This window comes from Adiantum capillus-veneris, chromosome 3, assembly GCF_014529385.1.
Source record: "Adiantum capillus-veneris isolate H3 chromosome 3, ASM1452938v2, whole genome shotgun sequence".
Taxonomy (NCBI): domain Eukaryota; kingdom Viridiplantae; phylum Streptophyta; class Polypodiopsida; order Polypodiales; family Pteridaceae; genus Adiantum; species Adiantum capillus-veneris.
The window spans coordinates 87,168,437-87,240,525 of record NC_140933.1 but is presented as its reverse complement, the minus strand read 5'-3'; the positions used below and the strand labels follow the sequence as shown (position 1 = coordinate 87,240,525).

The 72,089-nt window shown below is 42.0% G+C and overlaps 2 protein-coding genes across 2 annotated transcripts; one reads left to right on the top strand and one right to left on the bottom strand.

Annotated features, from left to right (window-relative positions):
* Positions 1-17,839: 17,839 nt before the first annotated feature.
* LOC147461253 (37S ribosomal protein S27) lies at positions 17,840-58,500 on the bottom strand. The gene is made up of 2 exons (XM_086500383.1): positions 58,254-58,500; positions 17,840-18,318 (listed from the first exon to the last, which is right to left on the bottom strand). Exons 1-2 carry the CDS (start codon positions 58,469-58,471, stop codon positions 18,231-18,233), a joined length of 306 nt encoding a protein of 101 aa, XP_086356509.1. The 5' UTR covers positions 58,472-58,500; the 3' UTR covers positions 17,840-18,230.
* Positions 58,501-67,767: 9,267 nt separating this feature from the next.
* On the top strand, positions 67,768-69,594 carry LOC147461252 (uncharacterized). Its single transcript, XM_086505219.1, has one exon. The coding sequence runs from the start codon at positions 67,768-67,770 to the stop codon at positions 69,592-69,594; it is 1,827 nt and encodes a 608-aa protein (XP_086361345.1).
* The last annotated feature ends 2,495 nt before the right edge of the window (positions 69,595-72,089 follow it).

Sequence of the window (72,089 nt, the reverse complement as noted above, 5' to 3'; positions counted from 1 at the left end):
TTGTATGACCATATGATACAACACAACGACCTATTAAATAGTTTTTAGAAGTTTTTTTAAAAAACATCCCAACCCTTACGGTATGCATTGCAACACATTTTATTTACCAATACAAAATCATACCATATTTCCTCGTAGGACTGTACCATGCACTACCACCTACTCCACAAATACATGGTTTGCAAGGATACATACCTACACTTACAAACTCGCCATAAAATATCCCTCCTATCATGACACATAAGAGTGTGGATACCCAAAGTAAGTCAGTATAATCATGCCACAAAATCTCTACAAGGTAGCTTGATATATACACCTATGTAGTTAGAGGTCAAGGGGCACTGCATTTGAGCGCTCCATCAACAACACTTTATACAACGTAATAAACGCATGTAGCCCACGGATGTCGAACACGTTAGCAAATGGTAATAAGACTAAACCTTTGAATCAAGTGAGCACCTACAATTTTTTCATGCAGCCGTTCGATGATGGCCACATCAACAGCTGGAATTTCACGCGCCCATGTCAGCAGCAAAAATCCATGTTGTCTTAGAGAGCGGTATAATGCTGCAAGAGATTGTGTTTCCTAGCCAGTATCATTTTGGGTGATTGCTTATGTCTTTTTGATATAAGAACCTAGTATTCTAGCTAAGGTGTGCTATTATGGGCTACATAAATTTAGTTCTTTTGGCTAATTCTTAAGCATTGAAGTTGTTTGAAGTTTTCACTGTTTGCATTGCAATATAGGTACCTAAGGTGACCCATGTATGGTCTAAATTTAGCACTCTAGACAAGCTTGCACGTCTTATGGAGCAAGCTGGTGTAAAGGTGACCTATGTGTCTTTATTTTCTCCTCCTGTATGTATGACTTGTTGAGCCATGATGATGGTTGTTAGCTACGATAAACTGGGTATAGTAGTTTAGGATTATTGCTAGATAGAATACACATGAGGATAGTTCGAGACGGTGTCTGGGAAAAGTGTCTCAGCTTACAATAGTGCGGCTTGAAAATAAGGGGATTTCTAATCAATGAGAAAAGAAAACCGAGCAAAGCCAATTTTCAAGCAAATATGAACAATACCCTTTGACAAATTGATGCACGAGCAAGTCATATTAAAGAAAATAATCATGTCATGCTAGATTCAACGAGCATCTCAACACAACAGGGTCGTACATCTAAAATTTCCACAAAGCAGCGGAGGCTTCAAAATCTCAAACCTTCTTACATGTTGAGGACCTAACAAGATCCCAAGTCACAATAGTACATATAAAGCAGTTAATTATCGATGTGTCAAAAACACCAAAAAGGGTTAGAACTAATAAACTTCTAGCAGGTCTGTGAGGCCACTCGAGTACCTACAAAGGCTTCAACTTTGTGAGTGCAGCCTGATGCACAAACTCCATGAATATCCATCAAATCATTGTTCCATATCATATATGCTTAGCACATTGTGGTGGCATTTCAAAAGCAAGATATCCATCATACCATAATGGAATTTCACAAACTTGCATTACTTATCGAGCTTGACTAAGCACGACGATAATATTGGTATGCAAGGTAGGTATCTAATGATATCAGCAACACTTTGCCTAGTGATGGATGTTGTCTCGAAGGTCCTCCTTTGATAAATATTGGTGAAATCTTGGAAGTGATGTCACTTGTAAAAGAGAAGTAGACATAAAAACCTTGTAGAAATGAGAACCCTCATGATCAATAGCCTCCCATATTATTTTCTATGCGCTCAAGCTTTACATTCTCTTTTGACAAAGTGAGAGGGCCTTACATGTTTATGTATGTCCAAAAATGCTGCTCTAGTCTTTGGCTCAATGGAATAGTGCCACCATAGATAGCTAAGGTCTTCTGCCCACTCATCTGAAATCCCTTTCGACCTCATCAACCAATGCTTGCCTGCTCTTAAAATTCTTGCCTTGCTTTAAATGGGCAAAAAAGGAGCATACAACAACTATAAAAAAGCATTGCATGTTAGAACCTTATAGAAGTGAAAAGACTTTACAAGTTGACATAATGGACCTTTTGTTGATGCTAATTGGCATGTTCTTTTTTATTGGGATACATAGGCCAACTTCTTGCAGGCTAGTGATAGTAGTCGACGCCAAGGGAGCATGGACGAGTAGCCAACTTCCTTTACCTCTTTCTAGGCTTGCAAATTGCACTTTTAATGTACTTGTCGTACATGTAAGTGCACCCACACACACACACACACACACACACACACACACAGAGAGAGAGAGAGAGAGAGAGAGAGAGAGAGAATTATATTCCCTTGCTATCATAGCGAGACTCATTGTTGGTTCTCCTTGCTACCCTGCAACAAGCATGCCAATTAGCCTCCAGTGGATCCTCTTTTGTGGCTATTTAAAACTTAAGTTCTTGATGATTGTGGTCCTAACCGTGAGCTATCTTATCCTCCAACTCGGGATACTGCTAGTTCCTTCTCTACATGGTGCAAATAAGCCCATACCAAGAGTCCTGCTTAGAAGGTACATGGCCTCCACATTTAAGTATCCTTCCATGTTGTGCCTATATTCCGGTTCTTCCACAATGTTCAACTAAGTTTCAACAGTACGTCAGTTGAGTTTTTCCCATTCAAAGGTATTTCAACACACCGGTTGTGTTTTCGGGTATTTCCTTCTAGATCGGGCATAAGGATGTTGAGGAACAACTAACGATGAAGAAGGCTATGCAACTGCATCAGCAATTCTAACAGTTTGCAGACTAAATGTCAGGGAAAGTTCGAGAAGCTCCATGGAGCTTACTGTCAAGCGGATTCAAGCTCTAGAGATAAAGAGGAAGGAGCGCTCCTGATTGACTAAATTACTAAATGATCTCAATCAAAGACGAGCATGATCCAACTGATACTGCCAAACAAAAAAAAAATTACATTTGTATCGCCTCAGCGAGCAAGTGTTCTTGCGAAGACCCTCTTTTGTAGCTAGAGATGGGAGGGTCTACGTGCCTTATGCTTGAGACAGAGAGAGAGAGAGAGAGAGAGAGAGAGAGAGAGAGGGTGAGAGAGAGTTGAAACGGTGCGGGATCCCATATAACATTTAATCGTATTTAGCCAGGCTAAGGATTGACGTTTAGCTGGTGGTCGGCAATGGTCTGCGTATCCTCTGGCAAGAAGAGAAGAGGAAGATAACGGCGAGAGCAAGCTTCCACTTTGCATGCGTTATGGGCGAAATAATCACGCAAATCCAAAATTGCACAGCCTTATGAAACCTGTCGAAACCAGTCCGCGCCAGTGCGGACTGGTTCCAGCAAGTTTAGCACGATAGATAATTTTCTTTATTAGCTCGTTTTCTTTTTGTTTTTTCAAATAAAATCGGTTTTGCTATACAAAGCTGGATCATCGCCACATATGGCCTTGGACACAGTTAGAAAAAATCATTTTTCCTATCCTAAAAAGTTAAGAGTAAACTTGAAATTCTCCCAGTTTTTAGGTCAGAATTTGAAGCTTTTGCCGATGACTAGACTAAAACTTCTAAAAAACTCCGGTTTTCTTCAAGACAAGCTTAAAATCTAATCGCCATTTTAGGATTTCAGTTGGCTTAAATACATTGGACTTTAATTTTTTTCTAACACTAGCCACAGTGAAACTAGTCCAATCCAATCCACATCGTGTGGACCGGTCTCAAGAAATGGTGCGCACCATTGCTGGCGGCGGCAGTGGCGGATCCGAGCGGTGTTGCACGTCAGGACCGACAAACAGTGCTGCAACAGATTGTTTGTGGTTTTTATAAAATAACCTTTTTGGTTAAATTGGATAACATTTATATGAAAACAAAGCCCCCAAACTTGTTGGAGAAGTCGAACAGCTATCTGGAACTATGGGTTGCAATAGATTCAAAAAGCCCTCTTGTGGCCTTGATTCAAAAAAAGCCGAAAGCTTCCTTAGCTGCTCCTTGCTGGAACTTTGGTCCTAAAAGTTAAATCGATGATAATGCATTCCGAGGGAGAGAGTTGCACTACATTTGCAAAAAAATACCCATAGCTCCCTAGACCTACCTTTGTTGTCCTCCCTTGCATTCATGAATTCCAACAGCATTCATGAATTCCAACAGAATACATCCTACGCATGACACTCTTTGTAAATGCATTGGTCTTTCATATGTGCAAGTCAATAGATATTTTGTCAAGCACAACTATTTATTTCACCAACCCTTTGCTAATAGTGCCATCTTGACCCTTCTTAGCACTTACAAATCTTGAATAGTGTCATCTTGACCCTTCTTATGCACCTACAAATCTTGAATAGTGCCGAGCATGTGTGTGTGTGTTTCTTTGCTTGGGATAGTCCCTCGCTCGGAAATAGTCGCTCGCCTTACAGTAAGACTTGAAAAAAAAATGCTGGTTGTTGAGAGGAAGAGGAAAAGAAAAAATCTGGCCTAGATTTCAAGAAAGTGTAAAAATAGTGAAATTTACCTTAAATTTTTAAAATTTCCTCTTGGAAAAATCAGAAAAAGGAATTGTGTTTTCTTTGTCACATTGGATTCCAGTTAAAGTAATATGGTGCCAGTACTACAAATGAGATGATTTTTGAAGTTTTGTTAGTAATTGTTTTGTGTATGCAGCTTCAGAAGATGGTTAGAATGGTATTTAATCATGTAAAGCGGCAAATGATCATTATCCATAGATACCAATGTCAACTATATAGCCTATGCAACAAAGCGTGCGGTGACTATGGCATAAGATGAGCAATTACGGACCTGGAATGGTCATCATCTATGGACAATTACATAGTTTATGTATCAAACCCTGTAGCGGTTATGGCATAAGGCACGCAGCACTCATAGTAGTAAGATGATGTCATTATCTATGGACAGTTAGTTTATGTATCAAACCATGTAGCGGCTATGTCATAAAGCACATACCCGCACCACAACACTCATAGTAGAAATATGATATCATTAGCAGGTGAAGCATGCCAAAACCTTGAGTTAGATTTATATATCCCAGTCCATATGGGCACGAGATGCCAAAAGCCATGTTTTTTATCTCGATAGAGGCTTTTGAAAGTTATTATAGTCCAACAAGAGAAAAAATGGATTTTTTTGTTATCCACATTTGAGGAATGATGACATACCGAGCTAAACACTCCATAAATTTCTAAAATGAACCTTGTGCTTGTTTCACCAAAGAAATTTCTAGTTTGCTTATTTCAAAAGACTGTTACTATTTACAAGGCCAATTTTGTAATGTAGACCTCAATGTAGTATATGAAACAAGAAAAATTTTTGTTACATTTTGTAAATATGAGCCTCTCTATAGTTTGTCAACAGCTACCACCTTTCTTTGATGATAGTTTAATGTCTCAAGGGTTGAAAGAAATTTTCATTTGAACATGGACAATGACCGTGTCAAGCTTGCGCTTACTTATTAATTTAAGGTGAATTTCACTCTTTTTACACTTTCTTGAAATCTAGGCCAGATTTTTCCTTTTCCTCTTCCTCTCAACCAGCATTTTTATTTTCAAAGGGACACTATTGTAAGTTGAGACACTTTTCCCAAACACCGTCTCGAACTATCGCCACATGTATTCTATCTAGCAGTAATCCTAAACTATACCGAGTTTATCATAGCCAAAAATCCATCAACATGGCCCAGCAAGTCATGCATACATGAGGACCAAAGAAAGACAAAGAGGTCACCTTTACGCGAGCTTGCTCCATAAGAAGTGCAAGCTCGTCTAGAATGATAAATTTAGACCATTCATGGGTCCCCTCAGGTACCTATATTGCAATGCAAATAGTGGAAAAATCAAACAACTTCAATGCTTAAGAATCAGCCAAAAGAACTAAATTTATGTAGCCGATAATAGCACTCCTTAACTAGAATACTAGGTTCTTATATTAAATAGACATAAGAAATCACCCAAAATGATACTGGCTAGGAAACACAATCTCTTGCAACATTATATCGTTGTCTGAGAAGGTATGGATTTTGGCTGCTGACATGGGCGCATGAAATTCTAGCTGCTGATGTGGACATCATCGAAAGGTTGCATGAAAAAATTGTAGGTGCTAACTTGTTTTAGTCATCAGGGGAGGTTCAATGTTATTACCGTTGTTGAACATCTGTGGGCTACATGCGTTTATTACGATGTAGAAAGTGTTGTTTATGGAGCACTCAAATGCAGTTCCCACTGACCTCTAACTACATAGATGTATATATCAAGCTTTTGTGGCATGATTATAATGACTTACTCTGGGTATCCACACTCTTATGTGCTACATTTGTCTAACAGAAATTCATGATAGGAGGGATATTTGATAGCTAGTTTGTAAGTGTAGGTATGTATCCTTGAAGACCATGTATTTGTACAGTGGGCGGCGGTGCATGGTACACTCGTACGGTGAATTATGGTATGATTTTGTATTGGTAGATTAAAATGTGTTGCAATGCATATCGTAAGGGTTGAGATGTTTTTAAAATTTTCATTTGCAAATCTTGATTCCAACCACAGCTCTTGTTTTTAGTACCTAGGACCATTCTTTTACATCCAAATTGATATGGTCAATTGCTCTTGGGCCCTTTTTCGATGACCTCTCAGACTCTTTTCCACTTGACAGACAAGGACCTCAAAGTGAAAGATTGTCTTACATTTTGCATGCCCCACAAAATGAATCCTACTGAGAAAATTAATAAGTAAGAACAAGCTTGACACGATCATTGTCCATGTGCAAGTACCAATTTCTTTCAACTCTTGAGACATTAAACTATCATCAAAGAAAGGTGGTAGTTGTTGACAAACTATAGAGAGGCTGGTATTTACAAAATGTAACAAAAAGTTTTCTTGTTTCATATACTACATTGAGGTCTACATTACAAAATTGGCCTTGTAAAAAGTAACAAGATGATGGACAAGTCATGTCGATGGTCTTTTGAAATAAGTTACAAACTAGAAATTCCTTTGGTGAAACAAGCACAAGGTTCATTTTAGAGATTTCTGGATTTTTTAGCTTGGTATGTCGTTTCTCAAATGCGGATAACATAAAAAACCATTTTTTCTCTTGTTGGACTATATTAACTTTCAAAACCCTCTATTGAGATCTAAAACATCGCTTTTGGCATCTCGTGCCCATATGGACTTGGATATATAAGTATAACCCAAGGTTTTGGCATGCTTCACATGCTAATGATATCATATTTCTACTATGAGTGTTGCGGTGCGGGTATGTGCTTTATGACATGGCCGCTATAGGGTTTTATACATAAGCTAATTGTCCATAGATAATGACATCATCTTACTACTATGAATGCTGCGTGCTTCATGCCATATCCGCTACAGGGTTTGATACATAAACTATGTAATTATCCATAACTAATTACCATTCCAGGTCCATAACTGCTCATCTTATGCCATAGTCACGGCAGACTTTGTTCCATAGGCTATATAGTTGACATTGGTATATGTGGATAATGACCATTTGCCGCTTAGAGGATTCAAGACCATTCCAGCCATCTCATGAAGCTGCATACACAAAACAACTACTAACAAAACTTCAAAAATCATCTCATTTGTACCATATCAATTTAACTGGAATCCAATGTGACAAAGAATACACAATTCCTTTTCATGATTTTTCCAAGAGGAAATTTTGAAAATTTAAGGTAAATTTCACTATTTTTACACTTTCTTGAAATCTAGGCCAGATTTTTCCTTTTCCTCTTCCTCTCAACCAGCATTTTTTTTTTCAAAGCCGCACCATTGTAAGCTGAGACACTTTTCCCAGACATCGTCTCAAACTATCCTTACGTGTATTCTATCTAGCAGTAATCCTAAACTGTACTGAGTTTATCGTAGCCAATAGCCATCAACATGGCTCAGCAGGTCATGCATACATGAAGAGAAAATAAAGACAAAGAGGTCAGCTTTATGCCAGCTTGCTCCATAAGACGTGCAATCTTGTCTAGAGTGATAGATTTAGACCATTCATGGGTCACCTTAGGTACCTATATTGCAATGCAAATAGTGAAAACTTCAAAGAACTTCAATGCTTAAGAATCAGCCAAAAGAACTAAATTTATGTAGCCCATAATATCATTCCTTAGCTAGAGCACTAGGTTCTTATATCGAATAGACATAAGCAATCACCCAAGATGATACTGGCTAGGAAACACAATCTCTTGCAGAATTATACTGCTCTCTGAGACGGCATGGATTTTCGTTATTGACATGGGCACATGAAATTCCTTGGGTTAGATTCCAAATTCATATATATTCGAGTCCGTATGGGCGAGAGATGCAAAAAGCCATGTTTTAGATCTCAATAAAAGCTTTTGAAAGTTAATATAGTCCAACAAGAAAAAAAAATGACTATTTATGTCATCCACATCCGAGAAATGATATACCGAGCACAAACACTCCATAAATTTCTAATGAACCTTGTGCTTGTTTCACCAAAGAAATTTCTGGTTTGTAACTTATTTCAAAAGACCATCGACATGACTTGACCATCATCTTGTTACTTTTTACAAGGCCAATTTTGTAATGTAGACCTCAATGTCGTATATGAAACAAGAAAACTTTTTGTTACATTTTGTAAATACCAGCCTCTCTATAGTTTACCACCTTTCTTTGATGATAGTTTAATGTCTCAAGGGTTGAAATAGATTGGTATTTGCACATTGACAATGACCATGTCAAGCTTGCACTTACTTATTAATTTTTAATTGGGATTCATTTTGTGGGGCATGCCAAATGTAAGACAATCTTTCACTTTGAGGTCCTTGTCTGTCAAGTGGAAAAGAACCTAAGAGGTCATCAAAAAAGGGCCCAAGAGCAATTGACCATATCAATTTGGATGTAAAAGAATGGTTCTACGTGCTAAAGCAACACTTGTGGTTGGAATCAAGATTTGCAAATGAAAATTTTTACATATTGAAAGCATTTTCTCACAAAAAGCTTTCAATATTTTAGTTTGAAGTTATAGAAGGTTAGCTTGATAGGAATGCAAGGTCAACGTGCTCGATGAAACGACCAAATTTATAATGCCATAATATCTACACAACTTTCCTACATTCATTGTAATGGGGAGACTGTAGGGCCAAAATTAAGGCTTCATCTAATGCCAAATATGCTTGTTGACTTCACCAAAATGGCTTCTCGGCACCAAGCTAACACCCCTCTCGAGGAAGTTTCCATTCCGAGAGCGAATGCCCATGTTGTCCAAATAAGTCGGTCCTCCATGATCGCATTGTATGACCATATGATACGACACAATGATCTACTAAATAGTTTTTTAAAGTTTTTTTTTTAAAAAAAAACTTCACAACCCTTTACGATATGCATTGCAACACATTTTATTTACCAATACAAAACCATGCCATATTTCCCGTACGATTGTACCATGCACCGCCGCCCATTCCACAAATACATGGGCTGCAAGGATACACACCTACACTTACAGACTAGCCATCAAATATCCCTCTTATCATGAATATTTGTTACACAAATGTAGCACACAAAGAGTGTGGATACCCAGAGTAAGTCATTATAATCATGCCACAAAACCTCTACAAAGTAGCTTGATATATATATCTATGCAGTTAGAGGTCAGTGGGCACTGCATTTGAGCCCTCCATCAATAGCACTTTCTACAACGTAATAAACACATGTAGCCAACACATGTTGAACACGTCAGCAACGATAATAAGACTGAACCTCCTCCGATGACTGAACCAAGTCAGCACCTGCAAATTTTTCATGCAGCAATTCAATGATGGCCACATCACAGAAGCTGGAATTCCATGCGCCCATGTCAGCACCCAGAATCAATACCATCTTCTCAAAGAGCTGTATATGCTGCAAAAGATTGTGTTTCCTAGCCAATATTATTTTGGGTGATTGCATATGTCTATTTGATATAAGAACCGAGTATTCTAGTTAAGGAGTGCTATTATGGGCTACATAAATTTAGTTCTTTTGGCTAATTCTTAAGCATTGAAGTTATTTGAAGTTTTCATTGTTTGCATTGCAATATAGGTACCTAAGGGGACCCATGAATGGTCTATATTTATCACTCCATACGAGCTTTCACTTCTTATGGAGCAAGCTGGCGTAATGGTGACCTCTTTGTCTTTCTTTGCTCCTCGTGTATGTATGACTTGCTAAGCCATGTTGATGGATTGTCGGCTACGATAAACTCGATACAATTTAGGTTTACTGCTGATAGAATACATGTGAGGATAGTTCGAGACAGTGTCTGATAAAAGTGTCTCAGCTTACAATAGTGCGGCTTTGAAAATAAAATTGTTGGTTGAGAGGAAGAGGAAAAGGAAAAATCTGGCCTAGATTTCAAGAAAGTGTAAAAAGAGTGAAATTCACCTTAAATTTTTAAAATTTCCTCTTGGAAAAATCATAAAAAGGAATTGTGTATTCTTTGTCACATTGGATTCCAGTTAAATTGATATGGCGCGGTTTTACAAAAAAGATGATTTTTGAGGTTTTGTTGGTAGTTGTTTTGTGTATGCAGCTTCAGGAGATGGCTTGAATGGTCTTTAATCCTCTAAGCGGTAAATGGTCATTATCCACGGATACCAATGTCAACTATATATCCTATGGAACAAAGCCTGCACTGACTATGGCATTAGATGAACAGTTACGGACCTGGAATGGTCATTATCTACAATTCCATAGTTTATGTATCAAACCTTGAAGCGACTATGGCATCAAGCACACAGCACTCAGAGTAGTAAGATGGTGACATTATCTATTGACAGTTAGCTTATATATCAAACCCTCTAGCGGCTATGTCATAAAGCACATACCCGCACCGCATCACTCATAGAAGAAATATGATATCATTAGCATGTGAAGTATGCCAAAACCTTGGGTTAGATTCCAAGTTCTTATATATCCGAGTCCATATGGGTGAGAGATGCCAAAAGACATGTTTTAGATCTCAATAGAGGCTTTTGAAAGTTAATATAGCCCAACAAGAGAAAAATGATTGTTTATGTTATCTACATTTGAGAAATGAAATACCAAGCTAAACACTCCAGAAATTTCTCATGAACCTTGTGCTTGTTTCACCAAACAGATTTCTAGTTTGTAACTTAATTCAAAAGACCATGGACATGACTTTTGCATCATCTTGTTACTTTTTACAAGGCCAATTTTGTAATGTAGACCTCAATGTAGTATATGACACAAGAAAGCTTTTTGTTATATTTTGTAAATACTAGCCTCTCTATAGTTTGTCAATAGCTACCACCTTTCTTTGATGATAGTTTAATGTCTCAAGGGTTGAAAGAAATTGGTACTTGCACATGGAAAATGACCGTGTCGCTTGCGCTAACTTATTACTTTTCTCATTGGGATTCTTTTTGTGGGACCTGCAAAATGTAAGACAATCTTTCACTTTGAGGTCCTTGTCTAGCAAGTGGAAAAGAGCCTGAGAGGTTATCGGAAAAGGGCCCAAGAGCAATTGACCATACCAATTTGGATGTAAAAGAATGGTTGTAGGTGCTAAAACAACAGTTGTGGTTGGAATCAAGATTTGCAAATGAAAATTCTTACATATTGAAAACACGTTCTCACAAAGGGCTTTCAATCTTTTAGTTTGAAGTTATAGAACGTTAGCTTGATAGGAATGCCAGGTCAACGTGCTCGATGAAACCACCAAATTTATAATGCTATAATATCTACACAACTTTCCTACATTCATTGTAATGGGGAGAATGTAGAGCAAAATGAAGGCTTCATCTAATGCCAAATATGCTTGTTGACTTCACCAAAAAGGCTTCTCGGCACCAAGCTAACACCCCTCTCAAGGAAGTTTCCATTCAAAGAACGAATGTCCATGTTGTTCAAATAAGTCGGTCCTCCATGATCGTATTGTATGACCATATGATACAACACAACGACCTATTAAATAGTTTTTAAAAGTTCTTTTAAAAAACAATCACAACCCTTACACTATGCATTGCCACAAAAGCTCTACAAAGTAGCTTGATATATACATCTATGCAGTAAGAGGTGAGTGGGCACTGCATTTGAGCACTCCATCAACAGCAGTTTCTACAACGTAATAAACGCATGTAGTCAAAGATGTCGAACACGTCAACAACGGTAATAAGACTGAACCTCCTTCGATGACTGAAACAAGTCAGCACCTGAATTTTTTCATGCAGCCATTCGATGATGGCCACATTAGTAGCTAGAATTCCAAGCGCCCATCTCAGCAGTCAGAATCCATACCATCTCCTCATAGCGCGGTATAATGCTGCAAGAGATTGTGTTTCCTAGCCAGTATCATTTTGGGTAATTGCTTATGTCTATTTGATACAAGAACCCAGTGTTCTAGTTAAGGAGTGCTATTATGGGCTACATAAATTTAGTTTTTTTGGTCGATTCTTATGCATTGAAGTTGTTTGAAGTTTTCACTGTTTGCATTGCAATATAGGTACCTAAGGGCACCCATGAATGGTCTGAATTTATCACTCCAAACGAGCTTGCACTTCTTATGGAGCAAGCTGGCATAAAGGTGACCTCTTTGTATTTCTTTGCTCCTCATGTATGTATGACTTGTTGATAGAATACTGCTAGATAGAATACAGGTGAGGATAGTTCGAGACAGTGTCTGGGAAATGTGTCTCAGCTTACAATAGTGCAGCTTTGAAAATAAAAATGCTAGTTGAGAGGAAAAGGAAAAGGAAAAATCGGGCCTAGATTTCAAGAAAGTGTAAAAATAGTGAAATTCACCTTAAATTTTTAAAATTTTCTCTTGGAAAAATCATAAAAAGGAATAGTGTATTCTTTGTCACATTAGATTCCAGGTATATTGATATGGTGCCAGTACTACAAATGAGGTGATTTTTGAGGTTTTGTTGGTAGTTGTTTTGTGTATGCAACTTCAGGAGATGGCTGGAATGGTCTTTAATCCTCTAAGCAGCAAATGGTCATTATCCACAGATATCAATGTCAACTATATAGCCTATGGAACAAAGCCTGCAATGACTATGGCATAAGATGAACAGTTACGGACCTGGAATGGTCATTATCTATGGACAATTCCATAGTTTATGTATCAAACCCTGAAGCGACTATGGCATAAAGCACACAGCACTCAGAGTAGTAAGATGATGACATTATCTATGGACAGTTAGCTTATATAGCAAACCCACTAGCGGCTATGTCATAAAGCACATACCCACACTGCATCACTCATAGTAGAAATATGATATCATTAGCATGTGAAGCATGCCAAAACCTTGGGTTAGATTCCAAGTTCTTATATATCCGAGTCTGTATGGGCGAGAGATGCCAAAAGCCATGTTTTAGATCTCAATAAAGGCTTTTAAAAGTTAATATACTCCAACAAGAGAAAAAATGATTGTTTATGTTATCCGCATTTGAGAAATGACATACCGAGCACAAACACTCCAAAAATTTCTAATGAACCTTGTGCTTGTTTCACCAAAGAGATTTCTAGTTTGTAACTTAATTCAAAAGACCATGGACATGACTTGTCCATCATCTTGTTACTTTTTACAAGGCCAATTTTGTAATGTAGACCTCAATGTAGTATATGAAACAAGAAAACCTTTTGTTACATTTTGTAAATACCAGCCTCTCTATAGTTTGTCAACAGCTACCACCTTTCTTTGATGATAGTTTAATGTCTCAAGGGTTGAAAGAAATTGGTATTTGCACATGAAAAATGACCGTGTCGCTTGCGCTTACTTATTGATTTTCTCATTGGGATTCATTTTGTGGGACATGCAAAATATAAGACAATCTTTCACTTTGAGGTCCTTGTCCGTCAAGTGGAAAAGAGCCTAAGAAGTCATCGAAAAAGGGCCCAAGAGCAATTGACCATACCAATTTGGATGTAAAAGGTGATTCTAGGTGCTAAAACAACAGTTGTGGTTGGAATCAATGAAAATGTTCACATATTGAAAACATGTTCTCACAAAGGGCTTTCAATCTTTTAGTTTGAAGTTATAGAAGGTTAGCTTGATAGGAATGCAAGGTCAACGTGCTCGATGAAACCACCAAATTTATAATGCTATAATATCTACACAACTTTCATACATTCATTGTAATGGGGAGAATGTAGGGAAAAAATAAAGGCTTCATCTAATGCCAAATATGCTTGTTGACTTCACCAAAAAGGCTTCTCGGCACCAAGCTAACACCCCTCTCAAAGGAAGTTTCCATTCAGAGGACGAATGCCCATGTTGTCCGAATAAGGCGGTCCTCCATGATCATATTGTATGACCATATGATACAACACAACGACCTATTAAATAGTTTTAAATTTTTTTAAAAAAAACAATCACAACCCTTACACTATGCATTGCAATACATTTTATTTATCACTACAAAATCATACCATATTTCACCGTATGACTGTACCATGCACCGCCTCCCACTCCATAAATGCATGGTCTGCAAGGATACACACCTACATTTACAAACTAGCCATCAAATATCCCTCTTATCATGAATTTATGTTCCACAAATATAGCACATAAAGAGTTTGAATACCCAAAGTAATTCATTATAATCGTGCCATAAAAGCTCCACAAGGTAGCTTGATATATACAGCTATGCAGTTAGAGGTCAGTGGGCACTACATTTGAGCGCTCATCAATAGCACTTTCTATAGCGTAATAAAAGCATGTAGCCCACGGATGTCGAACACGTCAGCAACGGTAATAAGACTAAACCTCCTCCGATGACTGAAACAAGTCAGCACCTGCATTTTTTTCATGTATACATTCAATGATGTCCAGATCAGCAGCTCGAATTTCATGCGCCCATGTCAGCAGCCAGAATCCATACCATCTCAGAGAGCCGTATAATGCTGCAAGAGATTGTTTTTCCTAGCCAATATCATTTTGGGTGATTGCTTATGTCTATTTGATATAAGAACCTAGTATTCTAGTTGAGGAGTGCTATTATGGGCTACATAAATTTAGTTACTTTGGCTTATTCTTAAGCATTGAAGTTGTTTGAAGTTTTCACTGTTTGCATTGCAATATAGGTACCTAAGTGGAGCCATGAATGGTCTAAATTTATCACTCCATACGAGCTTGTACTTCTTATGGAGCAAGCTGGCGTAAAGGTGACCTCTTTGTCTTTCTTTGCTCCTCATGTATATTGAGCCATGTTGATGGATTGTTGGCTACGATAAACTCAGTACACAGTAGGATTACTGCAAGATAGAATACTAATGAGGATAGTTCGAGACGGTGTCTGGGAAAAGTGTCTCAGCTTACAATAGTGCGGCTTTGAAAATAAAAATGCTAGTTGAGAAAAAGAGGAAGAGGAAAAGGAAAAATTTGGCCTAGATTTCAAGAAAGTGTAAAAATAGTGAAATACACCTTACATTTTTAAAATTTACTCATGGAAAAATCATGAAAAGGAATTGTGTATTCTTTGTCACATTAGATTCCAGTTAAATTGATATGGTGCCAGTACCACAAATGAGATGATTTTGGAAGTTTTGCTAGTAGTTGTTTTGTGTATGCAACGTCAGGAGATGGCTGGAATGGTTTCTAATCCTCTAAGCGGCACATGGTCATTATCCACTGATACCAATGTCAACTATATAGCCTATGGAACAAAGCCTGCATTGACTATGGCATAAGATGAACAGTTACGGACCTCGAATGGTCATTATCTATGGACAATTACATAGTTTATGTATCAAACCGTGTATTGGCTATGGCATAAAGCACCCAGCACTCATAGTAGTAAGATGATGTCATTATCTATGGACAATTAGCTTCTGTATCAAGCCCTATAGCGACTATGTCATAAATCACATATCTGCATCGCAGCACTCATAGTTGAAATATGATATCATTAGCATGTGAAGCATGCCAAAACCTTGGCTTAGATTCCAAGTTCTTGTATATCCGAGTCCGTATGGGCGAGAGATGCCAAAAGCAATGTTTTAGATCTCAATAGAGGCTTTTGAAAGTTAATATAGTCCAACAAGAGAAAAAATGGTGGTTTAAGTAATCCACATTTGAGAAATGACATACCGAGCTAAACACTTGAAAAATTTCTAATGAACCTTGTGCTTGTTACACCAAAGAAATATCTAGTTTGTAACTTATTTCAGAAGACCATCGACATGACTTGTCCATCATCTTGTTACTCTTTACAAGGCCAATTTTGTAATGTAGGCCTCAATGTACTATATGAATCAAGAAAACTTTTTGCTACATTTTGTAAATAGCAACCTCTATAGTTTGTTAATAGCTACCACCTTTCCTTGATGATAGTTTAATGTCTCAAGGGTTGAAAGAAATTGGTATTTGCACATGGACAATGACTGTGTCAAACTTGCGTTTACTTATTAATTTTCTCATTGGGATTCATTTTGTGGGACATGCAAAATGTAAGACAATCTTTCACTTTGAGGTCCTTGTCTGTCAAGTGGAAGAGAGCGTGAGAGGTTCTTCGGGAAAGGGCCCAAGAGCAATTGACCATATCAATTTGGATGTAAAAGAATGGTTCTAGGTGCTAAAACAACAACAATGGTTGGAATCAAGATTTGCAAATAAAAATTTTTACATGTTGAAAGCATGTTCTCACAAAGGGCTTTCAATCTTTTAGTTTGAAGTTATAGAAGGTTAGCTTGATAGGAATGCAAGGTCAACATGCTTGATGAATCACCAAATTTATAATGCTATAATATTTACAAAACTTTCCTACGTTCATTGTAATGGGGGAATGTAGGGCAAAAATGAAGGTTTCATCCAATGCCGAATATGCTTGTTGACTTCACCAAAAAGGCTTCTCAACACCAAGCTAACACCCCTCTCAAGGAAGTTTCCATTCAGAGAACGAATGCCCATGTTGGCAAATAAATCGGTCCTCCATGATCGTACTATATGACCACATGATACAACACGGCCACCTATTAAATAGTTTTTAAAAGTTTAAAAAAAACATCGCAATCCTTACGGCATGCATTGCAACACATTTTATTTACCAATACAAAATCATACCATATTTCACCGTACGATTGTACCATGCACCGCCGCCCACTCCACAAACACATGGTCTACAATAATGCACACCTACACTTCCAAACTAGCCATCAAATATCCCTCCTATCATGAATTTCTGTCAAACAAATGTAGCACATATGAGTGTGGATACCCATAGATTCATTATAATCATGCCACAAAAGCTCTACAAAGTAGCTTGATATATACATCTATGCAGCTAGAGGTCAGGGGGCACTACATTTGAGCGCTCCATCGACAACACTTTCTACAATGTAATAAACGCATGTAGCCCAGGATGTCGAACACGTCACCAACGGTAATAAGACTGAATCTCCTCCAATGACTGAAACAAGTCAAGACCTGCTTTTTTTTCATGCAGCCAATCGATGATGGCCACATCAATAGCTTGAATTTCATGCGCCCATGTCAACAGCCAAAATCCATACCATCTCAGATAGCGGTATAATGTTCGCAACTCAGTGTGCAGAAACTCTCGTGCTAGCATGTGGGCTACTGCTACATCCACTGCCTGCATTACATGGAATGGTCACCAACAGACCATTCCCTAACCCTTCAATTCTTGAAGAGAGCCCGACAATACTTTCAATCTTGACCATTTCGCTCATCATAGACATCTCTCCACAAGTTCCAAAAGCATATTCTTAAAACACGCTTCCTATTACCAATTGAATAATCACTAAAAATCTGTCGAAGGAATTCAATTTAGCTTCTCTATTTTCACAACGAAGGGTTAACAGAACTGTAGTGTTCTACCTGCATGGGACTCTCACTCATTTTATACAAGCTTGCTGTTCAATGCTTCCTAACTATTCAACAATGACAAATCACAAAAGCCAGCTATCTTTACCCGATTCTGTGTGGAACACACACATTTTCTACGAACATCTGTCTTCAGTGCTGATTCTAAGTGAGACATTTTCACAACAAATGACAGCATCTCTATGTCTGCCTCTCAATCTGAACCATAGAAGCGATGCCACAAGCACCACACATGCAGATCGCCTTAAATCCACCATTCAAGGACAAGCGATATCAGTCACGCAGGGAAGTAGGGCTTTGTTTACAATAAAACAATCATGCAAAGAACCCAGGAAGAATGGGTGTTCTGTATTAAGGGACTGCAGATGGAACCATGAGTCCTAACATTACTCCAACCCTACATCCTACAAGCCTTTCATCTGCAAAAAAGCTCCACATGAAATTAAAAAAGTGCTTATTTGCGCTTTGCTGCACGCTTGCCATGCCCTTTCTTGGGTGGACCCTTCCCTTGTCTACGCTTTCTTTCAAGATTCTCAAGTCGCCTGCAAAACAACGCCACACTCTCAAAATCTTCAAGGGGTAGAAGCTACTCTCTCTCTCTCTCTCTCTCTCTCTCTCTCTCTCTCTCTCTCTCTCTCATTGTATCAGATTCACCGCGTTGTAACTTTTAGGTCTCATAGGTCATTTTGGTCTTTTGAAGACGTTAATATAACATTTCATTTCTCTCTCTCTCTCTCTCTCTCTCTCTCTCTCTCTCTCTCTCTCTCTCAAATGCATCTTCTATTAGAAAACATCATGAGGGAACACACCCCAAGATAGATAAGAGTCACATGCTATGTAATCTAACCAGCAAGCCATTGGTGAAGCAGTGAATCAACAGCAGACACGTGTTGGAACTTGAAAACTGTGAATAGTTAAACTTGAAAACAACTCAAATCAAGACACAGTAAAATAGAGTTCTCTACCTAGATGCACTCACCACCAACTTACAGGTTCTCTCCGAGGGGCCTAAATTAATTGAAAAAGGCAGTAAAAGAAGAAGAAACTAAGGTTTACCAACTCATAAAGTTCCGACGACCTCTTGTGCGGTCCTCACTGCACCAGATTCAACCCGTTGATTCATCGGTAACTCTTGGAATAGTGGGTGCTAGATCAAAAGCTTCAAGGTAAAGCTCTAAGATCCGAGGAGTATTTGCTAGGTCCCCCTCCTCCATCCATTTTGCATCCAAAGCCTGAACTTGACTAAATATCGGCGTTTCAGCTTACCTTTCACTTTGGGCTGCTCCTCCAGCTCCCTGTCCACTGGCACTTCACCTTTGAAAGGTCTCAACAGACTTGGACACTCCAAGCCAAAGATCTAATGCAACACGTGAAAAAACTGAAAGAACTAAACAAAATTGAAAAAGAGACGACACGACAAAACGGAGTTCCGCGCCTAGAGAGTAGCCCCAAAGACTGGTGCCCCTTCTCGGTATTTCTCTATTATTATGCTTCACAAAGTACAATGTCTAAGGGTCCTCTTCTCTCAGCAGTGCTCCCAAGCTAATCTGCAAGAGAGAGGCCCTAGTAATTCTTATAAAGGCCCCTGGCCTAAAAGCAATACATGAAAAGCATCAAATCCAAAAGCTAGCGCGGCAGGCTGCCAACGCAATTTACGAAAATCCGTACAACCTGCCACGTCATCAACGTGATTTGTAGGTGTCCGTACAACTACCATGTCAGCATGTTTTTATGCAAGGCTTGACTGTGTGTGTGGGTAGTCCTGCTTCATTTTAATATCTAGTGTCCCTAGGCCCCGTCAGATAGGGTCCCATAAGTTGGTGGGAACTACCTTTAAAAATAGGCCGACACGCCTTACAAGTTTGGTGAAACTTTATCTGGCTCTTTCACTAGGGCTTGGACCCCTCTCTGTTCGGAGTCCGTCCTTTGAGTCATGCCACACCATCACTTTGTGACCCTTTATAAGTGCCCCTAGGGCCATTCTTTCAGGCATCTTGACACAGAGTTGGAAGATCTAGACCCAACGGGAGTTATACTCTTGCAGATCAATAATAAAGAAATATTGAAAGGGGCGCCAGTCTTTGGGGCCAACGCGTCTTGGCTCAGAACTCCGTCGCGCCGTGTCGTCTTCTATCTCTTCTTTTCAAGTTGTTCTGAAGTACTAAAAGTGTTGTCAAGTGTGTAGATCGCAGTGTTTCCGTCCAATCCGGTGAGTGTTTCCGTCTGATGCCTCAATGGAAATGATTACAAACTGCTTTAAAAATCGGCGACTTGGGCCGCCACATCAGCATTAGAAAAACACAACTTTTTGTGACAAAAATTTCATGTCCGTCCAACGCCACATTATCAACTCATCCGTTGGTTTCCCTCTCTCTCTTCTATCGGGTGAGTTTGCCACGTCTTCACTTTGTGACATACCCCCCCCTCGGAGAAGGTTGCTTGCTCGACCTCGCCTCCCTCACCAGCCATCCTCCTCCTAGTGTTGCAGACCCCCTAGTAGTTGTTCGGGCGTTTGTCCCTATGTTGGTCTAACTGCTTCGTCGATGCCCTGCTTGTTTCGGGTTTGTTTTCTTTTTGCTTCATTTTTGTTTCTTTCTTTTCTCTTCTTTCTTTGTTTCTTGGTTGTTCTTGATTGTATCTTTCAATATGTGTATGTGTGTGTGTTTCGCTGCTCTAAGAGGACTTGCTTTCAGGTGGGTGGGTGGGGGTGGGTAAGTGTGTGTGTGTGCACGCGCGCGCGTTCGGGTGGGTGGGTGTGCACGTGGATGCATGTCCTTCAAGTTTTTTGTTCTTGTTTTTTCATTTTTGTTGCTTTTGTTTTTTGTTTTTTTTTTTAATTCTCTCTCCTCGCCCTTCCAGGACTCTTCAAACGGTTTTCACTTGGACGCAGTTTTCAAAGTCTCCTGCACACTCTCCCTGGAGTTCCCTCTTCAGTTATGGTCTTTAGGAGCCACCTTCAGCAAGTGGACTGCTTGCACTCCTGGATGAAAGCTCCTGTTTGCTCCGGTGTAGAGCTTTGTTACCCACCTTCTGCCATCCTGTTGAAGTCTCTTGGTGATGTCAATTGCCTCTTCACCCTCACCTTCGTCCCCAACTGCTCTCTCTCTCTTGTTCCTCCATTACCTTTTGGTGTCAGACTTTACCCGTTGGCGGGCTCTGCCTGACACTTCTCGTAGCTACTCAATGTCATCTTCACCGTTGGTGGCTTTTGGTGGCTCTAGTTCTTGATTTACAATTGCTTTTGGTCGAAGTGCCTATCTTTTAGAGGCTACTGCCATCTCTCTCCATTTAGCTTTCCATGGCACTTTTTGCTCTCTTTAGGAGAGGTTTTTTACCCTGGCCTTCAGTCTTTTCCATTTGGCCATGTGCCTAGTTGTATCTTGTTTTACAATTTTTCTTTGATGCCTACGGGCCTGCTATGTAAATAGTGATGTACTTGCTCAGAGAATAGGCACCATTTGGGCATTTGGACATTTGTGAAAAGTGCCTTGTTTGCTCTTTTGTAGGACCGGTATGCTTTCCAAAAAACACACGCTTGATGCTCTGATACCACTGTCACAAGACGGGCACCACGTCCCAATAGAAAAGAACAGACTGAACAAACTTTTAGCACTTTAATAACAATTGAACTGTGTGAGAGAGAGAGAGAGAGAGAGAGAGAGAGAGAGAGAGAGAGAGAGAGAGAGAGAGAGAAACGACACGCGACACGGAGTAGCGGAATTCCACCCCAAAGAGTATTGGCCCCAAACCTTGGCGTCCCTCCTGACTCTACACCTTCTCCAGGAAGCATGCGAATGAGCCCATGGCCTCGTATTTAAAGGCCCTAGGCCCCAAAAGCAGTTTACATGAAAAGCCTTTAAACTTAAAAGCTTCTGGTCCAAAAGCAATGCCAAATAAGCTACCAGCATAAATCATGGAATTCCGTACAACTGCGACGTCAGCATTGTCAGCGCGTTTTGCAGAAATCTGCCACATCATCAATTTTTGCACAAGTGAGGGTCCAGCTTTATTTTTAATTCCTTTGTCACTTGGCCCCATCGGACGGAGTCCCATAAGTTGATAGGACTTCTTCTTCTTCTGCTGTTGCTTGCTCTTCTTAGAGTTTAGGCCCCTTGGCCGAGATGTGCAAGTTGGCTCCATTTCTCAAGGCTTGACATGTCAGCATTTTGTGACAACATGTACATAGGGTTAGATGTCGTCACAACCCAGTGACGTGGCGTCCACAATACACACACATACACCCTCCCCTGGCACACAGTTGCTGGCTCCTCCCAAAACTCACGCTGAAATGATGACGTGGGACTGTTGTACAGACTGCTCGAAAAAAGCGGCGCAAATCGCGGAAAGCTAACGTGGCAGCAACGTACGGAAAAGCATATGCGTGGGCTGTTTTTGTCTACGCAAGGCTTGAGAGAAAGAGAACTTTACTTTTTTTTAAAAGCTTTGCTTTATTTCACTAAGCCATGTGAGAGGAATTGCATGCTTTTAATGGGCAGCTTTTGGAACAGCTTTTGAGGCTCTGCTTTTGGCATCCCTTGTAATCTCTTTATAAGTGTGGGCAGGCCTCCCACTTCTCAGAGCATTTGGACGCAAAGTCTGAGAGTGAGAGCCTCCCACTCCCTTGTACTTTGATGTGCAGATTAATACAAAAAGAAATACCGAAAGGGGCGCCAGTCTTTGGGGCCAATATCTTTAGGCACGGAACCAGTGTCGAATCAATTGTAAACTGTGAACTGTTTTGAAGTGAATTCTTGTGGTGTCGCCGTAGAATCTCGACTTGGAGTGTCCAAGATTGCTACAGTGGTATCAGAGCACAGCCGATTTCTCTTCTACCGGGAAATCCGATCCTTTTTACGCGGCACTTATGGCTTCAGACAGAGATCAGTCAACTTCCTCTGCATCTGGAGATGCGGGAAGAGATCACGAAGAGGATTCACGCGGAGTATGGCCCACCTCGGCCTACTCAGGCGGAGCTTCAAGAGATGGAGCATCGACGATTGATCGATGATGCAACAAAAATGATGCTAAATTTTGCGAAGAACCCGAAATTTGCAAAATTTATGAGCCAGACCTCCTTCGACGAGGCGCACTCACAGTGGCGGCAAACCACAGAACCACCCCTCAAACCGGCACTCAAGAAACCTCCTACTCCAAGGATGTATACAGAGCAAGAATTAAAAGAGGTGGTTGATGCACGAATTTCTCTGCTTTTTGACGCGCAGAACAAAGCAGAAAAGCACGACAAAAAGCAGAAGAAAGGAACTGACTTCCTGGGTTATTTGGGTCGTCAGTCTACATTTGCATCGGCAAGAAAGCAGAAGAAGCGTGTTCGATTCGAAGGAGTACCCAGTTCTTTTTCTTCTTCTTCTTCTTCTTCTTCTTCTTCTTCTTCTTCTTCTTCGAGTTCTTCTAGCCCCTCTAATTCGAGCAAAGAAGACAGAGAAGGCAAAAAGCGAAGCAAAAAGCAAAGCTTCGGAAAGGGCAAGAAAAAGGCAAAGAAGTCTAAAAATCTCGCCCAGTTGTTGACAGTTCTACAGAGGACTCGTCTTCGGATAGTTCAAACTCTAACGACAGCAGCTTTTATACAAAGAAGAAGAATTTTTATAAAGCCAACCAGTATGACTTTCTGGAAGATAAAAGCAAGAAAGTCCAAGAGTTCAAAGAAGGTGGACAGTCAATTAAATTTGACACGTTTTCTGGTTATAGAGATGCTTCGAAGGGTTTGGCCTTCATTCAACAGTTTGACATAGCTTTCTCTGGAGGGCGTTACTCAGAGCACTCCAAGATTCGGAGGGCTACCTCTTACTTCAAGGGAAATGCTCGAACTTGGTGGTCCACGCTTCTATTGAACAAGACGCGCCAATTAAATGACTGAAATTTATAAGGCTTTTTATTTCTTCTTGGCTAACTCGAGAGTATGAACGCAACATACGAACTGCTTGGAACCATCTTCAAATGACCAAGAAGGATACATGGGACGCATATTGCGAGAGATTCTGGAGCTCTTTTCTACCAACCTCTTCATTTAAGAAGATCTCGTTCAAAGAACAGATTGAGCAGTTTACCTTGGGACTTCGAGATCCGAGATCACTGCTTAGAGCAAAAGTCAGATTCTATTCAAGAACTGATGAGTCATGCGAAACGGGGTTTTGCCATTCATTCAGGGAGTTTGACCTACCCCACAGATGAATTCATGACGCAAAGGACCGAACAGACTTCGAACAATGAAAGTAGAAAGAGGAAGAGCAACCCAGAAAAGAAAGAAAAGGATGCAGGACCCAAACTCACTCCTTGAGAGAGAGCTCTTTACATCAAAGAGGGGAAGTGCTTTGGATGTGGAGAAACTGGGCACATCTCCGCGAAGTGCCCTAAGAAGGCACCCAAAGAACAGAACGACAAGGATGAAGATAGGCCAGAGGGTTCGAAAGCAACTGAGGAACGTGGACGAAAAGCCAAGATGAAAACACGACTGGTTCCAGATTGCGTGGGTACTGACCCAAGCACGATGGACGAGAGTACAGAACTTTGCCGAGCATGGGGCGAAGTGAAAGACCAAGAAGCCTTGATCTTCTTTGATGGAGGAGCCAAGGCCAACTTCATTTCACCTGAATTGGCGGCGCAGCTCGAGATCACACCCGATCAGATGGGACCACTAGCAGAGGCAATTCTAGCGGCACCCGGCAAGGACGTAGCCATTACACTTGTCATTGGCAAACTTAGGTTGCATTGTCACGGGTATTTGGGGCATGAGGACCTCTACATAATGCCCTTGGAAGGTTGTGATGTCCTCTTGGGAATTCCCTGGTACCACAAGAACAACACCGTGGTCGACTATCGGGCGAGAAAAGCGACTTTGACTACAGAGAAGGGCAGAACCATTGTACTTGATGTAAAACTTACGCGCAAGTCTATCCCTATCGTATCGGCTTCGACCGTTTCAAAATTAATGAAATCCAGTCTATTTGTTTACTCGATCTTTTTGAGAGAGTTGAATATTGAGAATAGGACAAATATGTCTGAACTTGATAAAGAATGCCAAAATTTTCTCCACACTCATGCCGATTGCTTTTCAGAGGGCTTGCCAGGCGAGTTACCACCAGCTCGTCCTGAGGATTATACCATTGATCTGATACCTAGAAGCATACCACCAAACAGGCCACCTTACTCTGTGAGCTGAGCCCAGAACGAAGAAATTATGAACCAAGTGAAAGACCTCTTGGAGAAGGGTCTTGTCCACCTAGTACTTCACCGTACTGCTGTCCAGTGTTGTTGGTTTTGAAGAAAGACGGATCTTGGAGAATGTGCATCGATTATAGAGCTCTCAACAAAATCACCATCAAGAACAGATTTTTGTTCCTAGGATCGATGATATACTTGACCGACTACACGGATCCTCGTGCTTTAGCAGGATCGACTTGAAAAGTAGATATCATCATATCCGAATCGCGTCGGAAGACGTCTGTAAGTCAGCTTTTTGGACGACTTTTGGGTTATTTGAGTTTTTGGTAATGCCTTTTGGCCTAACCAATGCTCCTGCGACATTTAACCGGATGATGGGCAGGATTGTTCGAGAGTACAAACTATTTGTTGGCACCGTCTTTGACGACATCATTGTTTTCTCCAAGGATGAGGCAGAACATCGAGAACATCTGCTACAGATCTTTCAGGCATTACAAGATCACAAGTTGGTGATTAATGTGAAGGAAAGTGAATTTTTCCTACCAAAGATACACTTTTTGGGACACAGAGTGCAGATGGACCCGACCAAGATAGACACTATCCGTGATTGGCCCGATTTGAAGAATGTCCATGAAGTTAGAAGCTTCTTGGGCTTGTGTTCGCACTACAGGTGGTTCATTCAAAAGTTTGCAGAGGTTGATTCCCCTTTGCATATCTTGACACAGAAAGGAGTCCCTTTCTCGTGGGGACCCACAGAGGTGACTGCCTTTCAGACATTGAAAGAGATATCAACTACAGGATTAGTTTTGACTTTGCCGGACTTGCAGAAGTCATTTGAAGTATCTTGTGATGGTTGTGATCGTAGTCTGGGTGCCGTCGTACTGCAAGAAGGCCATGTCATTGCCTACGAGAGCTCATTGTTCTCAAGGCCGGAATTGACAGCACAGATTTATGAGAGAGAATTTTTGGCGGTTATCCATGCTCTTACTCAATGGCGGCATTACCTACTCAGAGCGGATTTTACTATCTTCACAGCCCATCAGAGTTTACGCTACTTCTTGTCATAGAAGCAGCTATTGGAAAAGCAGATGCGGTGGGCGAACATCTTCTAACAGTTTCACTTCCAGATTTTTCCATGTGCAGGGACAGAAGAATTTGGTGGCGAATGCTTTGTCCCGGAAGCCGTTGGTTCTGGCTATTTCCGCGATACATCATACGAGCTTCGAGGATATGGTCGACCAATATGCCTCAGATACAGATTTTGCAGATATTTTCACTCGGATACAGAATGGGGAGATAGTAGCGGGATATTCCATTCGGGGTAGCTACTTGATGAGGAAAACCATGTTGTGCATTACACAGCCATTGAGGGAAAAGGTTATGACCAAATGGCACTGTCCACCTTTTACGGGTCACCGCGGCATTGCTACCACCTTGAAAGGGGTAGAGAGATACTTCTTTTGGCCGAGACTCAAGAAGGATGTGGACGAGTTTGTGCGCAGCTGCTTGGTATGTCAGAAGGTCAAGTTTGACAGGCATAAAGCACAGGGATTGTTACAGCCCTTGCCCATACCCACCCGCCCTTGGGAAAGTATTGCAATGGATTTCATTTTGATCTCCCAAGAACACAGAGTGGTCACGATGGAATCTGGACTGTTATTGAGAGATTTAGCAAACAAACTCATTTCATTCCAGTGAAGAAAACAGTCAAGCCGGATCACTTAGCAAGACTGTTTGTGGCCCAAATCTTCAGATTACATGGTATGCCTGAGACGATTGTCTTTGACAAGGACCCCAGATTCACGAGTTTGTTGTTGGAAGGCAATTTGGGGAGAACATTGGCACGCGGTTGCAGTTCTCGTCATCTTTCCACCCGCAGACTGGCGGGCAATCTGAGATTGTCAATTCAGTGGTACTAGATTTATTGAAGTCTTACATCTCGGATCAAAAGAATTAATGGGAAAAGTATTTACCTTTGATGGAATTTGCCTACAATAACACGATACACTCTTTGACGGGGAACGTGCCATTTGAGATTATTGAAGGTGCTACGAAGATTTTTGAAGCAGATGAGTACACGTGCGACTTGGACACGGCTTTTGCCAAGGTTTGCAAGTCTTTGCAAAAATCTCAAGAAAGACAGAAAAAGGCAGCAGATCACCATCGTCACGATTTGAAATTGAACGAGAACGATTGGGTGCTCTTACGTTTTGAGAAGGCACGCCTGAGAAAGAAAAAGGGAAAGGAGAGGCTTTTTCCAAAGCTTAGTATGCAATACTACGGACCTTTCCAGACCTCCGAAAAGATAAATGAGTCTCCTTCCGACTGAAGCTACCCGAAACTTGGAGGATTCACAATGCTTTTCATGTGAGTCTCTTGAAGCCTTTTAAAAGGCGATGTGCCCGAAGATGGGGAGCCTGATGATCAACCCGAAGTGGAAGAAAACGAGGAGATCCTTGTTCCCGAACAGATATTGGCACATAAAGACAGAAAGATTAAGGGTAAAGTGATAAGGCGGTTCATGGTTAAATTCAAGAACTATCCTACATCGGATGCGAAGTGGATGGATGAGGAGGACCTAGCAGATACTCCTCAGATTGTGAATCTTTACCTTGAAGCTTTTGGTTTAGCATAGTCTATTCCAAATGGAACCCTGAATTCAGCTTGGCTGGATATCTGGTGCAACGGGTATGCACAAGAGGGGAGTTACTCCGTTGCTTTGTCAACAGATGCCTGGATCTTTGATACTAGAGTCACTGGTGTCTCTTTGAGCTTCAGGGATACTGAGAGCTAACAGTATTCTGCTGTAATGACTTTATGAACTGGAATTCCCGATAATATGATACGGATTTGTTCTTGACTTGTTTAAGTGCAGGAATTGATAAACAAAATGACTGCAGCATTTTGATCTGAATGATCTCCATAGACATGGTTGCAATAGGGATTAGTCAACCGGGCATCTATGAGGTCCTGAGTGGATCTAGATGCGGTTGCTAATTACATTGCCGATAAATCATGGTCTGAGATCCGGATGAATGTTGAATGTGATTTGTCATGTGATATCGTGTGATGTCCTGTGATGTGACTGTCGATTTGGTACATGTGCTAGATGTGTGTTCCTAGTGCGTCGGTACTAACAATCAGTGTCTGCTAAGACAGTTTATGGCTTCTGTCTGTTTTGCAAGCGTAATTGAGGGCAATTACAATGCTTTCAAGAGGGGGGTATGTCACAACCAAGTGACGTGCGTGCTCATAGTACACACACATACACCCTCCCCTGGCACACAGTTGCTGACTGCTCCCAAAATTCACACTAAAATGATGACGTGGGACTGTTGTACGGACAGCCCGGAAAAAGCAGCAAATCGCGAAAAGCTGACGTGACAGCAGCGTACGGAAAAGCATATGCGTGGGCTGTCTTTGTCTACGCAAGGCTTGAGAGAGAGAACTTTACTTTTTTTTAAAGCTTTGCTTTATTTCACTAAGCCTTGTGAGAGGAATTGCTTACTTTTAATGGGCAGCTTTTAGAACAGCTTTTGGGGCTCTGCTTTTGGCATCCCTTGTAATCTCTTTATAAGTGTGGGTAGGCCTCCCACTTCTCAGAGCATCTGGACGCAGAGTCTAAGAGTGAGAGCCTCCCACTCCCTTGTACTTTGAGTTGCAGATTAATACAAAAAGAAATACCGAAAGGGACGCCAGTCTCTAGGGCCAATATCTCTAGGCACAGAACTCCGTCAGGCCAGTGTCGAATCAATCGTGAACTGTGAACTGTTTTGAAGTGAATTCTTGTGGTGTCGCGGTAGAATCTCGACTTGGAGTGTCCAAGTCTGTTACAGATGTGCACGTGATATCCCCTCCTTTCAAAGTGAGGTACTAGTACCGAGCTACATGACTGCCTTGTAGTCTACCCACAACTCTGGATAATTTCTAAAAATTTCTTCGCCGGTCCACTTTGGTGCGTGAGTCGTACGATACTTGAACTTCATGAAGGTCTACAATGCTTGCTTCTTTGGGCCGCGCAGAAAGCAACACAAAGTGATATGTGGCGGCTTCAATGCTCCAAGTGCGTCTATGGTCGTGGATCCACCTTCGTCAAGAATCTCCGAAGAGGAAATTTCTTGAAACCATTGCCAGCACAAAACCATGAACATACCCATTCCATGTAGAGTAACTGGAAAAATACTAGTCTGCCTAAAAACTATGCATGCAATGTAGATGAACAAAGTTACTGAGTGCCAAACCGTTCACCAAACACACAAAAAGTGAGATCGAATCTTGACCTTTCAACCTATACCTATCAACTATGGCAAATCACAACAGAAATGCTGATGCTTGATGGACAATCTTGCTTGTGCTCTTTCTGAGATTGTGCCAAGGAAGAAACATGTAAAAGCGATTGACAAAACGGACAATCGGAAAACAATGTGAATTCCTTGAATGCAAACTTTTTTTCTTTTCGAGAGTGATCCGCATACATCCGTGCTCAACCGTGAGTGAATCATGTGCATTGTACAATACAGCATGCCTATGAAAAGGGAACACATAAAGACGGTGATGAAAATACAAGAAACCGTCACGAATGAGAAACTCGAACAATGCGTGTTGACTAATTATGCGAACATACAATACTTCCAGAGTGATTTCTGTGGACCTGGACTCAAGAGCCAAGATCGGTCCTTCGTGACTAATCGTATATGCAATGAGGTTAGCTTCACTAGGAAAATCATCAGGCAGACCATCATCCTTGCGAACAATCACATCTCTATCATGCAAAAAATGTGTGTCGTGCTTCGGAGAAGAAAGGACTGAGAGAGTCTCTTTCTCATGTTTCTTGGCAAGCTTTTGCCTGCCCATTAGAAATGAGAGGTAAAGAATGAATACCCTCCTCGCCACGAATGATAATGGGAGAGTCACTTTTGGCATTTAGAGTGAGCGTATTGTCGGCCCATTCAATGAGAGGGTTATGCTCGCAAAACCATCTAATACCCAAAATCATATCACATCCTGAAAGAGGAGACACAACAAATTTTCTACAGAAGGAAGCTTGTTGAACAGTCAATAACACATCAAGGCACTCTCATGTAATGAGAGAGTCCATACCGGGAGCGAAGCCCGACACCTCGAGAGGAGTTGTCTGGCTAACCTCCAAGCGGGCTCTTTCTACAAGAGAGAGCACCAATTACATCATGCATATGCCTAAGTTAAACAAGATCACCATGCGTTGACCATTCACATGAGAGACTCATCAACTAGATAAGCATGAGAAACTTGGGACACACTAGTGTTCTATGGAATTAACAGAGGATGTGGGTTTTGTGGGTTCTTGAGGTTCGTTGGATGTGTTCTTAGGACATGTCTTCTTTATATGACCCTTGACGTGACATTGATAACATCGACCTTCCTTAGAATAAATGATTTTTTCTTCTAACTTTATGTATCCTCCTATAAATCTTTGTGCAGCTTTTTCGTCTGGGGTTAGCTTAGGTTTAACAGGTGAGTTAGCTTTACCCTTAGATTCATTTTGAGAGTTCTTTTCCAAAAGATTAGAGGAAGATTGGCTAGAAGGGTTACCATTCTTACCGTTGTATGGGTTCTAAGGAGTCTAATAGGTACTGTGAGAAGACTTGTTCTCCTTAGGCTTTCCTTTGTTGTGCTTCATCTCCTGTGCGAGTGCATCACTACCGCCTTGTTGAGATCCACGGGGTCGAGTACTTCGACATCAAACTTGATATACTCGTCCAACCCAAAAAGAAATGCCTCTTTGCGCTCATCATCCGATTTGCGAATCGGGTGCCAAGTTACAAAACACGGGTTAGAGAAAGCCATGATTGGCATAACATTTTGCTTGAGATAGCACCAATCTTCTTTCAACCACGCTAAGTACTGAGGTGGCATAAACCGCGCCTTGAGCTTGTCTTGGAAGTCGGCCCAATTGAAAGAAAGGGGCACACCTTCTTCGGCTTCCTCTAGGTGCGCGGCCAACTGTGCCTCTTGCCATGCCAATTAATGGCATCATCGGCAAGATACATGGCTGCCGTCAAAACTTTGCTATTTCCTGATTTCTTAGTTGTCGCAAAGTAAGCATTAAATTGATGCAACCAAGAATGAATAATTAGCAACCATCTTACCATCATATTTACTGAACGTCAACTTTTCAGTGACTGGATTGTTGGAGTCCGCATCTCGACTCGTGTTACCTGAGGAATTACCCACATCTTTGACCGGCTCGGATTTCGAGGTGAGTACTTGTAGGATCAGCTCTTGCATGCGCTGGTCTCTCTACGCCTCACGCTCTAATCCAAAGCTGTTCGCCTTTCTTCAGCCGCTATGCGTTGGGCTTCGCGTGCTTGCTCACGCCCAAATCCATAACTGCCTTTCTTCCTTCGGCCACCAAGCGCACTTGCTCACGCTCACGCTCCAAGGCTACCTTTCTTCCTTCGACCACCAAGTGCGCTTGGTCACGCTCACGCTGTCACAAAGTGATGACGTGGCGGACAGCAGAAACCCTAATTTCTGCCAGAAACCCTAAAATTCCTGCAAACCCTAATTTCCGGAAATCGCGGAGGCTGAAATTTATTTAAAAAAATTTGGAAAATGATGAGCGACGCAAATTTCTCTTTTTCTCTACTTAAATGAGAAAGAGAGAGAGAATGCTTTTGCTTTCATGTTTTGACTCTCTGTGAGAAAGAGAGAGCAATTGTTTTTTATTTGAAGCTTTTGGGGCTCTGCTTTTGGGCATCCCTTGTAACCTTTAAATTAGTGGTGAGGGCCTCACTTCTCAGAGCATCTGAACGCAGAGTCTGAGAGTGAAACCCTAACCGCTCTCTTGAACTTTGATGATTGATTAATATAAAAAGAAATACCGAAAGGGGCGCCAGTCTTTGGGGCCAAAATCTCTAGGCACGGAACTCCGCCGGGCCAGTGCAAATCTATTGTGATCTGTGAATTGTTTTAAAGTGGTTATTTGGTGCTGTCGCGGTTGATTCTTGACTTGGAGTGTCCAAGTCTGTTACAGTGGTATCAGAGCACGGCCGATTTCTCTTCTACGGGAAATCCGATCTCCGAATTTTTTTTCCGCGGCACCTATGGCTTCAGGCAATGATCAGTCGACTCCCTCTGCATCTAGAGATGCGGGCTGGGATCACAACGAAGATTCAGACAGAGAGTATGGCCCGCCTCGGCCTACTCAAGCGGAGCAAAGAGAGATGGAGCGTCATCAATTGATTGGCGATGCAACAAAGATGATGCTCAATTTTGCCAAGGATCCGAAGATGGCAAAATATATGAACAGATCTTTGGAAGAGGTACAGATGGAGTGGCAGAGAACCACAACACCACTCCTGAAACCCGCTCTCAAGAAGCCTTCTGCCTCCAAGAAATATACGGAGAAGGAACTGGAGAACGTGGTTGATGCACGGATTGCTTAGCTTTTCGACATGCAAAAGAAGGACAAAAAGCACAGCAAAAAGCAGAAGAAAGGCACTGACTTCCCGGGATATTTGGGTCGTCGGTCGACATTCGACAAGGCAAAGAAACTGAAGAAGCGCGTCAAGTTTGAAGGCCTACCCAGTTCTTCTTCTTCTTCTTCTTCTCCTTCTTCTTCTGACAGTTCTTCTAGCTCTTCAGACTCGAGCGAAGAAGACAGGAAAAGCAAAAAGCGAAGCAAGAAACAAAGCTTCGAAAAGGGCAAGAAAATGGCAAAGAAGGCTACATCTCGCCCAGAGACTGACAGTTCTACTGAGGACTCGTCTACAGACAGCTCAGATTCTGATGACGGAAAGTTTTATGCGAACAAGAAGAATTTTTACAAAGCCAACCAGTATGACTTTCTCGAAGATAAAAGCAAGAAAGTCCCAGAGTTTAAGGAAGGTGGCCACTCGATCAAGTTTGATACTTTTTCAAGATACTCGGATGCTTCGAAGGCTATGTCTTTTTTCAGCAGTTTGACATCGCTTTCGCGGGAGGACGCTATTCAAAGCACTCCAAGATTCAGAGAGCTACCTCTTACTTTAAGAGGAATGCTCGTACTTGGTGGTCCACGCTTCTTTTAAACAAGACTGCGCCAGTTAAATGGCTGAAATTTAAGAAGCTTTTTATTTCTTCTTGGTTGACGCAAGAATATGAACGAGATGTACGAGCTGCTTGGAACCATCTTCGGATGACCAAGAAAGATACAATCAATGCTTATTGTGAAAGATTCTGGAGCTCTTTTCTACCCGCCTCTTCATTCAAGAAGATCTCGTTCAGAGAACAGATTGAGCGGTTTACCTTGGGTCTACCTACAGAGATCCGAGATCACTGCTTGAAACAGAAGTCAGCTTCTATTCAGGAGTTGATGAGTCATGCGAATGCCATTCACTCTGGCAGTCTGACCTACCCCACAGATGAGGCCATGACACAACGAGCCGAACAGACTTCTGGGAATGAAAGAAGAATGAAAAAGAGAAACCCAGAGAAAAAAAAAGGATACACGACCCAAGCTTACTCCTGAGGAGAGAGCTCGCTTCATCAGAGAGGGGAAGTGCTTTGGCTGCGGGGAACATGGACATATTTCCGCGAGGTGCCCTGATAAGGCACAGAAAGAACAGAATGATAAAGACGACGACAGGTCTGAGAGTTCGAGAGCAGCTGAGGAATGTGGCAGAAAAGGCAGATAGAAAAGTAGAACTGGTACCACATGGCGTGGGACCTGCACCGAATCTAATGAATGAAAGTACAAACTTTGCCGCTTTCGGGGCAAAGTGAAGGATCAGGAAGCTCTTTTGAAGGAGCCAAGGCCAACTTCTTTTCACTTGGAATTGGCGGCTCGATTTGGAACTACGCCCGACAGACTGACGCCACAAGCGGAGGTAGTTCGACTGGCACCCGGATGGGATGTTGCCATTACACCGAGCATTGGCAAACTTTGTTTGCAATGACAGGGGTGTTCAGGGCACGCGAGTGACGTTCTACTCGGGATCCCTTGGTACCACAAGAACTACGCCGTGGTTGACTACCGGGCCGAGAAAGCGACTTTGATAAATGAAGGGCTTAGAGATTGTACTTGATGAACTTCAGTTTTCTTATTCATTCTTTTGGGAGAACTGAACGCTGGATAAAGGTTGAATATCTTTTGACCTGATCAAAAGAACGCCAAGATTTTTTTTTCTCCACACTCACGCCGATTGCTTTTCAGAGGGCTTGAAGATCAAACCATTGATCTGATACTTGGAAGCACACCACCGAATCGGCCACCTTATCGTGTGAGCCGAGTACAGAATGAAAAGATTATGAACCCAGTGAAAGACCTCTTGGAAAAGGGTCTTGTCCAGCCTAGTACTTCACCGTATTGCTCTCCAGTGTTGTTGGTTTTGAAGAAAGACGGATCTTGGAGAATGTGCATCGATTATAGCACTCTCAACGAAATCACCATCAAGAACAGATTTCCGATTCCTAGGATCGATGATATACTCGACAAGTTACAGGGATCCTCGTGCTTTAGCAGGATTGACTTGAAGAGTGGACATCATCAGATCAGGATAGCGCCAGGAGATGTCTACAAGACAGCTTTTCGGACGACTTTTGGGTTATTTGAGTTTTTGGTGATGCCTTTTGGCTTAACCAATGCTCCTGCGACATTTAACCGGATGATGGATAGGATTTTTCGAGAGTACAGGCTATTTGTTGGCACTTTCTTTGACGACATCATTGTTTTCTCCAAGAATGAGGCAGAACACAGAGATCATCTGCTTCAAGTCTTTCAGGCATTACGAGATCACACATTAGTGATTAATGCTACGAAAAGTGAATTTTTCCTACCAGAGATACATTTTTTGGGACACATTGTGTCAATAACAGGAGTGCAAATGAACCCGGCCAAGATAGAGACTATCCGTGATTGGCCCGATTTGAGGAATGTCCATGAAGTTAGAAGCTTCTTGGGACTGTGTTCGTACTACAGGCGGTTTATACGAAAGTTTGCAGAGGTTGCTTCCCCTTTGCATACCTTGACACAGAAAGGAGTACCTTTTTTCGTGGGGACCCACAGAGGTGACTGCCTTTCGGACATTGAAAGAGAAATTGACTACGGGACCTATTTTGACTTTGTCGGACTTGCAGAAGTCATTTGAAGTATTTTGTGATGCTTGTGGTCGTAGTCTGGGTGCGGTCTTGATGCAAGAAGGCCATGTCATAGCTTACGAGAGCCGTTTGTTCTCTAGGCCGGAGATGACAGCACAGATCTATGGGAAAGAGCTTTTGGCGGTTATCCACGCTCTTACTCAGTGGCGGCATTACCTACTCGGAGCGGATTTTACTGTCTTTACAGACATTCAGAGTTTGCGCTACTTCTTGTCACAGAAGCAGCTTTCGGAAAAGCAGATGCGATGGGTGAACATCTTGTCACAGTTTCACTTCCAGATTGTCCATGTGCAGGGACAGAAGAATGTGGTGGCAAATGCTTTGTCTCGAAAACCGTTGGTTCTGGCTATTTCCGCGATACATCATAGGAGCTTCGAGGATATGGTCGATCAGTATGCCACAGATACAGATTTTGCAGATATTTTCACACGGATACGAGATGGGGAGACAGTAGCGGGATACTCCCTTCGGGAAGGCTACTTGATGAAAAAGACTATGTTGTGCGTTACACAGCCGTTGAGGGAAAAGGTTATGACTGATTGCCACTGTCCACCTTTTACGCGTCACCGCGGCATTGCTACCACCATGAAAGGGGTAGAGAGATATTTCTTTTGGCCGAGACTCAAGAAGGATGTGGAAGAGTTTGTGCGCAGTGCCTGGTATGCCAGAAGGTCAAGTTTGACAGGCATAAGGCACAGGGATTGTTACAGCCTTTACCCATACCCACCCGCCCCTGGGAAAATATTGAAATGGATTTCATTTTTTTGATCTCCCGAGAATACAGAAAGATCACGATCATTTTCCGATTACATGGCACGCCTGAGACGATTGTCTCCGACAGAGACCCCAGATTTATGAGTTTGTTTTGGAAGGCAATTCGGGAGAACATTGGCACGCGGTTGCAGTTCTCGTCATCGTTCCACTTGCAGACTGACGGGCAATTTGAGATTGCCAATTCAGTGATTTTAGATTTATTGAAATCTTGTATCTCGGATCAGAAGACTCAATGGGAAAAGAACTTACCTTTGGTGGAATTTGCCTACAATAACACGATATACTCTTCGACGGGGAAGACGCCATGTGAGATTGTTGAAACTGCTGCGAAGGTTCCATCCTTCCTGAGCACGAAAGATTAGAAATTTGACGCGGATGAATATTCGCGAGATTTGGATACGGCTTTTGCCAAGGTTCGCGAGACTTTGCAGGAGTCTCAAGAACGACAGAAAAAGGCAGCGGATCGCCATCGTCACGACTGGAAACTGAAGGAGGATGATTGGGTGCTCTTACTTTTGAGAAGGCACGCCTAAGAAAGAAAAAGGGAAAGGAGAGGCTTTTTCCAAAGCTTAGTATGTGATACTACGGACCTTTCCAGATTACTGACAAGATAAATGATGTCTCCTTCCGATTGAAACTGCCAGATACTTGGAGGATTCACAATGCATTGCATGTGAGTCTCTTGAAACCTGTTAAGGGTGATGTGCCTGATGATGGGGAGCCTGATGAGCAACCCAAAGTGGAAGAAAACGAGGAGATCCTTGTTCCTGAACAGATTTTGGCACATAATGATACGAAGAAAGGTAAAGTCCGAAGGCGGTTCTTGGTTAAGTTCAAGAACTTTCCTGCATTTGATGCGAAGTGGATGGAGGAGGAGGACCTAGCAGATACTCCTCGGATTGTGAAACTTTACCTCGATGTTTTGGTTTAGCATAGTCTACTCCAAACAGAACCCAGAATTCAGCTTGGCCGGAGATCTGGTGCAGTGGGATGCACAAGAGGGGAGTCACTCCACTCCTTTGTCAACAGATGCCTCGATTTTGATACTAAAGTCACTGATGTCTCTTTGAGCTTCAGGGATACTGAGAGCTGACAGTATTCTGCTGCATGACTTTATGAAATGGAATTCTTGATAATGATACTGATTTGTTCTTGACTTCTTGTGAGTGCAGGAACTGATGCCGAAATGATTGCAGCATTTTGGTCTGATTGATCTCGAATAGACATGGTTGCAATAGGGGTTAGTCAATCGAACATCGATGAGGTCCCAATTGGACCTAGATGTGATTGCTAGCTACATTGCCGATAAATCATGGTCTAAGATCCGAATGAATGTTGAATGTCATGTGATGTCCTGTGATGTCTGGTGATGTCTTGTGATGTCGTGTGATGTGACTGTCGATTTTGTACATGTGCTAGATGTGTGTTCCTAGTACGTAGGCACTAACAGTCAGTGTCTGCTAAGACGGTTTATGGCTTTTGTCGGTTTTGCAGGCGTAATCGCGGTCGATTACAATGCTTTCAAGAGGGGGGTATGTCACAAAGTGATGACGTGGCGGACAGTAGAAACCCTAATTTCTGCCAGAAACCCTTAAATATCTGCAAACCCTAATTTCTGCCATAAACCCTAATTTCCGAAAATCGTGGAGGCTGAAATTTTTTAAAAAAAATAATAATTAAAAAAAATTTTGGAAAATGATGAGCGACGCAAATTTCGCTTTTTCTCTACTTAAATGAGAAAGAGAGAGAGAATGCTTTTGCTTTCATGTTTTGACTCTCTGTGAGAGAGAGAGAGCAATTGTTTTTGATTTGAAGCTTTTGGGGCTCTCCTTTTGGGCATCCCTTGTAACCTTTAAATTAGTGGTGAGGGCCTCACTTCTCAGAGCATCTGGACGCAGAGTCTGAGAGTGAAACCCTAACCGCTCTCTTGTACTTTGATGATTGATTAATATAAAAAGAAATACCGAAAGGGGCGCCAGTCTTTGGGGCCAATATCTCTAGGCACGGAACTCCGTCGGGCCAGTGCAAATCTATTGTGATCTGTGAATTGTTTTGAAGTGGTTATTTGGTGCTGTCGCGGTTGATTCTTGACTTGGAGTGTCCAAGTCTGTTACACACGCTCCAAGGCTACCTTTCTTCCTTCGGCCACCAAGCGCGCTTGCTCTTGCTCATGCTCCAAGGCTATCTTTCTTTCTTCGCGCTCGCTATCCAAGGCAACGCGTTGCGCCTCTTTGTAGCATCATGGCCATCATCGACTTGACCAAAGCCTCCATAGGATTTGGTGCAACCCGTGGCATAGATGAGGATTGGAGAGGATCGGAAACAAATCCTCCTGGTGGGGAAACTTCTTCATCACCAACTCCACTCTCATCACCTTCACGTAAAGTATCCATTCCGCTTCAAGTGATGACCATACACTGAGATCTAGGGTACTTAAGTGCTCAAGGAACTTGGGGTCTTGACGTTCTTGGGTTCTTGAGGTTCTTGAATTCTTGAGGTTCTTGAGTTCTTTAGCTTGCAATCGGTGTTTGAGAAGGCTTTTCTCTTATCGAGCTCGACTCTTCCCTGCAAGCACACCCCTTGGCGGTCTTGAACACACAAAAGTTGCTTTTTTTGTAAGGTGCAGCGGAAGTGAATGTTGAACTTTGCTCAAGATGAGTGCTCCTAACTATGCTCAAGGGTTCCTTTTACTTACGGAAGGGAGTGCCTTCCGTTCCTTTAGTAAGAGAGTGCAACTGATCACAAACAAGGTGAATGACACTGTGAATGAAGGTGCTGAGACTGAGAGAGAGAGAAGAATACGACACCAGAATGTTGTCAAACCCTCCTCCAAGGGCCCCCCTCTCTATGGCAAGAGAGGTCTATGCTATTGATTGGACAAATCTAGTACATGGTCTAGATGCAATGGACTAGTACATGGTCTAGTACATGGTCGACGACAATGACGACGGCGACGAGACGGGCTGGAAAACTGAAAACGCTAGGGGCTGAATTCTGAGAATCTGCTAACTGCTGAATTCTGAAAATCTACTAACTCCTGAATTCTGACTCTATGTCGGCGAGGACGGCATGGACGACGATGGCAACGATGCGACGACGATGTGTTGAAAACGCAGATGCTGAAATCTGCAAACAGCCGGCTGAAACTGAAAATGCTGGCTAATCTAAACGTGCGGCGAGGATCTGTTGCGGGAAGGTGAGATTTGAGAGGTTTGGGGCTGTACTTGCGGAGTCTAACTGCTGAAAAATAGAAAACGCTGAAGTGCTTGGGCTAAACTGTCGCCAAGAACTGCAAAATGCTAGGTGGTGCTGCAAACTGGAAACGCTAGGTGGCTGTAGCAAAAACGTTATGCTGATCTGCAATCTGCAAACACTAGCTGTTGTTGTCTGAAAACGCTGGCTGATCTGGGAACTTCACAAACGCCAGGTTTGTCTTGATGGCTGAAAACGCTCTTGCTGAGAAGGTGCACTGCAAGTGTAGGTACTTCTTCTGCCTCTTCTACCAGAAAGTGCTAGCGCTAGGTTTCTTTTATAGAGCTTAGCAAATTTGCCTTACCCAGTTTCCCAACAGTCACTTATTAATAATAAGTGAAAAATGGATAAAATAGGGAAAATGGGTTCTGTGAACTGTTAAATGCTCATGATGGATACTGATTGTAATGCTGATGATCATGTTGTGTGCAACCAGAGGATATGCAACTACTAATGCTTGGACATGCATGGCCTACGCACAAGCTCACAAAAGTTGCCAGAACACTTCCTAAGCTGACATGAACCCTGGACCTAAAGTAGCTTGTCCACATGCACATAGGGTTCCTCTCCTTTTTAAAGTGAGGTACTGGAACCGATCTGCATGGCTTCCTTGTAGGCTGCCAACAATTCGGGGTAATCTTTGAAAAACTCTTCATCGACCCACATTGCCTCGTGGGTTCCTCAATCCTTGAGCTTCAAAAAATACTGTTTGACTTGCTTCTTTGAGTCATGGCAAAACCGATGCAGCAACTGTAACAAACTGCTGACTTGTCAAAGCCTAAAGAATGGAGCCAACTTACAGATGTGGCCGAGGGGCCTAAACTGTCACAAAGTGATGACGTGGCTGCCCGAGAGCAGAAACCTTAATTTCTGCCAAAAACCCTAACTATTGAAACCCTAATTCTGAAAACCCTAACCCTAAAACCTGCAAACCCTAATTCTGGAGACCCTAACCCTAAAACCTGCAAACCCTCATTCTGCTGCCAAAAATCCTAAAACTGCAAAAACCTAACCCTAACCCTAAGGGCAGCAGGGAGATTTCCGCGTTTTGCGCTAGCTGATGACGTGGCAGGCTATACGGATTTCCGTGATTTACGTTGTGGCAGCTTTTTGGCTTTGCTTTTGGACCAGAAGCTTTTGAGTTTTAAAGGCTTTTTTACTGTAACTGCTTTTCAAGCCAAGGGCCTTAAAATATGAGGCTAGGGCTCATTCTCTAGCATGCTTCCTGGAGAAGGTGCAGAGTCTGGAGTACCGGCTTGGACTTTGATGATGCAATATAAAGAAATACCGAAAGGGGCGCCAAGGTTTGGGGCCAATACTCTTTGGGGTGGATTTCCGCCACTACGTGTCGCATGTCGTCTCTCTCTCTTTCACTTCAGTTGTTATTGAAATGCTAAAAGTCTATTCAGTCTGTTCTTTTCTATTGGCACGTGGTGCCCGCCTTGTGACAGTGGTATCAGAGCATCAGGCGTGTAACAAACAGGTTCTACAAAAGAGCAGACAGAGCTATTGATGGAATTTTATTGGAGAGATTTTTGCCCTCCAACCCGGACTTCTAACCCGGACTTATTAGCAACTCCCACCCTTACTTCATCGCGCATCGGACGCGCTCCCGTCTTCACCGCTCATGTCTTACAAGGCATAAGCCATTAAGATCACTTGCAAAAGAAGGATCCTAGATTTGTTTCAAGTCACTGTTTCTCTCAGAAGCAGTGCCATGCAAATGTTGATATCTATAGCTACCAAGCCGTACACTTCCAAGGACTTGGCAAGCTTTTTCAAGAAAAATTTTGCCCGAAGTTGTATGGTTTCTGACATCTTCCTTCGGAGTGCAACTTCTGGCAGAGTGGGGTATCTTGAAATGCTTGCCATGGAAACCCTAGCAGATTATAACTTGAAGTTTCTCGACATCTCCCAGTAGATGTCTCTTCACGATCAAATGACCTTGGAGGTCCAGTGCGATTGCTATCTTGAGACTACCATCGCCGCCAAAGAAACATTGTCTGTCCAAGAGTTGATGGACCATGCTGTGCTCGGCTACGACCTTATGGAAGGAACCTAACCCTAATTTTTGATGCAAGTTTCAGGATGGAAAGTCAGTCGACTTTTCAAGCTCGACTGATGTCGAGATTGATTTTTGAGTTTGACTTCTGTTTGAGAACTTGTCTGGTGATCTTGATTGAAATTTGTTTGAAATGGATGGTATTAGTTTTGAACCTGTTTTGGTGCCGATTTGAATTGTTTGACTCTGGTTTAATACTCGTTTCATTGATTGGTGATTTCACTGCGGGTGGAGTAGTGAAAAATGATGTTTGAGAATGCTTGTTCATACTCATGGCCCGGACCCTTGTGGTTATTTGTGGGGGGAGTATTGAATGATTGAAAAGAGATGTTTTTACTCATGGCCCGAACCCTTGTGGTTATTTGCGGGGGGAGTATTGACTGATTGAAAAGTGATGTTTTTACTCATAGCCCGGACCCTTGTGGTTATTTGTGGAGGGAGTATTGAATGATTGAAAACTGCTGTTTTTTTACTCATGGCCCGGACCCTTGTGGTTATTTACGGGGGGAGTATTGTTGTTGTTACTCATGGCCCGGACCTGGATGGTTATGCGGGAGGAGTATTAAGAAGTTTGAGCAGTGGTTACTCTCAGCACCTCCAAACGACGCAGGCTGCGGTTTGGGGGAGCGTTTGGTTATAAAAGGTCTCTATATCTCATGGCCCGGACCTTTTTAGGTTATTTGCCAGAGGAGTGATGAGGGAGTCGTTGAACAGCTCATGGCCCGGACCCGGATGGTTATTTGCGGGGGGAGTGTTCATCGACGACTTTATGTTTCTATGTCTTGTAACATGCATATGTAAGCATTTGTGTTGCATTGTGATGTGCCAACCACTGAATATTCCTAATTGGATGAGATTGCTTGGGTATGTAATTTTTTGGTGCATCAAGACGCCCGTGGAAGATCGTACGGTTTGGGTGTAATGGCTAATTTTACTACACCGGAATATCAAGAGTTCGATCTGGACGAAAGGAGAAGCTAACTCCTTGATCAAAAGAGTAGAAAGGAGAAGCGAACTCCTTGATCAAAACAGTCGAAAGGAAAAGCTAACTCCTTGATTAAAAGAGCTGAAAGGAGAAGCTAACTCCTTAACAAAAAGAGCAAACTGATTGTCCCTCGGAATGACCCTCGGATTTTTTTTTTTTGAGCTAACTTGAGTTGTTTTGCAGATATGTTGTAATCGCGGACGATTACTCTTTTTCAAGAAGGGGAGATGTAACAAACTGCTGACGTGTCAAAGCCGAGCCAACTTACAGATGTGGCCGAGGGGCCTAAATTGTCACAAAGTGATGACGTGGCTGCCCGAGAGTAAAACCCTAACCCTAATTTCTTCGAGAAACCCTAACTGCTGAAACCCTAATTCTGGAAACCCTATCCCTAAAACCTGCAAACCCTAATTTTGGAAACCCTAACCCTAAAACCTGCAAACCCTCATTTTGCTGCCAGAAACCCTAATCCTAACCCTAAGGACAACAGGGAGATTTCCCCGTTCTGCGTTGGCTGATGACGTGGCAGGCTATACGGATTTCCGTGATTTGCATTGGCAGCTTTTTGACTTTGCTTTTGGACCAAAAGCTTTTGAGTTTTAAAGGCTTTTTACTGTAACTGCTTTTCAGGCCAAGGGCCTTTAAATATGAGGCTAGGGCTCATTCTCTGGCATGCTTCTTGGAGAAGGTGCAGAGTCTGGAGTACCGGCTTGTACTTTGATGATGCAATATAAAGAAATACCGGAAGGGGCGCCAAGGTTTGGGGCCAATACTCTCTGGGGTGGAATTCCGCCACTCCGTGTCGCTATCGTCTCTCTCTCTTTCAGTTCAGTTGTTATTGAAAGTGCTAAAAGTCTGTTCAGTCTGTTCTTTTCTATTGGCACGTGGTGCCCGCCTTGTGACAACACTTGCTCCGGCTCCATGACTTCAGCTTCATCGATGATCTCGGGCTCTTCTTGCGGAGGTGTTGCCCGAAACACTTTCAACCAAGAAACATGGAAAACGTTGTGCATTGACCATGAGTTAGACCAATGCAATTTCATTGAAACCTCATTTATCTTTCTAATGACAAAAAATGGACCATACATTCTGAAAGTCAACTTAGGACATTTCTTTCCAACTTGCTTAAAATGTTGCTTCATGATTCTTAAATAAACCCAATCCCCTTCCTTGATCGAAACATCCTGACGATACTTGTTAGTCTATCGTGAGTAAGACTCCTGAGCCTTGCTTAACCGAACCTTCACACTCTCAGAAATCTCATTCAACAATTGACTTTAGCATTGACATAAGGCATTTGACTGACCGAGCGAGTCAAAAGTGACTGAAACAGACGGCCAAAAGCTGCCTCAAATGGAGTTCGACCAATGGCAGAGGAAAAAGAGTCATTCAAAATAGCCTAAACCAATGGGAAATAGAGCTCCCAATGAGACTGTTGATCATGCACATAAGACTTCAAACATCAAAAGCCAACTGATTGTAAATCTCTATCTGACCATCTGACTGTGGATGAAAAGCCGATGAAAAATTCAACTTAGGGCCAAAATTTTCAAAGAGTGCACGTCAAAAATTGGATGTAAACTTAACATCCCTATCTGAAACAATCGATTTTGGCAAACCAGAGAGGGGGTACCAATGCTTTATAAACAACCGTGCTACATCTTGTGCCATGACTGTGGCCTTACAAGGAATCAACATGCAAAGCTTGCTGAAACGATCAACAATTGTCAAACATTGAGTGTTCCTTAAATGCAAATTAGCCTGCAACCATTGCTTACCAAACTATTTGCGTACTGGTTCTTCATGCTGTCGAAAGACGCACCCTGAAGAGAAATTGTGGATCTTGACTCAAGAGCCAAGATCTGTCCTTTGCGACTTAACGCATCTGCAACAGGGTTAGCTTTTCTAGGCACATACTCAATCAAACCTCCAAATTGCTCAAAAAATTGTGACCACCATGCTTGGCGATCACTCCAATGTGCACCAAGCATAGACTGGAGCCACTTGAGGGCTTGGTGATCTGTGCGAACTATGAACTCTCTACCATACAGAAAATGCTTCCAATGCTTAAGAGAGTGAATGACAGACAAAAGTTCTTTACCATACATTGAGTAGTTCTTTTCTGCACTATTGAGCTTCCGACTAAGGAAAGCAACTGGACGACCATGCTGCTGAAGCACAGCGCCTATGGCGACATTGCTCGCATCCGTCCATACCTCAAAGGGGTCATCCCAAGAGGCAAAAATAAGACACAACGCTTCTGTCACCGCAACCTTGAGAGCTGTGAAAGCCTCAATGGCTGCTTCGGACAAATCCACGCATTGTCGGCGAGTCTTTACCCCTTTCAAAACATCTGTCATGGACGCAACAATGCGTGCAAAATTCTCTATGTGCGAACTATATGCTTGACATAAACCAAGAAAAAAACGTACATCATATGCAGTTTTGGACAAACCCCAATTACATATCTATTCCACCTTCGCGGGATCTAACTCGACGCCTTCTGCAGAAATGATATAACCCAGTAAGTAACTTCAGTGAGAAAAAACTCAGACTTCTTAACTGCAATGTACAGCTGACACTCATCCAAACGGGTTAATACCCTTTCTGCATCCTATTCATGTTGTTTCCACGATACAAAAAAAATGAGAATATCATCAAGAAAGATGAACAGACATACACCAACCATATAGCCAAAACAGCCTACCATGAGACGGTTAAATGTATCCACGGCACCTATCAATCCAAAAGGCATAACCACATACTCCCATTGCCCTCGCTCCGTGCGAAAAGCGGTCTTGTAGATGTCGTCTTTGAATACCCTAACTTGCCACTTTTGAGATCGACCTTATCAAAAACCTTTGCCTCATTGAGCCTATCGAGGATATACTCAATGCGAGGCATCGAAAACTTGTTCTTGACGGTCATCTTGTTCAATGCCCTGTAATCAACACACAAACGAAACGAACCATCCTTCTTGCAGAAAAACAAAATAGGAGCAGCAAAGGGACTTACACTAAGACGTATGAAACCCCTGGCTTCCAACTCCGTGAGTTGCCACTCTTAACTCTTCTTCCTGAGTCCTGTTCAAACGATAGGGAGCCTTACTGACAGGCTGTGCCCCCTCCGTGAGTTCGATGTGATGGTCCTCCGACCGCTCAGGTAGGAGATGGAGTGGAAGATCATCCTACAAAACGAGATGCTTAAACTTGGTAAACAAAGCTGAATACTTGTCTGGAGCTTGAATGCTTTGGGTAACTGGAGAGGCATACATGAATGCCGCTTGTGCTCCTCTTCGTATTGTCTGTCCAGTCAACGAGAGGGTTATACTCACGAAACCATCTAATGCCTAAAAGCATACCACATTCTGAGAGATGAGACGCAACAAATTTTCTACCAAAGACACCTTATTGAACTGTAAACAACACATCAAGGCATTCTTGCATAATGAGAGAGTCCACACCGGGAGCGAAGCCCGACACCACGAGAGGAGATGTCTGACTAACCTCTAGGCGGGCTCTCTCTACAAGTGTCACGTGACACATCCAACCCTATGTGTCTGTGGACAAGCTACAACATGACAAGGGTTCAGTTCAGTCGAGTCAGTCTAGATTAGAAGTGATCTGGCACTTTTGTGAGTCTATTCGTAGACCGTGCATGCCCAGTCACTTAGTGTAGATGCATATCCTTTGGTTGCACACAGCATGATCATAAGCATTCCCATCATAATCCATCAAAATCCTTCAGGGGAATTTTCCAGAGCATTTAGCCTATTTTTCCTATTTTTGACATTTTTCACTTATTATTTTTAAGTGACTTTTGTTGGAAAGTAGGTAGGGCAAATTGAGTAAGTTTGTATATAAGCAAACCTAGACTAGCACTCTTTGGCAGAAGAGGCAACAGGAGCCAAGCTCAGTAGGCAACTTCTCCAACAAGAACTTGGCGGTACTTCCCTCCAAGCAAGAACCTCCCCTAGCGTTTTGCATCAACCTTGCCATCGCCAGAAGACCCCAGATCCTAGCGTTTTGCATCAGCCATGCCATCGCCAAAAGACCCCAGTGCATAGCATTTTTGCATCAGCCACCATCGCCAGCAGAGACCCAGCATACCTAGCGTTTTGAGAGATTTAGGCAACGTTTTCAGCAATGAAGCATCTGCCTATTCAGTCCTAAAGAGTAGCAGATTTAACCGAAAAGACCATCAATTTTCAGCCTAAAGAAACCTCAGTTTTCAGCCCTAAACCTGCAGATTTTCAGCGACACAGACCATCAGAAAACAGCCCCAAAATCAGCGTTTTTCGGCAACGGCAGATTTCAGCCCATAGCGTTTTTGGACAACAGATACAAGATTGCAGATTTCAGCCCTAGTGTCGGCCTCGTCATCCCCGTCGTCGTCGTCGACATAACCTAGACTTGCATCAGTCTCATGCATACAGTTTGTACCAGATTGTGCAATCAATCGTAGACCACTCTCGCCAACAAGAGTGGGGCCTTCGGAGGAGGGTTTTACAGTCTCTGGTGTCGTATCTCTCTTCTCTCTCTATCTCTCAGTCTCATACACTTGCACGCATAGTGTCCATTCACATTGTTTGTGATCATAGCATTCTCTCATTGAGAACGGAAGGCTCTCCCTTCCATAAGAACAAAAGAAACCTTGAGCACAATTCGGAGCACTCATCTTGAGCAAAGCGCATACATTCATTCCGCTGCACCTAACATTGGTATTAGAGCTTTGGCAGTGTTCTGTATCACTCAAGGAAAGAACCACAAGAATCACAAGAATTTTTTTTGCTTGTTGCGGTCGCACGAACCCAAGTTCACTTGGGCGTGTCGATTCCTAATCGTGTTTTTGAAGAGTGACAGGAATCCCAAGAAAGAAGGGCTTGTCCAACCTCCCCTTGTGCCTCTTTTCACTCATTAAGAGCAGACCGTGCACTTAGTGGCCGGCCAATCGACGTGAGGTGGGAAAAAGCAACCTTGGTGTGAGCGCAGGCCGCCAAGGGGTGCGCCCGCGAAAAGGAGTAGAACTCGGGTGAAGAGAAGATCCTTCTCGAACACGGTTTGCAAGCGAAAGAAAACCTCAAGAACCTCAAGACCCTCAAGAACCTCAAGACACCCAAGAACCCAAGTTCCTCGTGAACTTAAGAACCCAAGACCACAAGAACCCACGACTTCAGAATGGTCATCACTCGAAGCGGAATGGATACTTCGTTTGGAGGTGATAAGCATGAGAGAGCCGAAGAAGAATTTTCCCCATCGGGAGATTTTTCCGACTCTCCCCCTTGCCCATCTACGACAAGGATTGCGCTAACTCCTATGGAGGAGTTGAAGCAGTTGTTTATGGAAAGGAAGTTAGAACGCGAAGAAAGAGAAGCAGACAGAAAGGCCTACGAAGAAGAAATGGCAGCCATAGAGCGTCAGTATGACTTGGAAGAAAAAGAAAGTCAAGCAAGATTTGATCGCGAGAATAAAGCCGGAATGCAAGAGATGTTGCGACTCTTTTCTCAAGTGCAGGCACGGATGCAACAGAATCAGGAAAAGGAGACTCTCTCAGTCTCTTCTTCTCCAAAGCAAGACACACATGATTTGAATGCCAAGCATGATGATTTAGATGACAAAGATAAGCATGATGACTTGAATGATATTGCTAAGCATGATGATTTGGATGCCAATGACAAGCATGATGATTTGCATGATCAAGATGTGATTTTTCACGAGCATGATGATTTGCATGATCAAGATGTGATTTCTCACAAGCATGATGATTTGCATGAAGATGACGTGATTGTTCACAAGGATGATGAGTTAGTTGATGCTTTTTCTAGTGAAGCTAACATCGTTGCACATTCGATCAATCACGAAGGATCGATCTTGGCTCTCGAGCCTAGGTCCAAAGCACCCCTTCAGGAAGAACCGATCTTGGCTCTTGAACCTAGGTCCAAAGACCCTTTACAAGAAGTATTATGTGTTCGCATGATTAGTACACACGCATTGTACGAGTGTTTCATTCGTGATCGTTTCCTGTATTTTAGTCAGCGTCTTTATGTGATCCCTTTTCCTAGGCATGACATATTGTACGTTGAGCACGTTTCACTCATGAATGAGCACGAATGTATGCGGATTGTTCATGAAAAGCTGAAAAGTATGTATGTAAGGAAGTCACATTCCATGTCTCTTCCTTGGCATGACACATTCGTAGAAAGAGCACAAGAAAGATTGAGCATCAAGCATAGGCATGTCCATTGTGATTTGCCAAAATTGATTGATTTAGATCAGAAACACAAGAGTCGATCTCATTGTTTGCATGTGCGTGGTGAACGGTTTGGCACTCCGTCTATTGGTTCATCTACATTGCATGCACAGTCTTTGAGGAAGACAAGGATTTTTCCACTCACTTTACATGGAATGGGTATGTTCATGGTTTTGTATTGGAAGTGGTTTCAGGAATTTTCAACCATGGAGATTCTTGAGAAGAAAGAGCAGGACTCTAGACGCAGTTGAAGCATCGAAGGAGCCACAAAAGACTTTGTGTCGCTTTCGGCTCGGCCCAAAGAAGCAAGCGTTGCAGATCTTTATGAAGTTCAAGTACCGCACGACCCACACATCAGAGTGGGCCCGTGAAGAGTCCCTTCCAGGATTCCAGCGCTAGGTCTCTTTTATAGAGCTTAGCAAATTTGCCCAACCCAGTTTCCCAACAAAGTCACTTATTAATAATAAGTGAAAAATGGATAAAATAGGGAAAATGGGTTCTGTGCATTGTTAAATGCTCGTGATGGATACTGACTGTAATGATGATGATCATGTTGTGTGCAACCAGAGGATATGCCACTACTCTAAGTGCCTAGACATGCACGGCCTGCACACAAGCTCACAAAGGTGCCAGAACACTTCCTAAGCTTACATGAACCCTGGACCTGAAGTAGCTTGTCCACATGCACATAGGGTTAGATGTGCGCGTGACATTTTTCCACCTCATGTCGATTGGCCGGCCGCTAAGTGCACGGTCCGCTCTCAATGAGTGAAAAGAGGAACAAGGGGAGGCTAGACAAGCCCTTCTTTCTTGGGTTATTTGTCACTATTCAAAAATACGATTAGGAATTGACACGTCCAAGTGAACTTGGGTTACGTGGGATCACAAGAAGCAAAAAAATTATTGTGGCTCTTTCCTTGAGTGATACAAAACACTCTGATACCAATGTAAGGTGTTGCAGAAGTGAATGTTGATATTGCTCAAGATGAGTGCTCCGAACTATGCTCAAGGGTTCCTTTTACTTAAGGAAGGGAGAGCCTTCCGTTCCTTTAGAGAGAGATTGCAATGATCGCAAACAAAGTGAATGCTACTGTGAATGAAAGTGCTGAGACTGAGAGAAGAGAGAGAAGAATACGACACCAGGTGGTTCTCAAACCCTCCTCCAAAGAGCCCCCCCTCTATGGCGAGAGAGGTCTGTCACAAACTGCTGACGTGTCAAGTCAGTGAGGAGCAGAGCCAACCTTCAGTTCATGGCCGAGGAGCCTAAACACTAAGAAGAACAAGCAACAACAGAAGAAGAAGTTCTACCAACTTATGGGACCCAAGAGACATCAAGGAGTTAAAATAAAGCAGGACCCACACACACACACAGCCCCGATTTTCCTTTGACTGTTGACGTGGCAGAACTGTACGGATTTCAGCAAAACGCGTTGACAATGCTAACGTGGCATATTTCCACAAAACACGATGACAGTGCTGATGTGGCAGTTGTACAGATTTCCGCAAAATGCACTGACAAATTTTTGGGCATTGCTTTTGGACCAGATGCTTTTGAGCTTGAAGGCTTTTCATGTAAACTGCTTTTGGGCCTAAGGCTTTTGTATACGAGGCCATGGGCTCAATTCTCTGGCATGCTTCCTGGAGAAGGTGCAGAGTATGGAGTACCGGCTTGTACTGTGTTGATGCAATATAAAGAAATATCGAAAGGGCACCAAGGGCCCATACTCTCTGAGGTGGAATTCCGCCACTCTGTATCGCGTGCCGCATGTCGTCTCTCTCTCTCTCAGTTCAATTGTTATTGAAGTGCTAAAAGTCTGTTCAGTCTGTTCTTTTCTATTGGCACGTGGTGCCCGTCTTGTGACAAGGTCTACGCTATAGATTGCACAAATCTGGTACAATGGTCTAGATACAATGGACTTGTCGGGACGACTATAAGGTGCAACGGAAGTGAATGTTGAACTTTGCTCAAGATGAGTGCTCCGAATTGTGCTCAAGGATTCCTTTTACTTACAGAAGGGAGAGCCTTCCGTTCCTTTAGTGAGAGAGTGCAATGAACACAAACAAAGTGGTGAACACTGTGAATGAAGGTGTTGAAACTGAGAGATAGAGAGAGAAGAATACGACACCAGAATGTTGTCAAACCCTCCTCCGAAGGCCCCACTCTCTATGGCGAGAGCGGTCTACTATTGATTGCACAAATCTCTACAATGCTTTGAACTTGCCAACGATGTCGACGACGATGAGAACGACGACGAAACGGGCTGAAATGTGAAAACGCTAATGGCTCAACTCTGCAAATCTTTATCTGCTGAATTCTGACTCTATGTCGGTGACGATGTCAATCGCGACGATGCGACGACGACGCGCTGAAAACGCAGATGCTGAAATCTACGTTTTCCGGGCTGAAACTGTACACTCTCATTGATCTAACCGTGCGGCGAGGATCTGCTACGAGAAGGTGAGATCTGCAAGGTTTGAGGGTTCTACTGCGGAGTCTTGATGCTGAAAACTGAAAAAGCTGATGCTGCTAGTGTTTCTGTCGCGGCGAATCTGCAAAACGCTAGAAGATCTGTTGTTTGCAAAAACGCTAGGCTGATGTGTGGTCCGATGCAAAAACGCTATGGATCTGCTGCGTCTGCTAATGCCGGGGCTAATCTGCACTGCAAAAACGCCAAGGGCTGTTTGATGCAGAAAACGCTAGGGGTCATCTGTTGCAAAAACGCTAGGTGTCTTGTTGAGGGTCTTGCTGAGAAGGTGCATGTTGAACAAAGTGTTCCTGCTGCCTCTTCTGCCAGAAAGTGCTAGCGCTAGGTTTTCTTATATATTGAGTTACTAAATTTGCCCTACCCAGTTTCCCAACAAAAGTCACTTAAAAATAATAAGTGAAAATTGGCTAAAATAGGGAAAATAGGTCTATGCACTGTAAAAATGCTCCTCATGGGTTCTGATGGAAATCTGATAATCATGTTGTGTGCAACCAGAGGACATGCATCTACTCTAAGTGTCTGGACATGCACGGCCTGCGAACACTCACAAAAGTGCAAGAACACTTCCTAATCTAGGCTGACTAAACTGAACTGAAATGAACCCATGTCATGAAGTAGCTTGTCCACGTACACATAGGGTTAGATGTGCACGTGACAACGACAATGATGACGACGACGAGGACGGGCTGAAAACTGAAAACGCTAGGGCTGAAATCCTAAAAACTGAAAGATGCTGACTTTCTGTTGAATACTGACATTGTGTCGACGAGGATGGCCATGACGAGGACTCGACGACGATGCGCTAAAAACGTAGATATTGAAATCTGAAAACAGCGGGTTGTAACTATAAACGTTGGTTGACTCAACGTACGACGAGGATCTGCTGCGGGTAGGTGAGATCTGCGAGGCGAGGAGGTAGATCTGCAAAGGCTTAGTGCTGAAAACTGAAAACGCTAGTGGTCTTGGCTGATCTGGCGCCGGAAACTGCAAAACACTAGGCTTGATCTGGAAACTGAAAAACGCCAGGCTTATCTGCTACTGATGGAAACGCTAGGAAGAATCTGCTGTAGAAACGCTAAGGGAGGCAATCCAAAAACACCGGCTGCTTCTGTCACAAAGTGATGACGTGGCTACTTGTATGCAAAAACCCTAAAACCTGCAAATCCTAATTCTGGAAACCCTAACCCTAAAACCTGCAAACCCTAATTCTATTGCCAAAAACCCTACAATTGTAAAAACCCTAACCCTAACCCTAAGGGCAACAGGGAGATCCCGGAAAATACGCAGACATGACATTTGGCACCATACGGCAGATTCCGGATATTGCAGCGCTTTTCACGCTGGGCTGTACAACAGTGATCGGAAAAAGCTACGCAAGATGAGAGAGAGAACCCTTTTGCTTTAATTTGATAAGCTCAAGAGAGAAGACTTTTGCTTTTATTTTAGGCTTTTATTTTTAAGCTTTTGGGGCTCTGCTTTTGGCATCCCTTGTAAATAAATATGTGGTATGGGCTCCCACTCTGCAGAGCATCTGGACGCAGAGTCTGAGAGTGAGTCCCAACCACTCTTGTACCTTGAACTTTGATTAATACAAAAAGAAATACCAAAAGGGGCGCCAGTCTTTGGGGCGATCTCTAGGCACGGAACTTCGCCGGGCCAGTGCAAATCTACTGTGAACTGTGAACTGTTTTGAAGTGGTTATTTGGTGCTGTCACGGTAGATTCTTGACTTGGAGTGTCCAAGTCTGTTACAGTGGTATCAGAGCACGGCAGACTTCTCTTCTACGGGAAATCCAATCCCAATTGGTATCTGGACTATTATTGACAGATTAGCAAACAGACTCATTTCATTCCAGTGAAGAAAACAATCAAGCCGGATCACTTAGCGAGACTGTTTGTGGCCCAGATTTTCAGATTACATGGCATGCCTTGAGACGATTGTCTCCGATAGGGACCCCAGATTTACAAGTTTGTTTTGGAAGGCAATTTGGGAGAACATTGGCACGCGATTGCAATTCTCGTCATCGTTCCACCCGCAGACTGACGGGCAATCTGAGATTGCCAATTCAGTGATTCTAGATTTATTTTGAAGTCTTATATCTCGGATCAGAAGACTCAATGGGAAAAGTACTTACCTTTGGTGGAATTTGCCTACAATAACATGATACACTCTTCGACGGGGAAGGCGCCATTTGAGATTGTTAAAGGTGCTGCAAAGGTTCCACCCTTCCTAAGCACGAAAGATAAGATTTTTGAAGCGGATGAGTATACGCGAGACTTAGACACGGCTTTTGCCAAGGTTCGCGAGGTTTACAGAAATCTCAAGAACGACAGAAAAAGGCAACGGATCGCCATCGTCGCGACTTGAAATTGACGGAGGGTGATTGGGTGCTCTTACGTTTTGAGAAGGCACGCCTGAGAAAGAAAAAGGGAAAGGAGAGGCTTTTTCCAAAGCTTAGTATGCGATACTACGGACCTTTCCAGATCTCTCAAAAGATTAATGATGTCTCCTTCCGACTGAAACTGCCTGATACTTGGAGGATTCACAATGCATTTCATGCGAGTCTCTTGAAACCTTTTAAAGGTGATGTGCCTGATGATGGGGAGCCTGATAAGCAACCCGAAGTGGAAGAAAATCCTTGTTCCTGAACAGATTTTGGCACATAAGGATACGAAGAATAAAGGTAAAGTCCGAAGGCGGTTCTTGGTTAAGTTCAAGAACTATCCTGCATTGGATGCGAAGTGGATGGAGGAGGAGGACCTAGCAGATACTCCTCAGATTGCGAAACTTTACCTCGAGGCTTTTGGTTTAGCATAGTCTACTCCAAATGGAACCCAGAATTCAACTTGGCCGGAGATCTGGTGTAGTGAGATGCACAAGAGGGGAGTTACTCAACTCCTTTGTCAACAGATGCCTCGATTTTGATACTAGAGTCACTGATGTCTCTTTGAGCTTCAGGGATACTGAGAGCTGACACTATTCTACTGTAATTCCTGAATATGATACTAATTTGTTCTTGACTTCTTTTTAAGTACAGGAACTGACAGACGAAATGATTGCAGCATTTTGGTCTACTTGATCTTGAATAGACATGGTTGCAATAGGGGTTAGTCAATTGGACATCGAAGAGGTCCCGACTGGATCTAGATGCGATTGCTAGCTACATTGCCAATAAATCATGGTCTAAGATCCGAATGAATGTTGAATGTCATGTGATGTCCTGTGATGTGACTGTCGATTGATACATGTGCTAGATGTGTGTTCCTAGTGCGTACGTACTAACAATCAGTGTCTGCTAAGGCGGTTTATTGCCTCTGTCTATTTTGCAGGCGTAATCGAGGGCGATTACAATGCTTTCAAGAGGAGGGTATGTCACAAAGTGATGACGTGGCTACCCGTATGCAGAAACCCTAAAACCTACAAACCCTAATTCTAGAAACCCTAACCCTAAAACCTACAAACCCTAATTCTGCTGCTAGAAACCCTAAAACTGCAAAAACCCTAACCCTAAGGGCAGCAAGGAGATCCCGGAAAATGCGCAGACATGACACGTGGCACCGTACGGCAGATTCCGAATATTGCGGTGCTTTTCACGTTGGGCTGTACGACAGCGATGGAAAAAAGCTACGCAAGATGAGAGAGAACCCTTTTGCTTTAATTTGATAAGCTCAAGAGAGAAAGCTTTTGCTTTTATTTTTAGGCTTTTATTTTTAAGCTTTTGGGGCTCTGCTTTTGGCATCCCTTGTAAATAAATGTGGTCTGGGCTCCCACTCTGCAAAGCATCTGGACGCAGAGTCTGAGAGTGAGTTCCAACCACTCTTGTACCTTGAACTTTGATTAATACAAAAAGAAAGACCGAAAGGGGCGCCAGTCTTTGGGGCCAATATCTCTAGGCACAGAACTCCGCCGGGCCAGTGCAATCTATTGTGAACTGTGAACTGTTTTGAAGTGGTTATTTGGTGCCGTCGCAGTAGATTCTTTCCTTGGAGTGTCCAAGTCTGGGTCGAGCAGTCACTCCTACAGCCCACAACCCCTGGAAATTGGTAAATTAATTAATAAAAATGCCAAATTCTTTGTAAAATGTATTGTCCCAAAACTAGTCGGGAATCGGACCTTCTGCTTCGACAATGCATATGGTGGGTGGTACTGGGTGTGCAATCAAAGGATATGCAACTACTCTTAAGTGCCTGGTCATGCACGGCCTACTCACAAGCTCACAAAGGTGCTAGAACACTTCCTAAGCTGACCTGAACCCTAGACCTGAGAGAGCTTGTCCACGTGCACATAGGGTTAGATGTGCCCGTGACATACTTACTCACCAAGAAAGGAAAGAGAAAGGTAAAGTGAACGACGGTTCTTAGTCAAGAACTATCCGGCATTGGATGCAAAGTGGATGGAGGAGGAGGACCTAGCGGATACTCCTCAGATTTAGAACTTTACTGTTAGGTGCAACGGAATGAGTGTTTGAACTGTGCTCAAGATGAGTGCTCCGAACTGCTCTCAAGGTTCCTTTTGTTCTTATGGAAGGGAGAGCCTTCCGTTCTTAATGAGAGAGTGCAATGGACACAAACAAATTGAATGGACACTGTGCGTGAAAGTGTATGAGACTGAGAGATAGAGAGAGACGAGAATACGACACCAGAGACGACGTAAAACCTCCTCCGAAGGCCCCACTCTCGTTGGCGAGAGTGGTCTACTATTGATTGCACAAACTCGTACAATGTGGATGCATGTGACCGATGCAAGTCTAGGCTATGTCGATGTCAGCGACGGGGATGACGAGACCGACACTAAGGCTGAAAACTGATGCAACTTCCTTGCTGTCCCAAAAACGCTAATGGGCTGAATTCTGCTGGGACCAAAAACGCTGCTATGGGCTGAATTCTGCCTGCTGGAATCGTTGTTTTAGGCCGTCAAAATGCTGAATTTCTGATGCTATGCATTGCTGAAAACGCTAGGGATGTGGGCAGTACTGGTATGCTGAAAAATGCCAAGGATGTGGGCGATATTGGTATGCTGAAAAACGACAGCAAGGAGAGTACTATGGCGATGAGGCTGTGGCTGAAAACGCCAGGTGCTGAGGGTCTAGGGCGATGAGGATCTACAAATGGAAAACGCCACGGAAGAGGAGTCTTGGCGATGATGCTTGGCTGAAAACACTAGGTACTAAGGGTGTTGATGGCAATGAAGTCTTGCTAAAAACGCTAGAGACTGTGGTTTCTTGCTTGGAGGAAAAACGCCACCAAGGGGGGGAATCTTGCTAAGAGAGAGAGAGGGGGAACCTGCGGCCTGTGATCTCCTTGCTCTTCTACCAATTAGTGCTAGCCTAGGTTTGCTTATATACAAACTTGCTCAATTTGCCCTACCTACTTTCCAGCAAAAATCACTTAAATTAATAAGTGAAAAATGTCAAAAATAGGGAAAATAGGTTAAATGCACTGAAAAATTCCCCTGAAGGATTCTGATGGGAATGCTTATGATCATGTTGTGTGCAACCAGAGGATATGCATCTACACTAAGTGCCTGGGCATGCACGGTCTGCGAACAGACTCACAAAAGTGCCAGAACACTTGCTAATCTAGACTGACTGGACTGACTGAACCCTTGTTGTGTTGTAGCTTGTCCACGGACACATAGGGTTGGATGTGTCACGTGACATTTACCTTGAAATTTTCAATGTAGCTTCGACTATTCCGCGAGATCCCGTGGATCAGCAAGGTTGAACTTGGTGCACACGGGACTACACAAGAGGGAAGTCACTCCGCTCCTTTGTCACACGTTACCCAGATGGAATAAAGTCACTGATTTTCCTTTGGACTTCAAGGATACTGATGTGCTGACAGTATTTTGCCCCGTGACTTTATGAAAGAAGTACTTCGACATGGGAATTCCCGAAAATGAATCTGATTTTTGTGCTCACTCATGTAATTGTGTTTGGGTGCAGGTTTGAAAGACAAAATGACAGTAGCATTTTGTCTTGAGAGTCTATGGACATGATTGCAATAAGGATTAGTTAATTCGACATTAGAGAGGTTCTTTGTGAATCTAGATGCGATTGCTAAATACGTTGCTAGGAATCATGGTCATCAGAATGAGTCTATGGAAACGATTGCAATAAGGATTAGTTAATCTGACATCAGTAAGGTCCTATGCGGATCTAAATGCGATTGCTAAACACATTGCCAGAAATCATGGTCCTAGATCTCCATGGATTCTATGTGATTTGATTTGAATCTGACGTCAATGTTCAGTGACTGTTGTCTTTGTGCAAGTGCTAAATTGATCTCGTCTAGTGCGTTGGTACTTAGAGTCAGTGTCTACTGAACTAGTTTATGGCCTCTGTTTGTTTTGCATGCGTAATCAAGAGCGATTACAATTTTGTCAAGAGGAGGATATGTCACAAACTGATGACGTGGCACTGCTGACGTGGCAGTACGGACAACACAATAATACAGATTTTTGAAGATTGCGTTGACATGTTGACGTGGCAGCTGTACAGACCTCCGCGTTTTGCATTGACATGCCACGTGGCAAGTTGCACGGAATTCCGTAATTTGCGTTGGTTGCTTTTTGGCAGTTTTTGGGACCAAATGCTTTTGGAACAAGTTGCTTTTGAGTTTAGCTGCTTTTGGGGCTCTGCTTTTGGCAGTCCTTGTAAATTTATAAGAGCCCTTGGGGCCTCACTTTGATGCATCTGGATGCAAAGTCTGAGAGCAGAGATCCCTCGGGAGTTGTAATTTGTAATAATTAATGATAGAGAAATACCGAAAGGGACACCAGACTTTGGGGCCAATACCTTTGGGCACGGAGCTCCGCCAGGCTCTCTCTCTCTCTCTCTCTCTCTCTCTCTCTCTCTCTCTCTCTCTCTCTCTCTCTCTCTCTCTATATATATATATATATATATATATATATATATATATATATATATATATATATATATATATAGATAAAGTTCAGTGATTTTGAAGTTTCTGTTCGTGTGTTGCGATCGACTTCACGCTTGGAGTGTCCAAGCCTGTTACAGCTCCTAAGCATAGTGTGCATTATCAACCAATGTTATGTGGTAGACCTCTGTGTGTCATAACCACACACACAATATGATCCTCAACCTCATAGATCCCAGCTAATGCGAACACTGCTAATTCCACCAACACAAATATCATCCGTTAAATACGCCAGATATAGTCCAATCGCAGCTTCTGAACCCACAAAACACTCTTATCAATCAAACGCCAAGAGACATCAATGATCAGGCAACCAGTGAAGAACACAACAGGGTCAAGCATAACCGTGTTTACTACATCTCTCTCTCTCTCTCTCTCTCTCTCTCTCTCTCTCTCTCTCTCTCTCTCTCTAAAAAATTGGACTTACTCTTCTTCGCCGGGAGTGAATCCAGGGTATGCACGACAAACGGAACTGGGGTACCATTCCAGCACCTTGGCGCCAATGGCCTTGCGGCGAAGGATCTTGTGGCCGGAGCGCCTGCCGTCTCCAATGACATGCCCGAAAATGCGAGCCGTAGCCTCTGGCACGCCCTGCAAGGCCGCTGCTTTCATTACTGCCTTTAACGAGCTCGCTGCCGCGCTCATTTTTTCCAAGTGAGCGAATTAAACTATGTGTGGCACTGTGGCATAGACTTGTTAAATACAAATTAGGCAACATAACTAGAAGTGAAAATTTCTGCGACAAGCTAGGGTACTACCCCACACGAAGGAGCGGTAATTGTAATAAATCACCCCCTCCCCCTCCACTTTGAGGTGCAGATAGATTTTGGGCATCTTACCCCTTCCCCTCCTGGTGTGTGTGTGTGTCCGTGGGCAGATGTCCAATCAAAGGTCACTTCTTCCTCTCTATCAGATTACTTCCCCAATTACCCTCTTTGCAAGTCATGACTCACCATTGCAAGTTCACTTGCTCCATTTCTTGTGAATTTGATTTAGGTCTTCCCGCTGATGAAATTCTCATCCATTTCAGTCTAGCCAAAAAGGTAGTTATCAAAAAGCCTCTTCCCTTTGGCTAGACCAAAAAGGATATTCTATGACCTAAGAGTTTTGCCCACTCCATAGTAAGACCTATAGCCCTACATACCTATCAAGGGCAAGCAAGGCTTCCCTTTTTAGCTCCTACAGTACCAAAAAGAGAGGGTTTCAAATTACTACAAAATAGAGAAGCTTTGCAAGAGTGAAGTGAGGGATTCATGCGAAGAATCTCTTTCACAACAATGGAGATGTTGATCAACTAGTGGGGAACTACGACATGTTATTTTCCCTTTTTTATGACGATCAAGAGACTATACTTTGAAGCTAAATGACAAAGCCTTGTGCATGCACAATTTGAATTCAATGCCTCCCCTAATGGAAGTAGAGTTCAATACATCCCATTGCACACTATGTGTTCTTCTATTCCTTCCCAAGCTACCCCCCTTCAATCTCAGTGTTTGCCTCTATCATCAACAAAGATGAAGGAAATTCTAAAATATTTGTGGTCGAATTTTTTTTTGGTCCACACTTGAATCTCTTAACTTGTGGTGGTAGACATAATGACACCCACACGATTGTAGGTGAGTACGACCCAAGCCCTATCAAATAAATTTTACATCTCCCCCACTAGGCATCAAATATGGCCATCAACATGCTTGATCTTTCCAAAAGGTTCCATGGAAGCATTCTCAACAAACGGAAGGATGAGGATGACTCAGAAAAACAACAAGAGAGCCCTTGCCCAAGCTAAGGAAGATTCTAAACACATGTCCAAATGTGATGTAACTTGTATTTTGGGCCCCCTTTCCTTTTCCCCTTCTCTAATATATTGTGAAAAAGAAATCAAGTGCATAAGTGAAAGTTCTGTCCTGGAATATAAATGCCTCAAAAACCCTCTCAAAGCAAAAGGTAAACCATGTAGTGGGTGTGTGAGCACTCAAACCAATGTAAATTGCCCTGCAAGAAGTCAAACTATTAGGAGATGAACTTAAACAATGAAGACTATAGATCCTTTCCAATGTGACCAATTGTAGCATCACAAAGATCTACACACACGAGATGGGGACAATGAAATTGTCAAATCTGAAAGCTCTTCACTTAGCTAGTGCTTGGAGGCTACCATACTTGGGTACAAGAGTCTACCCAACACATATAGTGTAACAATCACTTGATGTATCCATCTAGCTATTTAAACTCATAAAGAATGCATGTGTGGTGAAGATACCTCTTCTCAATCATCTTCATCTAATTGAATACTCAATCTATAATCTGAAATAAACAAATACTCATCAATCAAGCATGGAATGCATAAATATGCACATGAGACGGTAGGAGGACCACACACTTACATCCATCTCCTAGCCTCAAAACCAAGATGGTAACATACTCTTCTTGACCAACCCCTCTCTTTAGGCTTCTATACATAGGAACCCAATGTTTATCATCGAGGCTCACAGCCTTAAAGTCTTGCTCGTTGGAAACATGTCATAACATTACTCCACCCTAAGGAAGAGGTTTTGTCCTCGATAGCAAAATTGGGAAATCTGTTCTAATAAAGCCGAAGTTTTCCCAAGTGACTCCTTCTTCAAGTCTATCTTTTCACTTATTGACTAATTCTTGACGGATGAACATGACATTGTTTTCTTAATGCAAGAGTTTAACATGATGTAGTATATATCTTGTGATGGTTTGAATCATTCATAAGGGTACAACATCATTACCCTCCTTGCCACAAAAATGGGGAGAATTGAGTTTAATAGGGGCTAGGATGTGTACCTATGTTGGAGGCTCAATTTCATCCTTCTGGAAAGGCTCAAAGCCATTACTGCCAACTTTGAGAGAAAGTTTTTCTACCTTACAGATTTCATATAGAAGGCAATCTATTTTAGTGACTTTAAAAGGCTAAAAGATGTTGTTTATCCCTTGGAATCTTTGTCCACACAAGATGCAACCAATTTAAAATTCATCGTAGGGAGTTTTACTTAATCTTGCTGGTTATGGGTGACTTAGATTGATCCTTTTGGTTGCACATCATTGACATACATAGAGGTAACCATAACCCTAGTCTTGCACTATTTTTAGTTGATGCTTGAATGGAAGACCTAGAATCCTCTCATACGTTGTATCACATCCAAAGTGCATGAGTACAGAGTCATGCTCAAACTCAACACTACATGTTTGCTAGTTTCTTTAGGGTGTCTCTCGATTTTTGTCTATAATTATAAGCACATGTTGAATTTTTGTGATGCTTTTTTACCCCAGTTTTTATGCGTGGCTTTGGTTGCTATACCTACATTTATCTGTGTGTTCAAGATAGCTTGAGTTTTTATTCCCTTGTAATCTAATGGTGGCAAGGTGTTTTTTTCCAGCTTAGATAATGTTTCCTAGTACAAATTGATATTGTTTGGAGAACCTTATGTGATGGGTTAGATTGATGCGGAAGCGTACTCCCTAATCGCCAATGGTTAGCATTAGGGTAAAGCCTTAGCTTAAACATGGTGTTAGGGTTAGGGCTAGAGACATGGAGACTAGAGTTAGGCTATGCCAAGAGCAAAAGCATAAGAAGAGAGGATTTAGACACAATGATAGTGCTCAAAATGCAATTGATTCATCAGAAAGTAGCCTCTAATATAGGTTTGGTGCTTTACAATTATTGGCTAGAGAGGTTGCACCCTCTTGGGGGATGAGAACGGAGCGAGCTTTTTGAGTGAGCTTTAGAGAGCGCTTTTTGGGACTTTTTGTCAAGTGTTGTTTATGGTGAAAATGATTCCTTAAGAGCCTACTGAGAGAGCTTTTAAGAGTGAGATTTTTTTGTTATTTTTTTATTTTAAGAGAGCCTCAAACAATATAATTATATACAAAAAATATATCATCCACTATCTCTATAAGCTCTCAACATAATGCCCTCTATGTTTGGCAAACAAGACTCTCTTTACCCGACACTTAGTTGAAAAACAAGCAAACACAAGCCATCATCTTGTACGCATAATAATTTTTATAAATTTCTCAAAAAAGAATTACAATGTTAAAAAAAAAGCTCCCAAAGGGCCAAGAGATTATTGGGATACAACTACTAAACTTCACTCTTTGCTCAAGTGGTACAACAACAATTGAACACTCGAAGCAGATCCTCATTTGTTAGCTTGCTCTGATGGATAAACATAGTATGGTTCACATATAAGCCAAAGTAGAGAAGGAAGATAAAGTAAATATGCTTGCACGCCATGTACGGTTTGGTTTGTGCTACTCGCTCTACAAAGTCTGCACATGTACACACCGAGCAACTTGCGATATGAACTTCATACTCTCATCTCGGACCTATGAACTGGTTATTTTTATCACAAATTTCTCATGCATGTTCGTCTTGACAATAGTGTGTTGCACAATTTAAGCTTCCATGGTTACTGCTGAGTCAATTCTCTTGGAGGCTTGAATTGAAACTCCTGGCCGATAACGCAAATTGTGTGTTTCCTTAATTGCAATCTTCTTTATTGTGAACCCTCTTGACTCCAAATTCTGCAACTCAAAAGCAGTCAAGTTTGTTCCCTTTTCCACTGGCCATTTGTTGGTGGGTACTCTAATCAGGCATTGAATGATTGTGTTACAAATCTTCTATGTGTGATCCACACTATCATTGCAAAACCAACATGAGTTGTGCCTTTGAACCTTTACCATGAGCAATATTTGCCCCACTTTCCCAAGTTCTGATACCCCATGGCATTGAACTCTACTTCCCTTTGGTATATGGCGAATTGCCCACATTGTCTTGTGGATGTTTCTCCTCAAGCACTAGTCCACCCTCTTTGTTCATCTCCTTCTTGATTGGCCACCCTGGTAGCTGCTTGGATTCCTCCACAATTATGCGGAATGTTTTGTGTCAGAAACTCGTGTCGATGTGAAGCATTTTCTTCCTCATAGTTGACATGCCCAGCATGTTTCTGCTTCCTATGTATTGTAGTATTATCCCCTTCAACTGTTGGCTATTGATAGAGAGGTGTACCTCCGAGTTGATCCCCAATCTCTCTTGCAACAGCAGGTGGTGTGGGTGCTCGTCCTTGTTGTGCTTGACAAGCCAGCTTTTTTACAAAATGTCTAGCCCCATGATATCTGCCCTCCACAAAAGTAAGCATTTTCACACTTTAAATCAAAGGGTTTGATAGATCAGACACACATGCATCATACAAGCTCATCATTTCTTTGTTGCCCTCTCCTGCCAACCAAGTCACGTGCTTTGTTTCGGTAGGTTTGTAGTAGGAATGAATGATGGATCATCTACTTCCTACAACACAATTGTTTTTAGTGACAATATACATTGCCTATAATGAACTCTACCCAAAATATGGCTAGGTAATGTTTACCCCAGCAAAGTGTTTCCTCTAGCGAGGGTATCGTACATGCCACCAACTTAGCCAACAATCCATCTGTAATAAGTCACAGTCTGACACTTTCCTAGATGCCCACCAAGCTTGTATATTTTTGTACAAGCTAGTCGCTTCATCCTCACTCCTTGCGCAACACCATAATTCACACATGCGCTTGTGCTCATCTTGGAAATTCTTATGTACATATTGAGTGGTGTGAATTTTTAGGCTTTGCTCCCAATGAAACAAAGCATGAGTGCTCTCTTCCTTCCATAGCATTGTTATGAACTCTATTAAACACAATGCAAATTGCTTTGCAATTTTCTCCAACCTCATTGGCCATGAATCCCTAAAATCACTTGGACGATGTCCGTTATCCAACAACATCGCATTCATCATTTCCCATAACATGATTTGTGCCTGCATCTCTTCTTCTTTCATCTCACATACAACAATGGTTTGCATCTCTTGTATTCTGCATAGATGAAGTGTTGTTCAATGCCTCAAACGAACGAGAAAAGATTCGTAGCTTGCTTACGGAAAACTTATGTAGGATCATAAACATGTGTTGCCATTGTTGTCCATCCCACAACACTTCATATGTGATCAAAGAAAACCCTGCCCTTTGCAAGTCTTCATTCCCATCTTGTCACATTATATTGACTAGCTCGATACCAGGCACGTGTCCATTGATGGACATTTTGAACATGTGACATCTTTTAGTTGGATCTGTAGATTGTCCTGGAAACAACACACCATGAAAAAACTTATGTTTGCAAGTGTTCTTCAGCCTTAGCAACTGAGACTCAATGCTCCAGTTCTTGTAGATGTGGCTTCTCTCATCAAGTAGTTAAACCTAAAAATGTGGGCACTGTTTGAATGTTAGTCTACAAGAACACTGAACATGTTCCTAGATAAGTTGCAACATTACCCTTGTGTATGGATCAATGGCCGCATCTCTTCTAGTATAGAGAGAAGCTCGTTGCTATTTAGTGGTTCTTCATTTTTTGAACAACTTTTGGAGTGCGCAATGTGGTGTGTGTGCAGGGGGGGAGAGAGAGAGAGAGAGAGAGAGAGAGAGAACAAAATATATGGGTGGAACAGCCTCAAGAACTAATTCAGTGTATAAGTGTGGTGCTCCTCATTCTTATTTATAGAAAGAATAAGGAAGTATGTATACACAGTGGGTGTGCGGTCGTCGACGGACACTGGACATTCAAGCAGGCAAAAGGCGGAGCACCTTTACCCCAACAATCTCCCACTTAAAGGCAATACGCCGATAAGTGAGACCTACTAGCTAAACTACTACTATGTAGTACAAGAAACTAGGTGAGAGACTCTCTCAACCGGGGGTTTCTAATCATCGAGCAAAAAAACCAAGCGAAGATAAATCCGAGCAAATTGATACAAGAGCAACAATAGTGAAAGAAAAACATTATGTCATGCACATTATTTTCACTACCACAAATCTAGCACTTAATTAGCAAAAAAATGAGATTTTAGAACCATTATGAAAATTGAATACTCGAGACACAAGCAATCTCTTCATACTCGAAACATATATAGTCCAATTCCATGTGACATGCCTCCTCTAAAAAATAGCCCACCAAAAATTCGGCACCTAGATTTTGTAAAAAAAGTCAACACACAACCTTATAAGCTACAATGCTATCTGAGAACCTCCTAAAGCCTGGAACAACTCCACTTTTGTAAGCAAGAGAAAACAAGTGCTTAAAGAAAGTGGAAACAAGCGCACTCTCTCTCTCTCTCTCCCCTCTCAGCTTCGCAATGCAGCACCCTTGAGCTGCCCTCCCTTTCCCCTTGCCAGCTCCACACTAAAATGGTGGAGGAAATGAGAGCAGGAAGTTGTGGATGCACCCACTACAACTACATCGATGGTGTATGCAGTGGCAATGATGAAGTGATGTGCCCAATGCATGATGAGCTCAAGCATACCCAACTACCTCATGACGAATTCAACGAGATTCTTGAGGTATGATTTGTCTATTTCTTTTTCCCATACTTGACTAATAGTTAATCCATGTTAAGATCTTCTTAGAACACAAGAGAAGGGCCCATTCTATGAGGCTCATGTGAAACATGTAGATGTTTAGTTGTTGCTTTGCTTAATTGTGACAAAAGTTGATTCCTAAAGTCTCCTTTACTCAAACAGATTTACAAAAATCGACATTCTTTAATAGAAGCTTCCAAGTGAAATTTTGGGCTTGTTTGGATGGACAAGACCATGAAAAGGGTTGAATGGATAGCTCCAGCCTATAGAATCAAAAAAATCAATCAAGGAAACATAGGAGGTTGTCAGTTCCTTTCAAAATGGTTGCATCAGATTGAGAGCGGTTCTTTGAAAGTTAATACTTTTGAAGAGAACTAGATATTTTTCTTGAGAGAGAAATTGATAGAGTCACAATTATAGTGGAGAATCTTAGTAAAATGGAGTTCATTTCAGAGAATTTAGTAGGTGCTTATACAAGAAAGTAAGTTGATTGAGAGGTTAACATGTCTATCTATCATTGATCTGCCTAACCTTGTGGGAACAGATTGTTGTCTTTTGGATTTGTGAGCCTAGCTAGTGACATGCATGAGGTCTTAGAAAATATTTTTAGGGAGGAGCAGTGTTTTTTTTTTTGGCGAAATTTCGTAAATTTGGCGAAATTTGGATTTATTTTTATAAATTTTGGCTATATTTTGGTAAATTTTGACCATTTTTTCGCCAAGTATGGCTACGAGCATGAGGTTTTTGGTGGGAACGATCGCCAAAAGTTAAACGTAGAGAGGGATAAGGGAGGGCACCTAAATGTGTGAAACCCTATCGAAGAGAACTCTGGCGAGACTGCGTATGGAAGTGGTGAATCATGAAGTTTAAGGATTTGGAGGAAGAGCGTGTGGAGCATGCTTTAGCTTTGTAACTCAAGCCCTCTTACAAGCTTAAGGTAAGAAATCGCTGTTTATTTCTTTTCTCCTGCACAGACCTCAACGAAATGGTTTCTTCAATTCTTTGTCTTGAACACATAAGTTTGAAGGCATGTTTCAATTCAACATGTAAATTATTTTGTCTCGTTTCTTTTTGTCTGCACACACCTCAACGCAGACTTCAGAGGTTTCTTCATTCCTCTTTTTTTGAACACATAAGTAAAGTAACAAGTCTTTTCTTTTGCACATGCCTCAAGACTCAAAATCCTTCTTCTAAACGTTTTCTTCAATCAAAAGATTGGGATTCACTCTGTGAGTAGAAAGTACACCCTGCAGGTAGAAAAGTGCACCCTGTAAAATTGTGAATTTAAACAGTGTTGAAAGCTTTTACTTTTGAAAATGCTCACTCAATGCTTTGATTTGTGTGGGCCTTTTCATTCAAAGGCATTTTCTTATGTGAGGTGAGATGTTAAAACTAAAGACTAAATTTCAAAAGGTCCTTTTCGTTCATAGTTTAACATTAGTGCTTATGCTTTCATTTCAATTTTGCTTTGCTTTGCTTTGCTTTGCTTTGCTGAAAGGTCACTTTCATTCAAAATTTAAAAGCTTTGTTTCCATGGAGTGTTCGAGAAAAGTGTGCCTCAACTTAGCCTTGAGTTGGTTGAAAAGCCAAATCAACCGGTTGAAGAGAGGAGAAGAAAGAGAAAATCCGTTCGAAAAACTTACGAAAAAAGAGTTAAAGTGCAAAAAACATCGGTTATGTTGTGAAATTTCTTGCTTGAATCTGAGAGAGAGAGAGAGAGAGAGAGAGAGAGAGAGATTTTAGAAGATTCTACATGTTTTTCTTTTGTGATTAGAGAAAGCTGCATGGTTACCTGCTATCAAGATATTTTTAGTCCGAACGTCGAACGATTCTTCTCAAAGGTATGTTTCTTTGCTACTAGCTAAAAAAGTATTCTACCTTATTGTTAAGCACTTACATTCCATGAATTTATTCTTGTATACTTGTAGATGGCATCAAAGAACCTTAAGGTACCTGCTTCATATAAGTTTAAGTCATTTTTTGGTTCTTCAAATGTTGCTAGTACAGAGCCACATGCCACCCATGTTTTGCATGAGGGTTTGAATGCGATGCATGCAAATGAAGTTGGTAATTCAAATGCGGTGTGTAGAAAAACCACCAAGGGAAAGGGAAAGGATAAAGTAGGTGAAAAACGCACTTGGAAAGATTATGATGCATCTAGAAGCTTTCGTATAGAGTGGCTTGTTGACTTTCCTTGGGCGGAGCAAGTAGAGGGTAAAGGGAAAGTGAGGTGCAAGGTATGTGAGCTTATAGACAAGAGGCCTCGTATAATGGATTCCAAGCGTGACACTTTAGAGAAGCACGAGGGGAAACGCTATGCAAAAATTGTAATTGAGGGAGAAGAGGTGGATAGTGTATTTTGGGCTACAAAAAACAAACACAAAGAGAATGAGAAAAAATATGATGAACTACTTAAGACTGAGGCAAATCAAGAAACAATTGAGTGTTACATGCATACACAAACTAGCCAAATGTTTTTGGCTAAAAAACCCCAATTTGCTTGCATTTTTGATCTTCTCAACAAAGGGAGACCCATGAATGATTTTCCTCGAAATCAGTATTTATATGCATTCCTTGGAGTTCCTTCCTTACCGACCAAGCATTGGTCTATCACTTCAGGTTGGGAGATGGTAGAATGCATGGATGATGTGTTTCAAGATAGGGTGAGACGTGATGTGCATGCAAGTTCATTTTTTGCCTTGAGTTTAGATGAAGTCACAGCAAATGACAACACACAATGGATGGCAATGCATGTGTATACTGTGAAGAACTATAGAAGAGAAGTAAATTACCTTTGTTTGTCTAAGATTGATGGTTCTCCTAATGCCGAAAACTTGTTAAGCTTGGTAATCGAGAACTTGAAAGTGTTTGGAGGTATTGGGAGTACCGAATTAGGAGGAAGGTTAATGTGTGTTGGGTGTGATGGTGCAAGTGTTCTTCAAGGAAATCGTGCAGGATTGATTGTTCGTCTTACATTAGAGTATGCTCCTTTTGTTTTGGGAATCCATTGCATGGCACATAGAACAAATTTGGCTGGAAAAATAATATCAAAGGTTGCATTAGTTTCTAAGATAGAAGGTGTCATCCATGATGTCTATAATTACTTCTCTAGGTCTCCCAAGAGACTTAGTGAGTACAAGAAAGAGGCCGAAGGTTTGAGCAAAGGTAGAAAACTTCTAAGGGATGTTGAAACGCGATGGATTTCCTTATATAAGCCCATTCTAAGACTATATGAGGAATATCGCACTTTGGTTTTGAAAATGAAGAAGGATTGTGGAGATAATGTGGATGCTTTAAGAGTCTTTGAAGAGTTGGTAGACATTGAAATTATTCTAGGAATACCATGTGTACTCCCTCTTTTGGAACGCATGCATATGCTTGTGAAGTTGTCTCAAGCTCGAGATGTATATGTACTTGACTTTGTTGAATGCATTGAAAATACTAAGAAGGTTTTGAAAGAAATGTATGATTTACAATTGGGGTTTCAAGGGCCAAAGTTCAAAATGTGGACTAGCCTTGTGTATGGTTCTAAGAGTGATAGTTGGCTTGATTTTAATGAGAAAGATGAGCTAGGTATTGTCCTCAATAATATGTTTATAACTGTGAAGGGTGGATTTGAAGGTCAAGGTGTGAGACATTCTAGAAGGGAAGGGGTGTCCAATAATGTGTTTCTTGAGACTATTGAGAATGTGAAAAGGGAATGCCATGCTGCTGCTATTTTTTTGGTGCAAGAAATTAATGACAGATTCCCATCACATGACTTGGTTGAAGCATTTTCCATCATCTACCCACAATTTTGGTACTCTCTAACATGTGAAGTGGATTTTTTAAGGCATTTGAAGACTTTGCAGGCCACATATTGCACTCAAAGAGAAGTGGGTGGTTGCTTCTATGGTCCTATCTTGGACGCAGAGAAGCTAGATTCCCAATCTTCCTTCTTTACTACAACAATGAAGGCACATGTTGCAAAGACTCCAGTGGAGTATGCAAAAGAGGTAACTGTCACTTTTCTTTGGAAAAAGTTGTCCCAAGCTCCTCAATTGTTGTCTCAAATTTCCGAGTATGCAAAGCTTGCTCACCTTGCCTTAGTGATGATTATTGGTAGTGTCGAAGATGAAAGGACTTTTAGTAGGCTTGATTTCATAAAAAATAAGAAGAGGAATAGATTAGATAAGCATTTGGACATTTGTGTCCGTGCTTTTGAGCAAAAGTTTTATGATATCAATACATTTCCTTTCAATGAAGCTTGTAATGTATGGAATGATCGTCCTATGCGTACAAGGTATCACAGCTCATGCATTGAGGAGGAAGAAGAAGATCTTGATGATATTAGTGATATAGACAGTGACGATACATGCTAGAAGCTTCATGCTCATGATTTGATAGTATGTGCTGCCAATGATGCAATTGTGGATTGTAGCTGGTGTATGTGGTTCAAGATGATGCACTGCCATTCTTCCTTGATGGGTTGCTTCATGATTGGCAGGATGCCTTGCCATTATGCCTTGTTATTTTTATATTCATGCATGATCAAATGGGTTGTTTCATGGATTAGCAGGATGCCTTGCCATTATGCCATTGTGTTTCATGGATCAACATGATGCAAAGCCATGGCCCATTGTGCCATTGTGGTTCTGGTATATTTTGATCAACATGATGCGTTTTCTAGTGTTGTTGGTAGATGTGCCATGATGGATGTATTTCAACTTTTTATATTTTTGGATCTATGAAAATGTGCTTGGTTGCAGCTTTTGGTAAAGGCATATATGATATGAGTAAGGAAGGTTTGTAAGTACGCATGTTAATCTTAGTGTATTTTATTTTCTTACTGATGTCTATTTGGGGTTGTGCAGGGAAGGGGAGGGGGTAGTTGATTCATTATCCTTAGTGAATCAACTATCCTCTCCTTGGAGGGAGCTTGGTGTAGCCATGGAGGTTCATACCTCATGGTGAAGGGGTTCAACTCCCCTACTCTCTGATTATTCTAAAATAAAATTCAATGGTAAGTTTATATTATTTTCACTTGACAATGTATATAGTCCAAAAATATGACTCTCTCTCTCTCTCTCTCTCTCTCTCTCTCTCTCACCCACACACACACACATACAATAGTTTCATAAACATCAAAGCTGAAGGTGTCACTATAAAAAGTTTATGTTGTTTTCTATCCAAAAAGAACCTCACATTAGAGGGTATCAAGGGTCTTAAGACTATAGTTTGAAGGTTGTTATCCATGCACAAAGCACTTGACATTGGACATCCAAACTTAACTCTTTTTGAAAACAAAAACATAAATGTGAAGCATATTTTAAGATCCATATAGGAAATATTTCATACCTATAACAATTGGATAGTATTGCCTACCTAAGTGCTATATTCGTAGTCAATTTTGAGAGAAAATGACTTTGCACCTATCTCTCTCTCTCTCTCACCTCTCTCTCTCTCTCTCTCACACACACACACAAACACACACACACACACATGTACACATGCTTGAAGAGAATAGACATTGAAGCTTATGTAAATGATAGCATTTTCTACTCATAGTATTTTCTTCATGTCAACCAAAACCTTCTCAAATTGCTAGAAATACAAATTTTTTATTTGCAATAAGCACAACAATTTTAGCTAGCCTTATTGTCTTGAGTTTGGGTCCTCTCTCATTAAACTTCCTTTACCCACCTACCTATGCCCCCCCTTAAAAAAATTCCTTGCACTCGTGAGAGAGAGAGAGAGAGAGAGAGAGAGAGAGAGAGAGAGAGAGAGAGAGCATGTCGTAATGTCTTATAAATAATCATACTATTAATGCAATCATACAAGAAAATTGCAAACTATGCCTCCTCTTTTCGATGAAAATTAAGTTTTTTTAATAGTGACAAATTCATACTAAACATTCCTTTCACTCGCCAATTTGACAAGTTTATGTTAGGCACAACATTTACTCGCCAGCAAAGTGAGCAAAATTTCAAGAAGGGTGTCCAAAAAAAATACACTGGGGAGGAGTCCAAGACAAAAGTGAATCTACAAGGTATTTTGAGAAGAGGCAGTACAAGGGTTGTGACAAGCTCCATTTTACTAATTACCAAAAGTTCTTGTTTCACTTAAGTCCCCCGACAACATGTGAAACATTGGCTTCTAAGATACCTCTTAATTCTTTGAGACCTCCTAATTACAAATTTAAGAATAAAATAAGGCTTGAAGAGGTGCCTTGCAGGGACCTCCAAAAGGCTGCTTGATCTCATCATTTTACTTTTGGAACCACTTTTCGTGAGGACAATTTCTTGCCTAACGAGTCTATCATGATCATTAAATAGAAGCGATCTGACCCAGAGTCAAATTCAAGTTCTTCTACACAAAGAAGGCCCAAGTCTCATGTGCGTTTTCTAGCTGGATGGAGAGGTGGATTCATGAAGCAACAATTTCTTATAAGCTCCTATGTTGTGAGTGCTCTCAGCCTCTCACTGCTCAAAACACCCAAGTTCCTAGGATATCCAGGCAAAGATTGGAATAATTTTTTAGTCCTAACTCGCATAATTGCGATTTAAAGCTTCAGAATCCTGTCTTTTTCTTGTGGGAACCTACTGCTAGGTTCTTAATTCAATTCGCTCGAATCTTTGGGGATGCCTTTTGAAGTCTTTGTGAGTGCCTTTTTCACTCTTTGCAATCTACAATAGAACTTAAGACTCACGATAGAATTCAATTGGTGACATTAGGCCTAACAGCTTTCGACATTTTTTTCTATCCCACACCGACGCCTTATGAGTGTTGAACTAATGTGTCTTGCAATTTAAAAAAGAATTCTCCAGCACCGCGCATGGATGCATATACATGAGCTACACATAAGTGGGCAAGGGAC

What these genes read in the sequence shown, in the direction of transcription:
- LOC147461252 (XM_086505219.1), top strand. Translation starts at nt 67,768, where the DNA reads ATGAATGATTTTCCTCGAAATCAGTATTTATATGCATTCCTTGGAGTT.
- LOC147461253 (XM_086500383.1), bottom strand. Translation starts at nt 58,471, where the DNA reads ATGAGCGCGGCAGCGAGCTCGTTAAAGGCAGTAATGAAAGCAGCGGCC. An exon ending in TTCACTCCCGGCGAAGAAGA is followed by an intron (nt 18,319 to 58,253) that starts GTAAGTCCAATT and finishes GTTGTTTTGCAG; the next exon opens with GCGACTTGAGAATCTTGAAA.